We start from the raw sequence: 72089 nt of genomic DNA, 5'->3' as shown, positions 1-72089 counted from the left end.
GAACGTGTAAAAGACGGTAATGTTGGTGTTTCTGAGTGCATGGAAGGTGCTGCTTTTTTTTCCCCACAGCCGTTTCTTTTTCATGCCTAAAAAGTGCCAGTAGATTTCGCCTGCACACTCACTAAGCACCTCATTTGAGCCTGATTAGTACAACAATTAACGCTGGAAGAGCCATTGTAAAAAGGCACCTTCTGTGGTTGCCATAAACCCAAGAGTCTGTCTCAGAAAGACTATGGCATGGGTGTAATTTATTGTATATTTAGGGCTTGCATTTATATTGTCCGAAATGCAACATGGTTGTATATTTAAGCTGTGAATATTTAAATTCAAAACATTTCACACACATTTTCATTATTCGAAATTCAATAATCCATATTCACCTTTCAGATTTCACTTCCAAAATATTCGGTCTGTTTAAAAATAAAACCTATTCGACAGGCAATTTTCTGTCTATTTTATTTCGCTTTACAAATTCGCTTCAACAAATTCAGTGTTTCAAATTCGACAGAATATTCAACATTGCACATCGGGAACTGCAGGAATAGCAGTAGAGTACCGATCATGCATATCTCCATCCGCTGTTAGTCTATTTCACCAGTAAAGCCCAATTTATACTTCTGCGTCGACCTTCCGCCGTAGCTACGTCGTAGGCTGTGTGTAGCGCGCGTACCCTTCGGCGTACCCTGACGTGCACCTCTCCAAAAATGTAACAACGCGTCAATTCTGCGCACCGCAAGCGCTGTGATTGGTCCGCTAGAACCGCTCCCCGGGTTTCACATGCTCCCTCTGCATGCGTAATTGCGCGTCAAGGCGGACAACGACGCAGAAGTATAAATGAAAACCAACGCGTAGTCTATAGCGTAGAGGCTCCGGCGTCGGTCCAACGCAGAAGTATAAATCAGCCTTAAGGGGTGCAAGCGCGTGTTGAGGAAGACCAGAGCAACAGTTAGACCAAGTCATTAATTCACGAAAACTGATTTACAGAAATGGAGCAAGCAGTAAGTATAATATGTGATGATTATCAGGGCTAGTATATATGCGGAAAAGCTGATTAAGACACAAAAGCTGTGTTTACGTTTAATTCAAAGTCTTCACGGTTACATTCCCTGTGTACAATGTAAGCAGCTTTCTCTACCGCGAAGGAGATTGTGACGTTATTCCCCTGATAAAACATTCCATCTGAGGAAGACATAGGCTATATTTCTCTCAGTTGTTTAGTTTCCTTAACTTTATATCACGGTGCTGTGCTGCAGCAGGGTTTCCCCTCGTACGTTATACTCCAGGATTCCAAAAAATGAAGATGTGAAGAGTCAGTGGTTAAAATTACCACAGTGATACAACAGCTAACCTTTTGATGATTGCTTCTCAAATCTCTGTGAGGTCTAATTTCTAAAAGGGATTTACAAAACGCTAGTCTATTAAAGATGGGACAGTACCCACTTTATTCGTACCAACTTGCTCCTCAGAATCACAACCTGTGAGTATGATTAATTATTGATGTGGATGGATTTCTCCTAAGACTGAACCTGCAATAAAATTCACTAATCTGAAGAAGGGATCTAATGGCTCGTTTCCACTGACCTGTACGGTACAGTACAGTACAGTACGGTAGGCAATTATTTGCGTTTCCACTGTCAAAAGTTGTGAATGGTACCAAAATGCCGAACCATACCGTACCTCTTTTTGGGTACCCTTTCGTTGGGTTCTCTTACGAGAGGTTCTCTCGTATTGCGTAAGTTTAGCTTACGCTACGGGAAAGATTCATCTTCTCGAGATATTGAAGCCAAAAAATTATCCTTAATTTTGTATTCATTGTCAACGCAGTGCAGCAGCTAGCAGACCTAGAGCAGGCCATCTCGCGTGCTCATTGGCTGCCCTGCTGGCATCTGCTGCAGCCTACCAGTGAGCCCCGCGTGACGTCACGCCCAATGAAGGGCGCTCACGCCTTCATAGCGTCACAGCCCGCCAGAATGGGCGTGGCTTAGCGTATATAAGAAGGGGCTGTAGGCTGACTTCCCTGATTTTTCGACTCTTCAGTGAGCTCTCCGCATCGCTGGATCAGAGAGAAGCCACCGCCGCCGTCGAACAGCGAACAGCCAGCTTAGGACAGCGCTGAGGAAGCCGGCCGTCTTCGCCACCTTCAGCCATCCGTGCGAGCTACGCTATCCGGCGACGTATCCTTTTACATTGCAATCTCTATTTCTAAAAGAGCGCGAGCGTCTTTTTAAAGATGCCTCGCACTTCCTGCGGCTCGTGCAGAGCCCCGTTCAGTGTTGGAGACCGCTACGTGATTTGCGCTCTCTGCCTGGGCCTGGAACATGCAGAGCTCGCCCTCGCATCTGGGGGCTGCGAGCTCTGCGAAGCACTTCCGCTGTCGACCCTACGGGCTCGACTCGAAGTCTTCAACCCGGATGCAGCCGCTCCGCCCTCCGGGGGACCGCGCAGGAAGAAACGCCGTTCCCTGAGGCAGCCGGAGCCCGTGGCCACAGCGACGCGTTCGCCGGAGGATCTCCCTCGAGCCCCGCTTTCGCCTTCTCCGCCTCCCCTCCCCGACGCGCAGCTGCCGCTCACGAGCCTCACTGCCGTCGCGTCTGAGGAGGAGGCCGAGGAACACGCCACGAGAGACTGCTGCTCCATCCTGGCATCGGACAGCGAGGAATGGTCGCTTCACTCCGGCTCCTCGTCGATCCAGGAATCCAGCCGTTCCCGCGCTGGAGCTGACGCGGAACTTATGCGCCTGCTGACGCAGGCCGTCGACCGCCTCGGGCTCGAGTGGTCGCTGCCAATTGAACCTGCGCCGAACAGGCTCGACGGCTGTTTCCTTCAAAGTCGCCGCCGTGCAGCTTCAGCAAGCAGGCCCGCTCCATTCCTGCCGGAACTTCATACGGAGACGAAGTTTTGGAATGCACCATTCTCCTCGAGACTTCAGTCCCAGGCCTCCGCGTCGCTCTCCCAAGTGGACGGCGCCGCCGAGAAAGGGTACACGGCTATTCCCCCTGTGGAGGAGACTGTCGCAGCGCACCTTTGCCCGCCCTCCGCGAGATGGCGGTCTCGGTCAGCCCTCCCGTCGAAAGCCTGCAGAGCCACGTCCGCCTTGGTCGGCCGCGCATATGCCGCCTCCGGCCAGGCCGCGTCTGCTCTCCACTCCATGGCTGTGTTACAGATCCTGCAGGCCGACCTCCTCCGTGAATGGGATGAGAAGGGCCGGGATCCAGCTGCGGTTACAGATCTGAGAAGCGCGACGGATCTCTCTCTCCGCGCCACCAAAACCGCAGCTCAAGCCATCGGACGAGCCATGGCCGCGTTGACTGTAACAGAGAGGCACCTCTGGTTGACGCTTGCGGATATGAGGGAAACTGAGCGAGCCACCTTCCTGAACGCGCCGCTCTCCCCCACTGGTCTCTTCGGCCCAGCGGTTAACGGGATCGTTGACCGTTTCTCTGAAGTGCAGAAGACCACGCAGGCCATGAACCTCTTCCTGCCGCGACGCTCGAGCTCCGCTACAGGCCGCTCTCGCGAGAAACAAAGCCAGCCTCCTGTACGAGCTAGCACCCAGCGTCCAGCACAGCCCCAGCCTTCGCAGCGACGTAAGGGCGGCCGCCCTAGGTCGCGCTCAGACAGCCGTCACAGACCGCCGCCCCCCAGGGGGCCTCGGCAGAAGATCACGCTGAAGTCTGAGCACGCGAAGTCCTCCTAACAAAGAGAGAGAAAAGACGCGCGTGTCCCGCCATGGCCGGACCGCCGTCAAAGCTTATTTCCCTGTCAGTCCCCTTCAACCAGGCTACTGCAGTGGTTCATTTAGCAGCCAACGAGCCAGTTTGTCCACCCTCTCGCCTGCACACAAACGCCGTTTTCACGGCGACCCAGAGAAATCTCAAAAAGAGTATTATGTCTGGTCCGGCTCACGCCGTCAGTGTTTTAAGTGTAGTGAAAGTGCCCACCCCCCAGTGTTCACCCCTACACATAAGCACGTCAAATATTGTGTCAGCCACAGAGCACACTCTCATAAAGCGCAGAAAAGCCGCTCGAGTGTTGAATGTAAGAAATGTGTCCACAGGGTTGTGCCCACTATCTGCCCGCTCTGTTACACGGTCAAAAAAGCAGATTATGAATGTAAGTCCCGTGCCCGCCAGAGAGCGTTCACGCTTACTAACACAAACCTCCCCCCGGGCGCCGCCCGCGCGTTTAAGAGCTATCATAAAACGCAGGGCGTTAATAAGACGCTCCCCATCCATTTTGATCGGGACGTCAAATACATGTGTAAGTCTCGTGCCCGCGCAAATGCGCTCACGCTTACAGAACGCTTTTCCGCCCAAAGCGCCGCTCCGGAGGCCATTCGCCCCCTAGCGGCTCACATAGCTGCGTGGGAATCTATCCCGGGGATTTCAGAATGGGTGCTGAGCACAATAAAGCAGGGCTATACACTTCAATTCATTCGCCGTCCCCCGCGCTTTCGAGCCTGGACCGCGACGATAGTGAATGCGGAAGTAGCACACCTACTTCACGCAGAAATAGCAAAGCTGCTGTGCAAAGGGGCTATAGAAAAGGTGCCGCCTTCTCTGAGCGAGTAAGGCTTTTACAGCCGTTATTTTCTCGTACCCAAGAAGGACGGAGCCTTCAGACCTATCCTAGATCTGAGACATTTGAACAAAGTGCTTGTGAAAAGACCGTTCAAAATGCTTACGACCAGGAAAATCCTCGCGCACGTTCGCCCGAGGGACTGGTTTATTTCTCTAGATCTGAAGGATGCCTATTTCCAGATTCAGATAATACCCCGTCACAGGCAATTTTTGAGATTCGCCTTCGACGGTCAGGTATATCAATACACCGTCCTGCCGTTCGGCCTGTCTCTAGCACCCCGTACATTTACGAAGTGCATGGACGCGGCGCTCGCCCCCCTGAGAAGTCAGGGGCTGCGGATAATGAACTATCTGGACGATTGGCTGATTTTGGCACAGTCAGAGACAGAGCTGCTGTCTCACAGAACAGTGCTTCTCAGTCACCTGGAAAGCTTGGGTCTCACGGTCAACTGGACCAAAAGCTCATTACTACCCAGCCAGTCAATTTCCTTTTTAGGAATAGAACTGGACTCGGTGACCATGTCGGCTCGTCTATCGGCACAGCGCGCGCTCCGTGTTCTCCACCTAGCCGCGTCTTTCCAGAAGGACAGCTTTCTCCCTTTGAAAACTTTTCAGAGGATGTTGGGTTGTATGGCATCAGCTGCAGCGGTGCTCCAGCTGGGCCTACTGCGCATGCGCCCGCTCCAACGCTGGTTGAATGCTCGCGCGTCCCGCCGAGCTTGGGTTTCTGGCAGTCAGAAAATCAGAGTGACTCAGACCTGCATAGCGGTTCTGCAGCCCTGGTTAGTGGCCGACTGGTACCAGCTGGGAGTGATGATGGGAACCATCTCTTATCGGAAAGTCATTTCGACAGACGCGTCCAACTGGGGTTGGGGCGCGCTGTTCGAGGGCAGACCGGTCTTCGGCCAGTGGTCAGACCAAGAGAGGTGTTTTCACATAAACTGTCTGGAGATGATAGCGGTCGAGAATGCGCTGAAGCGCTTCCTCCCGTTCATACAGGACCAACATGTTCTTGTCCGCTCGGACAACATGTCTGTGGTATCCTATGTAAACCGTCAGGGCGGTGTCAGATCCAGAAATCTCTGCAATCTGATGGAACGCCTCCTTATTTGGTCCCAGATGCACCTGCGCTCGCTGAGGGCGGCGCAGCTGCCTGGCCATTTGAACGACGGCCCAGACAAACTGTCCAGGGACAACGTTCCCCCAGGGGAATGGTCCCTGCACCCCCAAACGGTCCAGAAACTGTGGCGCCTATTCGGCAGGGCAGAAGTCGACCTATTTGCATCGAGAGACAACGCTCAATGCCCGATGTTCTTCTCGAAGGACGAGGACGCGCTGGCCCAGGTTTGGCCCAGCCTCCGCCTATATGCTTTCCCTCCGGTCTCTCTGTTACCACAGGTGATCAAGAGAATCAGGGAAACGCGCCACTCGGTGCTCCTAATAACCCCGCGTTGGAAGAATCAGATTTGGTTCCCAGATTTGGCTGTCACATACAGCTCCGTGGCCGATTCCGGTGAGGGCAGATCTCCTCTCTCAGGCTCGCGGCACGATCTGGCATCCCCATCCAGAGCGCTGGTCTCTTCACGCATGGTTGATCAACGGGTACTCGTTGCCCTGCCAGAAGGAGTAATGAACACGATCACGCAGTCTAGAGCCCCTTCCACGAGAAGGCTCTACGCGTCTAAATGGTCGGTGTTCTCTGGATGGCGCACCGACAGAGGTCTGGACCCGCGGACATGCGGGGTGGCGCAACTGCTCTCCTTCCTACAAGAGCTGTTGGATAAGGGAAGGTCCCCATCCACGCTCAAAGTATATGTGGCGGCCGTGGCAGCGTTCGCAGAATCGACGCACGGCCAGTCATTGGGAAGACATGAGTTGGTCATCCGCTTCCTTAGAGGAGCTAGGAGGATGAACCCGCCGCGCCCCCCGTCGGTTCCCATGTGGGATCGTTCACTGGTCCTAGAGGCCCTGAAAGCTTTTCCCTTCGAACCACTGGACTCCGTGGGGTTGAAATATCTATCACTGAAAACCGTCTTTCTGACTGCACTGTCGTCAGTAAAACGTGTGGGGGACCTGCATGCGCTGTCTGTCAGCGCGTCGTGTCTTGAGTTCGGGCCGAATGACTCTAAAGTCATCCTCAGACCTAGACATGGCTACGTTCCTAAAGTGATGGGCACTCCGTTCAGAGCGCAAGTTATCTCGTTGTCAGCTCTCCCAGCATCTGACAGCGAAAGTGATGTGAACCTCCTCTGCCCTGTCAGAGCGCTGAGGTTTTACATTACGCGCTCCGCCTCATTCAGGCGTTCAGAACAGCTGTTTGTTTCGTTCGGTGGGCGCACCAAGGGTCTCGCCTCCTCGAAACAGAGCCTGTCCAGATGGATAGTGGACGCCATAGCAGCCGCTTACGCGTCAAAAGGTCTGCAATGCCCTCTGGGCATCAGGGCTCATCCCACGAGAGGCGTGGCCTCTTCGTGGGCATGGTCCAGTGGAATTTCTATCCATGACATATGTGTAGCGGCGGGCTGGAGCTCCCCGTCTACCTTTGTCAGGTTTTATAACCTAGAAGTTCCTGCCTTGCAGGCTAAACTGTTGTCGGTTTAAAGGAGAGGTGTGTTCTGCCCAGACCTCCTGCTCAGATCACTCTCACACGACTCAGCTCTCCTGGTTGAGCTGCACTAAGTGGGGTATGTGCCATGTGCCTATACAGACCGGCGCGCTGCTCTGTATTCCCTATGTGTGGTTATGTACAAGTGATGGCCCGCGTGGCTGGCCACCTTATTCTCCACCTTATAGGGTTTCCCTTAAAGTTCGGGGTCTCATGGTGGATGCTTGGCGCGCACGGCGTTGACAAAGTGTTCCCGTAGCGTAAGCTAAACTTACGCAATACGAGAGAACCTCTCGTAAGAGAACGATACTCGGTTACTAACGTAACCTCGGTTCTCTCTAGAGAGGGAACGAGTATTGCGTAACCGGCCGTGCTCGCGCCACGAGCGACTTCGCTTCAGTTATCGAAAAACCAGGGAAGTCAGCCTACAGCCCCTTCTTATATACGCTAAGCCACGCCCATTCTGGCGGGCTGTGACGCTATGAAGGCGCGAGCGCCCTTCATTGGGCGTGAAGTCAAGCGGGGCTCACTGGTAGGCTGCAGCAGATGCCAGCAGGGCAGCCAATGAGCAGGCGAGATGGCCTGCTCTAGGTCTGCTAGCTGCTGCACTGCATTGACAATGAATACAAAATTAAGGATAATTTTTTGGCTTCAATATCTCGAGAAAATGAATCTTTCCCGTAGCGTAAGCTAAACTTACGCAATACTCGTTCCCTCTCTAGAGAGAACCGAGGTTACGTTAGTAACCGAGTATCGGTTCCTAGCACAGTGGGGGATGGTACTAAAGGGTGGAGCTAGACTCACTGCAGAACGTTGATTGGTTGACAGAGTATCGTCACTTGCGCGTGCTACAAGGGGAATGACAATATTAGAAGTGCCATTTTTTAATATACAGTTGAAATATAATACTACTGTTATTGTGTCACGAAATGTAGTTTTAAGAGATTTTCAGGTGAGAATGTAGTTGTTTAAAGCTCAAATCTGTGGTTTATTTATAAAGATTTATGATAATTTCAACCAGGTTATGAGATCCATTCCAGGCGATCACGGGGTGCTCGGCGCTCATGTTCCCCGCCTGAAACAGCCTTTCCTCAGCTAGTCGTTCTGACGTTTGCCGCTGACTCTGACATCTCTGTAGTGGCAATTCATCTTGTGTAGCCCTAACGGGCGATCTTTGGTCTCGTGAATCTATAATTCGTTCCCTGGCCAATCATTTTGGCTGAGGGCTAGTTTCATACCGGTATTAGGCTATTTAACTTTATCGTTGTAACGTTAGACTAGAGCGCTGAATTTGTATATTTGACTGAATTGTTTGCTTTATTTCTTATTGTATAGCTTCTTGTACCTTTCACTTATACTTTTATAATGGCTATTATTGATAAAACTGAGATTTAACAAAAAGAGATTTCTCTGGAAGAGTGGTCTCGGCGGGACGAGACTTTGGAAGGGCATCCATGACAGGACGAGACTCTGGAAGGGCGACTATGAAATGATCTGTTGCGGAAGGTCTCTCGGTCTTGCCGGGACACTCCGGGGTGGGATGAAGGGTTATCTCTGGAGCGGGCAGAGAGATGGCTGCTGGAGGTATTGATAGTCCTGGGGAGTCGGAGATCATGGTTTCTTTGTCCTCGACGACGGCCAGTGGGTGGAGCTCACATAGAGTGGGAGGAGTTCTAAATCAACACAAATTGAATGTATGGATAAGAAAAATATGTTCTAAGCCAGAGATGGGCAACTTCAGTCCTGGAGGGCCATTGTCCTACAGAGTTTAGCTTCAACCCTAATCAAACACACCTGAACAAGCTAATCAAGGTCTTCAGGATTACTAGAAAGTTACAGGCAGGTGATTTTTTCAGGGTTGGAGCTCAACTCTGTAGGACAGTGGCCGACCGACGTTGCCCATCCCTGGTCTTAGCCATCAGGATCCTTAATTAGAAAAATGAAGAAAAATCACTATAACGTTATGAGTACAATATTATGCATGATAAAATAGGCTAATATCACTTACATTATGCTGCTTGCTGTCACGGTGCTGCGTGGGGCAAATCCAAAGGACTTCACAAAGTCACAGAGATCCAAGCAATAGAGGTTTATTCCAACAAATACAGGTAAACGCACAAACAATACCGGACAACAGACAGAACACAGGCAGGAACTTAAATACACAGTGATGATTAACAAATGACTAGCAGCTGTGATGAAAGTGATTAGTGTCCATGGTGACAGATCAGTGGCGGGAAACACAGACAGGGAAACACATGTGAGGAATGTAACTGTGACACTTGCTATTACACATAGGGCAACAATATTCCTTTTTCTGTAGCTTACGTAACCAGACAGAAAAATGCGATTTCGTAACATAATAATGTATTTTTTTTTTAAACAAATGTAACATAGCTCACTTTATTAATGTTTTACTGTACAGTTGTGCAGGTTTGGGGTATTTATGATATTTTTTCTATCTGCCTCAATTTGTAATAATTTACATACTACAATAATATGTATATAAAATAGCGACAATTAAGTTAAATAATACAAGGCACAACAAACCTGGTGTTCTTTATATATTTTTTTTGTGAATTTTAAATCGCAAATCATTTACCCAAATCGTGCAGCCCTAGTTGTTTTTGATATGTGAGTTTGAAACAGTTATGACGTAATGAAGCCTCGTTTTACTGAAATCACGTGACTCTGGCAGTTTGATACACGCTCCGAACCATTGATTTGGAACAAACGATTTGTAAAGGCTTCGAAGCTTCATGAAGCAGTGTTTTGAAATTGCCATCACTATGGAGGAGCTATTGTTCTACTATAGGGAGGGAAGTTAAAATAGGAGAGGTGTGGTCAATGCTGAAGAAAATGAGTGGCAAAAAAAGTGTATGCTAAAATACCAGTAGAGGGTGATGGAATACTGGTAATAACAAATAAGGAAAAGGCAAATGGGCAAAAGTCAATCAGATGAATGTTTGGAATGTAGGTCCAAGGAAGATGTAGAACATGTACTATTACATTGTATGAAATATAGGGAGAGAGGATGAGGATAAATCAAAAGATAAGTCCGGCAGGAAGGAATTGGAACCTTAAAAGTTTATTAGGCATGACAGGATATGGGGTAAAGGATACACAGAAAGCAGTTGTACAATATCTGAAAAATATAGGGATATATAATAGGATTTACTTATTTTATTTTTTATATTTTTTTTTTATATAAAGTAGTACCAACGAACATAGTTCATGCTACATACTCCGATACAGTAGGTGGCGGTATGCACCTTCAAAAGTCATGGTTACAATCTGCCATAAAACGAAAAGAAGAAGAAGAAGTCCTGTGCTGGTTCGTCGTATGTACAGGGCCGTAGCTAGAGGATTCGGGGCCCCCTGAAAAAATATTGATGTGGGCCCCCACCACCCTCCACCAATATCATATACTGTACAATAGATGAACATGGAGGCCCACATAACAGAAGATGGTGATGTTGTTGTAAAACCTTTATTTTAAAAGTTAAATGTTTATATAAAAATTACAACTAATAAAAAAGCAAGAAATTGTTAAATAATAATAAAACCAATTTTTAAAAAGTAATAATTTTTTTTCCCCATCAGTCTGTTATAATTCATAAATCAAAAAGTAAACATTTAAAAAATTGACAAGAATGCAGTCTAATTAAAAAAATAAAAGCATTCATTGTCTTATTTTTTAATAAAGATAATATGGAACTGGTAATATTATTAAATAAAGCGAATACATTTATTCATCCAAGTGCAGTGTGTTGTCTTCGTGTTTTCTCGATGTTTTAAATATCATCAGCCGGCAGGTCAGATGCATAATGCAATGCGTCGTGACTCGTGTAATTTTTTTTAAAACTCTAGTTACAATACTGTAAAAAGACAGGAATTTAGACCACGTAATCATTCGGTCGATTGCGGCGCGCACCGATAATAAAAAATGACTGTACACGGCAGACTGTAGACGGAAGTTTTCAAATTCCCAGCGAAATAACAATAAATAACCGGTCTTTAAGAACGTCTTGATCGACTGGGATACAACCACTCTCCTTGCCTCCCTCTCCGTCTTTTCCTGGCATTTCTGGTTCCCTGATTTGTTTTCTTTTCCCCGACATTTTTCAGTCAGTTAGTCTCCTGCTCTTCCACCAACTTCATCGTTAACTTCAGGCTGCCGCCTCAACTCTGATTGGTTCTGTTCACGAGCTGGGGCGGGACTTACAATTTTATTGGGTCCATCTGATGTTTGTCACTGACTCTGACTGAATAATTAATACATACTTTAGTTCGGACTAAACCATTTTTATGGAGGTAAGAGAAGCAGATATTTGGAAAAATATTTACCCAAATTGCACGTTTTTGTGGTTTTCATTTAAATCTCAGGCATACAACTAATATAAATATTAGAATTATTCATACTACAGGGGCCTAAATAGTATAACTGCTGGATTTTGTGGGGCCCCCTGGGCAGCGGGGGCCCCTATAATTGTCACCACCTTTCACCCCACTAGCGACGGCCCTGCGTATGTACAACGTGTTTTTCCCTGCTGTGTGCTTCATTCAAGTCTAGTCAAGTTAAGCCAAGCCAAGCCAAGCCAAGCCATTCAAGTCTGTCTTGTTTTCCCCCTCGGGGTAGTTTTTGTTATCTGTTTTGTTTTATTTTATCATCATTAAAAACCCATCAATTCTGCACTTGAGTCCTCGCTCCTTTCACCACCCCCTCACCCCGACAGAACAAACCAGCCATCAGAGGACTCAGCAGACAATGGGTACCTTCCTCTTCCCATCTCCCTCATGGGGCCTCAGTGAAGGATCAGATGGTCCAGCTCATCCGGTACATCTCACTTCATCAAGAGGGCCGTAACATCAAGGACTTTGCCTCTGACTTCCTGGCTGTAGCGGATGACCTGGACTACAGTGATAATGCTGATCTTAAATAGGTTTTTAACACCTGCCTCACAAAGCCCCTCAGCCCTTGGGAGATGGGAAGGCTGGGGCACCTGCCATTTTGGAAATTCGTGTACTGTTTACAACAGCGTGGGAAGGAGTCACTTTGCAGCACAGATTCCCACCACACTGACTGTTCACCCCTTCCACCTGCAGTCAGTGGAAGCCCCAGCCCTCCTATGACCTGTAGACGGAGGAGGAGGAAGAACGAATCTGCCACCTCTTCCGAGGAAGATGCTGCAGCACTCCATGAGGAGGTGGGGTGCATTGCAGCTTCCCCGGCGGTGGCGGTGCATCTATCGCCTTCGCAAGCGCAAGAGAAGAGCTCCTGTCGCTTCCCCTAATCGAGAAGTCCTGGAGGACCCGACTCCGGTGGTCCCAGAGCTCACTGTTATGGCCACGGAGGCCATCTCTGAGCAGCCTGCTCTTCCTGCCTGTCCTGTCGCAGCTGAAGAGGCTGCCCTCTCCCTGTACATTGCTGCTGTTATGTGTGTCTGGGCCACACATGCCTCCCTGTTGGCTACCTCAGCTCCATCTTCTCCTGAGCCACCCATTTCCACTATCACACCTGCCTTGGCCAAGAGGGTGGTCTTCACCTTTTATGCAGTTGCTGTCCTGCATGCCTGGGCAGCACACACCTCAAGTCTGGCTTCCTTCAGTGCTGTTGGCACCCCAGAGGCCGTCCCAGAGCAGCCCACTGCCATCCTAGAGCTTGCTGCTTGCACGGAGACCGTCCCAGAGCCCACTGTTGGCCCAGAGACTGTTCACATCGTGCCTGCCGAGCCAGAGACTGTTCACGTCGTGCCTGCTAAGCCAGAGACCGTTCACGTCATGCCTGCCGAGCCAGAGACCGTTCACGTCATGCCTGCAGAGCCAGAGACTGTTCACGCCGGGTCAGCCGTGCCTGTGTCTTCGGAAAAGATGGCCTCCTCTGTCCCTGAAGCTTCGGATCCGCCCTGGACGCCTGTCAAGCCTTCTCCGCCCTGGCCGCCTGCTCAGCCGGCACCACCCTGGCCCTCAGCCAGGACTCCAGACTCACCAGAGTCTCCCTGGTCTGTCCCTCCGGCACCGCCTTGGTCCTCAGCCAGGATTCCAGATCCGCCGGAGCCCGTCTGGTCTGTCCCTCCGGTTCCCCCCTGGCCCTCAGCCAGGAATCCAGACCCGCCTGAGCCTCCCTGGCTCAACCCTCTCGTCCCTCCCTGGTCTCTGCTAAAGACTTCCTGGACTGTCATGCTGGCTCTGTCTTGGGTCCCCTCCCTCCCCTCTTTGTCTCTGTGTTTTGATCTTCCCGTCTTGTGTTGTCTGTTGGTGAGTTGTCGTGTCATGTTCCTGTCTTGTTTTTTGGTGTTCTTTGTTAGGGACGCCAGGTGTTGTCATGTTTTGTGTGAACACGTGGCTTATGAGTGTTTCTTATTAGCTGCGTGTTCATGTCTCGTTTTGTGTGAGCACATGGCTGGTGATTTTGTTTTACTGGCCATGTGCTTGTGTTCTAGTCATGTTTGGTGTGAGCACATGGTTTGTCATGTGTGTTTCTTTGTGCCATGTGCTCTCCTGTCGATTGTCTAACCCCGCCCATCTTGTTACCTGATTATTGATTCATTTGCCCCACTCTATTCTCCTTGTGTCTTCAGTCCTGTGCTGAGATGCAGGCAGCCAACTCGATCTGACGGGGGAGCCGAGATTTTCTGACATGTGCACAGCTGCGTGACGCGCATCGGCAGCTTGGAGTGCAGTGGTTAGAGAAAGTTTGCGGTGTTTTTACAACAAAATTTCATAGGGATTGTTAGAAGTAGGATAGACTAAGTGGAGAGAGTATTCTGCGAGAATATCGGCCGACGGCCTGTATAGGTCCGGTATACGATATAATTGCACGTATTCTCTATCATGGCAGACAATCAGGAAGATAGTTGTTGTAGTATGGATGAATTGGATGAAGAAGATGGGAACTGCCAGATGAGGAGGATTAATAAAGCAAAGCGGATTAGAGGAATGAAAGAGAGTGAGGAGAAATGGACTGTTGTTGTGAGGTTTAAAGAACCAGGAGTGAAGAGTTTGGATCCATTAAAATTGACGAAAATAATTAAGAATCAGGTTGGCGAGGTTAAATATGCTAGGATTTTAAATGATGGCAATTTATTGATTGGATGTAGCTCTGAAGAACAGATTGGAAAAGCTTTAAAACTACAAGTTGTTGGGAAAACAGTGGTGGTAAGGGTCGCGAAAGTGGGTGAACAAGGAAGTAAAGGAGTGATTTATGGGATTCCTTTAGCAACTGAGATGAAGGAGCTGGTTAAAAATTTAAAAGAAAAATGGGATTCTGTTCAGAGTGCGAAGCGTTTAACTAAGGGGGTAGAGAAAAAAGAAACTGAATCAGTCTTGGTTCAGTTTAGCACAAAAGAGTTGCCTACAGAGCTATACTTTGGATATATTAGATATAGGGTAAGAGAGTTCACTCATAAGCCAATAAGATGTTACAAGTGTCAGAAGTTTGGGCATGTAGCTAAGTTGTGCAAAGGGACTAAAAGGTGTGCTAAATGTGGTGGGGAGCATGGGGACTGTGGAGAGGGAGTAAGACCTAAATGCTGTAATTGTGGAGGGGAACACAGTGCGGCCTACTGGGGTTGTGAAGTAATGAGAAGGGAGACTGAGATTCAGAGTGTGAAAAGGAAGGATAGAGTTCCTTATGCAGAAGCAGTTAAAAGAATGGAGCAAACAAAGAGGGTTAATGAAGGAAATGTTAGACAGGAAATAGCAACAGGGAATGCATGGACACAGCGACAAGATCATGCTAGAGAGAAGGAAAAGGAGAAAAAGGAGTGGGGTGAAAAGAGAAACTTGGTTATCTTTATTGCAGGGGTAATTAATGCAAGAGCTGATGTTAAATCCAAAACTGAAAGGATTCAAATTATAGCAAAGGCAGCAATTCAGCATTTGGGCATGCTAGACTTAAAATGGGAAGAAATAAGGGAATGTCTTGCTGTACACTCCAGTCAGGAAGGAGGTAAAGGATGATATTATTTATTATGATAATTTTCCAATGGAATGCAAGGAGTCTGTTGGCAAATGGTCAAGATTTTAAACAGTTTATAGATAGTAGAAGTGTAAAACCTGATGTAATGTGTATTCAGGAAACATGGTTAAAACCTAGATTTGATTTTGTTTTATCTAATTATATTGGCATCAGATGAGACAGAGAGCAAGGAAGTGGTGGCTGGTGTGCTACCTTTGTAAGGAAGGGGATACCCTATAGGGTGTTGGGTATAGGGAAGGAGCAAGAATACATGGTAGTGGAAGTATGGGCAGATAAAAAGAAAATAGTAATAATAAATTATTATAACCCCTGTAAACAGTTAGAGTGAAATAAACTAGAGGAAATAGAAGGCCAGGATAGAGATAATGTTGTATGGTGTGGAGATTTTAATGCCCACAATACACTGTGGGGAGGAGAAAAGACAGACAACAATGGACAGGTGATTGAGGAGGTGATGAATGACAGGAACTTAGTGTGTCTGAATGATGGTAGAAGGACTAGGATTGATATTAGAACTGGTAAAGAGTCAATATTAGACCTCACAATCTTGTCTAGTAGAATGGCTTCAAAGTGTAAGTGGGAAGTGCATGGAGAAAGCACTATTGGAAGTGACCACTACCCAATTATATGTAACTGAACGTTGATGTAAGGTTGAGCACAGAAGATAGTCATGGAAGGTGGATTTTCAAAAAGGCAGACTGGAAGAGATTTATGAAAACAAGTGACTTGTATATTAGTTCAGTCCAAGAAACAAATGATGTTGAAAAAAATTAAATTGAGTTGTATGGCTGCAATGGCTACAATACCAAAAAGTTCAGGAAAACTAGTAAAGGCGGTTCCATGGTGGAGTGTTGAATGTGAAAAGGTAGTTAGGGAAAGGAACCGAGCTTTTAGAAAATTAAAAAGAACTCATAACTTTCAACATTTGATTGAATACAAGAAAGCACAGGCAGTAGTGAGAAGGAGTATAAGGAAAAAGGAAAAGAACATACTGGAGGGATTATTGTAGCTCAATTGGAAGTACTATAAATGATGTATGGGGAATGATTAAGAAAATGGAAGGTAACAGAAGAGAGTGGAATTATCCGATCCTTTCAGATGGAGAGCAGTTGGCTATATCAAGCCTAGAGAAAGCAGAAATGATGGTGAACACACTGAGTAAGGTACATAGCTCCAGTAATCTTTCAGAAGAAGAAAGGAGGGCTAGGGAAGAAAGGAGTCAAAATGTTGCGGTTATTCAAAAGAAAGGAGGATAAATATAATGTTCCTCTCACACTGAGAGAATTAAGAAATGCATTGGATAAGTGTAAGAATTCAGCTCCTGGTAAAGATGAAATTTGTTATAGTATGTTAAGACATTTAAGTGATAAGGGAATGAATAAGGTTTTAAATGTATTTAATAAAGTCTGGGAGGAAGGAAAGATTCCTGTAGGATGGAAGGAGGCAGTTATTGTCCCAATAAGAAAACCGGGGAAAGATGCTAGTAATCCAGCAAATTATAGGCCAATAGCTTTAACCTCTCATTTAGGTAAGTTAATGGAAAGGGTGGTGAATGGACAACAAGTCCTCCAACCCATACGACCATTTAGGTCGTTTGTGACTACCTTCAAATACGACACATAAGAGCGTTTCCTAAATTTGCGCCCCTACCGGCAGCTGGAGATATGGAGAAATGCATTATAAACTTTGACTTTCGCCTCAATGCATTATGGGTTTTTTTTATCTACCTGCTAACGTTACCAGTTTACGTCAAACTCTCCCAGCTATTCAACGTAGTTTATTGCTATAAAAATATATCTTTTTGATGACTTCATCACACGTACAGGTAGGGTTTCCATCCGTATATAGTCCCGTGTTTATGAATTAAATGATGTCGTGTTTCAAATCGGTATTTATATTTCAAGCTGTGACGTTCATTCAAACGGACGCCAGCATTATAAAGTTAGTTTTCATTGTGACATTCATTCAAACATTGAAATTTGCCTGTGTTGGGAAAGGTATCATGCAAAAAGTCCACACATTTACTATGTTTTACCAGTAACTGTCGATCCGCTATGTCATGTGTAGTGTAGTAAAAGCACAGTAACGTTATACCATGCTTCTTCCACCGTAACAGTAACCACGGTAACCACAACACTTACAATGCTTTTACCACAGTAACTGTGTTTGTATTGTGTACTATTGTAGTTAAAGCACAGTAATTTACCATGATTTTACCACAGTCTGTGTTTTTACTGTCTACTATTTGTAGGTAAAGCACAGTAACCACAGCACTTGCCATGGTTTTACCACAGGAACCATAGTTTTACTGTGGTATTTGTAGTTAAAACAGTAACACAACACTTACCATGGTTTTACCACAGTAACCATAGTTTTACTGTGGTGTTTATTAGGGGTGTAACGGTTCACAAAATTCACGGTTCGGTTCGATACGATACACTTGTGTCACGGTTCGGTTCGGTACGATTCGGTACGTTTCCGATACAGCAAAAAGAAAGAAATGCCAGAGAAATTTCCTTGATTTAATCTTTTTAATTATATTTTTATTAAAACTAACATCATAAAGTATGATATTTTTTAACTTTGAGCAATGATGGAGCTATACTTGACTTTTCTTAGGAGCTTATAAAACAAAACAGCTCCTTGGACAAAATTAAATGTAATATTGTAGTAGTTATAAACAAAGGTTTATTTTAGTTCAGATTAACATTTGAGGGCAGCAATTGTATTCATAATGTCAAAATAAAACCGACGTGATGTTACTTGAAAGCATTATAGCCTACTATTCCTGCCAAACTTCCATGGTTACAGTTAGTAGTGTTACTACAGTAAACCCATGGTGAATGTTGCTGATCTGTGGACACTGGATAGTTCATTCATGGCACAATGTTTCTTCCTGGTTTCCACGTCAGCGCTGTTTGATCCGTTAATAACGGAGAAATGCGAATGTTTCTCACTAGATCTTGCAGCGATGTTATTACTTGAGTGGCGAATTCAAATGCTTTCTTTACTGGATTTGGCTGTGTAGTAACAGTGCTGATGATTAAGATCGGCTCGCGCTGTATTTGTCCAAACTGATAAACGGTCCTTCAACCACACAATAACGAGTGGTTTCGTTCCGCTTACATTACATTTGCCATTTGATGTTGGGCAATGTTGTGGTCACGCACATTATGAGCGCGCTTGCCACGCGTGACGCGCCTTCATTTGAAATAACGAAATTTTGGTCGGCAGGAAAAATGGTCCAACGAACCGTTCGGTTCAAAAATGCGTACCGAAAACCGAACCGAAAGCCTCGTACCGAACGGTTCAATACGAATACGTGTATCGTTACACCCCTAGTGTTTATAGTTGAAACAGTAACACAACACTTGCCAAGGTTTTACCACAATAACCACATCACTGGCCTTTAATACCTTTTTGTAATGTAATTGTAATTCAATATTCTTTTTCTGTCTTGCAGTTACTTCAGATCACATACTCCTCCATCTCCATCTCCCACAACAACCTTTAATCCAACAGATCTTTTAAGAGGCCATATCTCGCAAAAACACACTTTCTGTCTGTCTCTCTCTCTCTCTCTCTCTCTCTCTCTCTCTCTCTCTCTCTCTCTCTCTCTCTCTCTCTCTCTCTCTCTCTCTCTCTCTCTCTCAGTTTTTTTTAACTGTAATTAATTTACACATATTTTTGCTCTCTTTCTTTCTCTTCTTCATCATGGAATATTTTAAAAAATCAAAATTTGATCAATTCTGTCAGAAAGCTGCTAATAACAGGGAACTTGAACTCAAAGCTCCCAGTGCTGATCTTGAAGAAGCTGCCAGGGAGGCTGAACAGGTCCTTCAAATTAGGTAATGTTGAACACATTTAGTTATAGCTGATTTGCTTTAATGAATGTATCCTTATTTTATGTTTTATTAACTTTCCTTAAAGTCCTTCCTCTCAAATAATTTGGTCACGGATCATTTTTAACACACTGTCTCAACATGTATATATTTCTCTTTGTTTCAGCTGAAAAGGAAGTGCTTTCAAGGGCTTGTTAAACCTGTCTTCGTGGAGAGGGATGAATTCGGCCATCTTGTGCGTTTATGGAGAAGGAAAAAAGCTGCAAAGGCAAATGTTTCCAATGGTATGTCTGTGTTGGTCTTAACCCTTGATTGAACATTACTGCAGTTACATTTTGCACAGCATTTGATGTTTCTTAAACTTTATTTTACATACTACACTACCCCATCAGTAAGAACCCACAATAAAGCGTCATGTTGATGTAGTAATAGTTCATACAATTGAACAAGTCAGCAAATTCATATGATATTATGCAAGTGCACTCGTACAAAATTCTATGACTTTTACTCCAGCTGCTGTCATTGGCCATTGCCTCAACTCTCTTGCAGATTGTAAGTAGTTGGACCGTTTATATCAGAAAGTTCATATCAAGTCCATTGTATTTTTTATTAACCTTTACATATTGGCGCCGTCTCTTCTCGTACCAACAGTACATGATATCTTTCCACATGTTGATTTTTATTGACCACATCTGTTTAAGAAGCAAGAGTCTGGAAATGCTAGTTTAACAAGTTACGTGACACATCAGATCTTCAAATAACTTGTCCTAATCAGATCACTTAAACAATTAGTTCACCCAAAAATGAAAATTCTGAAAATAATTGCTCACCCTCATGTTGTTCCAACCCCGTAAGACTTTCATTCATCTTCAGAACACAAATTAAGATATTTTTGATTAAATCTGAGAGCTGTCTCACTCCTCCATAGAAGCTAAGGGATCGAAACTTGCCGGCCTAGAAAGTTAGAAAAGACAATGTTTAAAATAGTCCAAGTGACTACAGTGGCTCAACCTTGAGTTTATCCAGCGACGAGAATACTTTTTGTGCGCAAAAATAACGACTCATTTAACTCTTCATTTTCTTCTTTGTGGGCCTCTGAGTGAGTTTACGTAGTGTAACAGCGCAGCGCTTCTGTGTTGTACGTCAGAACGTAGGCTCGCTATTGGCCGACGCAGGTCATATGTGTGATGCGTGTGACGTACAACACAGAAGCGCTGCGCTGTTACACTACGTGGCTCACTCAGAGGCCCACACAGAAGAAAATGAAGAGTTGAATAAAGTCATTATTTTTGCTTGTTTTTGCGCACAAAAAGTATTCTCGTGGCTTGATAAACTTATGGTTGATTGACGAAAGTCTTACGGGGTTGGAACTTGGAACAACATGAGAGTGAGTAATTACTGACAGAATTTTCATTTTTGGGTGAATTAACCCTTTAAGTTCGTTCATAACACCAAGAACAATAACTATAATGATAACTATTCTAACATCCACAACAAACGGACGATAAAGTTCTGTTTATTATCAAAAGTGCGTGCTGTGGTAATGTTGTCTGCCATTTTAAGTGCTTAAGCTTTTTAAAGTCGAGTAGATTCTGATTGGCTGTCAAAGATTTTATAGTTCATCAGCTGGAAAAAAACAACATTTTTGAAAGTGATTCCAACAAAATTGTTCCTCTGTGTCGTTACACGTTACAAATAGCTGCAGTGTGGGCTCATCCTTTGTGTGAAGAGGCCTTTAAACTGCTTACAACAATACTGGCAGCAAGTAATCATGTTTAAAGGAATTAATTTATTAATATAGCTTGCTATTGAAGATACAGCTTTTTCTAGTACCACCTTTCTCTCATTATTAAAACTTACACCCAAAATTATGCCCGTCTCAGTTCCTGTCTTAATGTATATGTTTAAACAACAATAGTATTTAGACATGGGTTCAATAGACATTTCTTGTTTTACAGCTGAAAAAGAGCAAGCCAGGCAAACCAGTATTGACCAGGACAACCAGTCCTGTTGGGGATGAGAAATGAACATGGCCTTCTCATGTATTCATAGATACTCATACATACATGTTTATTGCTGGAAATTACTTTATATGGTGAGTACTGACAGTTTTTCTGGAGTTATTATTAAATTGTTTTTTTTTGTCTGATTGTTTGAAGGAGGATGAAGCCAGTTGATGAAGAAATAGGCATGTTGCACTAGTTTTAAATACATTATTAATTTGTTATGACTGCTTGTATTATGTTCTCATTTTCTACTTGTACAGAAAGACTACATCAAGAGGTAGAGGAGCCGATAGCTGGCACTGAACACACTCAATGCTCAGGTCCGTCTTCACGCAGTTGGTCAGTTCACATGGTCCAGACTAAGGAGAAATGGGTCTGAGGCCAGAGATGGAGTTTTTGTTGACAGGAGACGATTCTGTGGCCACCAAGTGCAGCACTGCATCAGTTATCCACTGTGAAGAATACATTCCAGCTCTACATTGACAGGTCAGAGTTACGGCCCATGGAATCAATGGTAAGTCTAGTGCAGGGGTAGGCAAGTTCGGTCCTAGAGAGCCGCTGTCCTGCAGAGTTTGGCTCCAACACTGAGAAAAACCTCACCTGCCTATAGCCTTAGTAATCCTGAAGACATTGATTAGCTTGTTCAGGTGTGTTTGATTAGGGTTGGAACTAAATTCTGCAGGACAGTGGCTCTCTAGGACCGAACTTGCCTACCCCTGGTCTAGTGCAACAATTTTAAATAATACTATTATATATGGTTTGCTGATTTACCACCTCCTAAATACATATTTTCTTTGGTTAGAACTTCACCCATCCACCCTGATACTGTGCTGAAGAAGGCTCATCAGTGTCTTTTCTTCCTCAGACAGCTGAGGAAGTTCAGTGTGAGCACCAAAACCCTCAAATCAACCCTCAATTTTACACTGTGGAGAGGATCCTGACTGGCTGCATCACTGCAAAGCTCTACGAACTGCACAGAACACTGTTGAAGGTGAGCTTCCCTCCCTCCAGGACAAGGGAGTGTGTGAGGAAACTTCCCTTCCTACAGCTGTGTGTGAGGAAAGCACGGAGAATCCAGACACCCGAGCCATGGACTGCTCTCACCGTTACCATCAGGCAGAGGTTATCGTAGAACCCGCACCAGCAGACTGGACTCATACCAGTAAAACACACAGCAACCCCTACCCCCCAACCTCATATGCTCTACATTTTTTCAATTACACTGACTGGACTCTTACTCAGTATTATTCTGGACCCTGACATTCTATTTTCACTCATTCATACCGTACTGCACTGTATATGTATACTGTGAATATTTTGTTTGTTATTTTTTTCATTTTTCATTCTGTGTATAGTATAATATTGTACCATATATTGTTCTCTACTTGTATTGAGTCCCTAACATATACTGTGTATATTAATACTGTATGTGTTGTGTAAATATTCTATACTTGTCATCCATACTGTCATTCTGCAGAGTTTGCAAAAAAGAATTTCATCACCTGTGCACACTTGGGTTCATGGTTTTGTGACAATAAAATTATTTGATTTGATCACATCTTTTGTCCATCATTTGTACTGTACTGTGCTCACTGCTCGATAACAATTGCAAATTGCTTATATACATGGAAGAAGATTTTGATAGGGAGATAAATATCATGATTATAACAACCCTTTTTTATTTCTCTCAAATATCATAAGTCTTTATATGCTACTTTAGCTGTATTTATGCTGTATTATCCAGTAAAGTTTTGTACATGGTGTTGGATAACAACATATGGTGAATATTATTTATTAAGGATTGTGTTTGATTAGATTTTGTAATAAGACATAATAACCATGATTGTTTTAATTGAGACATGAAGATTTGTCATATTAATGACATTTGGGACAATCATTTGCTAGAATGTTACCATTGTATATGTTTTAGGACTTAGATGCTGTGTCAAATACAGTAAATATGCCAAATTTCAGTTACATGAAGTGAAAGGCTGAAAGATGCATCACAAGAGACTGCATGGGCTATATTGTAATGGGCATTTCAGGCACACTGAGGATGATATACCAGGGAAAGATCAACATGGATCCTGTACTATAAGCAGGATGAGCATTCAAATTTCTGATGTCCAGAACTTTTACATTATGATGCTTTGCAGTGCATTCATTTTTTGTTAAGACTTTTGAGCCATAAATTACACACTGTGTGTACTTGGACAGCATGCCATTCAGTAAAACAATGTTGTACAATGAAGTGTCACAAGTGTATTGGTTGTTTAAATTGATGTCTTTGTTCATTGTCAACACTATTCTTATACTATGTTTACATAATGATGTTGACCACTTTTTAAAAAATCATATATATATATGAAAAGGTGGTATAAAGGCGTTTTAAAAAGTGCTTATAGTAAAATACCAAATTTTAGCCTGCCTCTCAAATATGTCTTAGAGGTTTGCACAATGACCATGATTAGATATCCCTATGTTCAGTAAAGATAGTATTTTTTAAAATTTATTTATTAAACGTTTTAAACTACATTACCCATGAGCCTCTATCATTATAAGCTATTTGGCAATAGTCTTTGTTTGTAGTTCAGTTTACTTATACTTAGGGTTAGGGTTAGGATCTCGGTAAAGGGGTAATTTCTCACAACAAATCAACACCACATTGTTAACTTTATGTATTACTGACGTAATTATAACAGCAAAACGTACTTTGCAACATTAAACGTTTAGTAATATGGGTTTAAAGATTGTCCAACCACAGCCAGTCCTGTAGGTGCCAAGGAAATGTCAAAGCCAATGACAACCCAGTTGAGCAGATGCGTCACACTTACTTGTCCATATATGGTCATTTATGACAGGATCTTCCAGGTTCTTGTGGTGAATGGACAAATTAAACATTTATTTGTCCCCATTAAATATAAAACTAAAATGACAGATTGCATTGCATAACCCGATGCAACAATAGATTACACGCAATAGAAAAATGTTGCAGTTGGATACTGTATGACAAATAAGTATTAAAATAATTAAAAAAGTTTCATTTGCTTACAAAAAACTAATCCTCTGATAATTATTCAAGCATTCAGTATTTCTTAAACAAAGATAAGTTCAGCTACTATTCAAATGAAGTGCTTCTATAACATTTACAATGTATTAAAGGTATATATTTAATCACTTCTGTGTTTCCAGGAAATGGACCCCATTACCATTATTAGCTAGTATAAATATAGGAATAAAAAAAAAAAAAAGCTCAAAAAAAGCATAATGAATGGACACATTTTGTAGTAATTTCCCAATGTTTATTTATATGTCAAACTGTTTAAATACAAAGATAAGCGCCCAGCACAGCATCCTCTGTCACACAGGTACTTCTCCAGTTTGCGCCACTATGTAGAAAAGAAAACATAAAAATAGGTTGGTTATATAAAAAAATATCTGCATTGAGGTAATCAATTATAGTGAAAAATAGAAAACTCTTAAAAAAAACACTGATTGATAAAGTAACTGATATGTAACCGAAACCCCTTTAAAACAACAATGAATAGTATACAACATGTAATTTTGATTGGCATTTCAGATGGATGAAGAAAACTGAACTGGAATGATATATGTAAGGGATAATGTGTAAGGGACATTATCCCGCTTATTACATGGCTACCTACCAAATAAATCAATAATTTGACTCAAAATATTGACTTAAAAAGGAGTTAATTGATTTAAAAATGATTGTATTGCTTTCGCTAAAGAAAATAGCGTTTAGCGCTACGTCTCTATGGTTAGAATCCATTGCAACGCTCAGTTTTTCATGGCAACGGTGTGTTATACTTAGCAGCGGTCTGTTTTCAAGAAACAACAGACCGCATTCTACATTAGAATTCAACCAAGCCATGTAATAAATATATATATAATTATATATTATGCAATTCAATAACATTAAGTTGAAACAATTAAGGAAATAATATTAAAAAGAAAGAAAATAGGTTATTTTTACATTACCATCCCCCCCCCCCCCTCTTTCTCTGTGTTGGCAAGTAGAATACAGTGGGAGGGATGGTGACAGGAGTGCTCACAGTAGAATCTGAGTGTTCACTGTAGAAAAGAAATGGATTACAAGTAGACATGGTCAGAGTGGAAATTAGCAATAAGAGTGAAGAAGGGCTGAGAGCAGATGTGGCACACAAGACAGAGAGCGATGTGAAAGCTTTTGGATGGGTTGGGTCTTAAAAGAGCCATTGGGTTTGATATTGTAGAGAGCTGATGGAGTTTGATATTGTAGAGAGCTGATGGAGTTTGATATTGTAGAGAGCTGATGGAGCAGGACTAAGTAATTCGTGACAAATCCTGCAAGAAAGGACAAAAGATAATTTTATTAAATCACATGATGAACTATAAAAACACTGACAGCCAATCAGGATCTATCCAACTTTAACCGTTTGTTGTGGATGTTAAAATAGTTATCATTATAGTTATTGTTCTTGGTGTGATGAACGAACTCAAAGGGTTAGTTCACCCAAAAATGACAATTCTGTCAGTAATTACTCACTCTCATGTTGTTCCAAGTTCCAACCCCGTAAGACTTTCGTCAATCAACCATAAGTTTATCAAGCCACGAGAATACTTTTTGTGCGCATCACACACATGACCTGCGTCAGCCAATAGCGAGCCTACGTTCTGACGTACAACACAGAAGCGCTGCGCTGTTACACTACGTAAACTCACTCAGAGGCCCACAGAGAAGAAAATGAAGAGTTAAATGAGTCGTTATTTTTGCGCACAAAAAGTATTCTCGTCGCTGGATAAACTCAAGGTTGAGCCACTGTAGTCACTTGGACTATTTTAAACATTGTCTTTTCTAACTTTCTAGGCCGGCAAGTTTCGATCCCTTAGCTTCTATGGAGGAGTGAGACAGCTCTCAGATTTAATCAAAAATATCTTAATTTGTGTTCTGAAGATGAATGAAAGTCTTACGGGGTTGGAACAACATGAGGGTGAGCAATTACTGACAGAATTTTCATTTTTGGGTGAACTAATTGTTTAAGTGATCTGATTAGGACAAGTTATTTGAAGATCTGATGTGTCACGTAACTTGTTAAACTAGCATTTCCAGACTCTTGCTTCTTAAACAGATGTGGTCAATAAAAATCAACATGTGGAAAGATATCATGTACTGTTGGTACGAGAAGAGACGGCGCCAATATGTAAAGGTTAATAAAAAATACAATGGACTTGATATGAACTTTCTGATATAAACGGTCCAACTACTTACAATCTGCAAGAGAGTTGAGGCAATGGCCAATGACAGCAGCTGGAGTAAAAGTCATAGAATTTTGTACGAGTGCACTTGCATAATATCATATGAATTTGCTGACTTGGTCAATTGTATGAACTATTACTTCATCAACATGACGCTTTATTGTGGGTTCTTACTGATGGGGTAGTGTAGTATGTAAAACAAAGTTTAAGAAACATCAAATGCTGTGCAAAATGTAACTGCAGTAATGTTCAATCAAGGGTTAAGACCAACACAGACATACCATTGGAAACATTTGCCTTTGCAGCTTTTTTCCTTCTCCATAAACGCACAAGATGGCCGAATTCATCCCTCTCTCCACGAAGACAGGTTTAACAAGCCCTTGACAGCACTTCCTTTTCAGCTGAAACAAAGAGAAATATATACATGTTGAGACAGTGTGTTAAAAATGATCCGTGACCAAATTATTTGAGAGGAAGGACTTTAAGGAAAGTTAATAAAACATAAAATAAGGATACATTCATTAAAGCAAATCAGCTATAACTAAATGTGTTCAACATTACCTAATTTGAAGGACCTGTTCAGCCTCCCTGGCAGCTTCTTCAAGATCAGCACTGGGAGCTTTGAGTTCAAGTTCCCTGTTATTAGCAGCTTTCTGACAGAATTGATCAAATTTTGATTTTTTAAAATATTCCATGATGAAGAAGAGAAAGAAAGAGAGCAAAAAAATGTGTAAATTAATTACAGTTAAAAAAACTGAGAGAGAGAGAGAGAGAGAGAGAGAGAGAGAGAGAGAGAGAGAGAGAGAGAGAGAGAGAGAGAGAGAGAGAGAGAGAGAGAGAGAGAGAGAGAGAGAGAGAGAGAGAGAGAGAGAGAGAGAGAGACGGCCTCTTAAAAGAGCTGTTGGATTAAAGGTTGTTGTGGGAGATGGAGATGGAGGAGTATGTGATCTGAAGTAACTGCAAGACAGAAAAAGAATATTGAATTACAATTACATTACAAAAAGGTATTAAAGGCATGGCCAGTGTTGTGATTATTGTGGTAAAACCATAGCAAGTGTTGTGTTACTGTTTCAACTATAAACACCACAGTAAAACTATGGTTACTGTGGTAAAACCATGGCAAGTGTTGTGTTACTGTTTCAACTACAAACACCACAGTAAAACTATGGTTACTGTAGTAAAACCATGGCAAGTGATTTGTTACTGTTTCAACTACAAATACCACAGTAAAACGACAGTTACTCTGGTAAAACCATGGTAAGTGCTGTGGTTACTCATGTGCTCTAACTACAAATAGTAGACAGTAAAAACAGTTATTGTGGTAAAAGCATGCAAGTTACTGTGCTTTAACTACAAATACCACAGTAAATCTAACGTTACAGTTACTGTGTTAAATCCAAGGTATGTGTTGTGGTACTGTGCTTTAACTACAAATTCCACAGTAAAACTTAATTTAGGAAAAACCATTGTAACTGTGTTACTGTGTTTACAAATACCACAGTAAAACCACAGTCTTAAAAGCATGGCGTTGTCTTATTTAACTAAAAATACCACAGTAAAACTAATTACTATGGTAAAATTTATGGGCACTGTGCTTTAACTAGCAGGATCGAGCTAATATACTGTGGTAAAATCACATTCATTCAGTGGCAATCGCAACCCATTTGTAAAGAAAAAACATCAAACTACACTTATACTTACACTTGAATTGCCGACAGTCACAACGATACATTAAATAGATCTTTAAATAAAATAAAACAGATATTGATTAAGGCGGTCAGGGACATTCTTTTTCTTGCCGCATTTTGTTTTTATTGGTAACGACAGTCAAAGGTCATTTGATGACGACACACCCGATAAACGAGACTGTCATATATAAGACTGCTAGAGGGCGCTTCATTTTAAAACGCCACTATAGGTCGTAATACGCTGCATGTACAAACGACATATGGGGTCGTTTTTCGGAGGAGGACAGTCTCTGAATGGAAGGCTAATGCACTTTATTGAAGAAAGGGGGTTGATGGCTAGTCATCAGAATGGCTTTAGAAAGGGGAGAAGTACTATTGATTCACTCATATGCCTTGAGGATGAAATAAGAAAAGCACAGATAAACAAAGAGACTGTTGTGGCAGTATTCTTAGATGTGGAAAAAGCATATGACATGCTATGGGTAGAGGGTCTTTTAATCAAGATGCACATGTTGGGAATTGGGGGAAATATGTTTAACTGGGTAATGGACTTTTTAAATAATAGAAGTATTCAGGTGAAAATAGGGTCAGAAAAATCTAGAAGCTGCTTTGTAGAAAATGGTACACCACAAGGTAGTGTTATTAGTCCATTGCTGTTCAATATAATGATTAATGATGTTTTTTCTAATGTTCAGCCGGGAATTGGAAAGTCATTATTTGCAGACGATGGTAGCCTATGGAAAAGGGGGAAAAATGTAAAGTATACACTGAAGAAGGTGCAGGAAGCTCTAACCCTAGTGGAGGATTGGGGAAGGAAATGGGGGTTTAGATTCTCTATTGAGAAGACTCGGGCTATGTTTTTTACTAGGAGGAAAATAGATGAAAGTATAAAATTGAAGTTATATGGTAGGAATTTGGAAAGAGTGAAAAGTTTTAAATTTCTTGGTGTGTTTTTTTGACACAAGACTTACATGGAGGGAGCATGTTTCAAAAGTAGTAGACAAAAGGGTAATGAATTTAATGAGATTTCTTGCTGGAACAGAATGGGGAGCAGATGTAGCTTCTTTGAAGCAAATTTATGTATATTTAATTAGAGCAAGAATTGAATATGGGTGTTTGGTTTATGGATCTGCAGCCAAGTCAGTTTTAGCTGGATTAGATATAGTTCAAGCTAAGGCACTAAGAATATGTACAGGAGCTGTGAGATCTTCCCCAGTGTGTTCCTTGGAGGTAGAAACAGGAGAAATGCCACTCTGTTTGAGAAGACAGCAACTTCAGGCTAACTATTGGGTTAACTTGATGGGTCAAAGGTGTGATCACCCAGTTAAAGCAACAATTCAGGTAAGCTGGGAGAGAGAGATGGCAAGTCTTCAAAGTTTTGGCTGGACAGGGGAGGCATTGGCCCAGGAAATGTCTATACATGATAAGAACTTTTGTCCAGGAGTACTGTGGCCATCAGTTCCTGTATGGCAATTGGAGGTCCCAACGATTTAGAGATACTTGGGATTAAGTTAGAGAATCCTGAATCAGATTTGGTGCATGAATTTCACTGTCATATAATAGAGAGATATCAGGAGCACATATTAATCTTTACTGATGGTTCAAAAGATCAGGAAACAGGTGCTACAGGAGCAGCTTTTGTTGTTCAGAAGTGGAATACCCAAGTTTGTAAGAGAACCTCAAATTTCCTAAGTGTGTTTTCAGTGGAATTATATGCAATCCTGATGGCAGTGCAATGGACTGAGCAGATTCAGAACCATAAAGTGTTGATATGTAGTGAGTGACTCTGTGTTAGCTATTAATAGTATGGGGAAAGGGACCTCAAAGAGTCGACAAGACCTTGTATATGATATTCTTCTGGCAATTAGAGATGTGAAAAGGAGAGGAGTAGAAATATCATTTGTATGGGTCCCAGCTCATGTAGGTATTGCAACAAATGAAAAGGTTGATAAGTTGGCCAAGGAAGCTGCTCAAAAGGAAACAATAGATATAAACTTAAATCTGTCCAAAGCGGAGGGTAAAAGTATTGTGTGGCAGGGAACAATTTTGAAATGGCAACAGCTCTGGGAGCAAGAAAACAAAGGAAGGCACCTATTCTCTATTTCTAGGGTAACTGATTCAGTTCATGTTTGTAAAGGAGGAGAGATTAGACGTAAGGAAGAGGTTATTATTTCTAGAATGAGGATTGGTCACACGTTTCTGAACAGCACTTTATTTATTTTAGGAAAACACCAGAGTGGCTTGTGTTCATGTCAAGAACAAGGGGGTAATCCATCGACCTGGAGAGACTGGAGAAATTGGAGAGACACTGTTGAAAATAAACCCTGTGAGAAAGCATGCAATGAAATAATGTCAGCCCTTAAAGAAATAATATCAAGATATACAAAAACAATAGCCAAAAAACCTAGAGCTTTACATATATTGCCTTGGTTTAATAGTAATCTCTGGCAACTAATGAAAAAAAGAGATGCCTCTTTAAAAAGGTTTTTAAAATTAGGTTTAACTACTGATCATCTAATTTATAAAGGTCTGAGAAATAAGGTTACAATGCAGCTTAGAAAGGCTAAAGCATCATTTTTCCTTGAAATCATTAGAGAAGCAAAAGGGAATAGTAAACAACTATGGAAGACTATTGATATATTAACTGGCAAGGACAAGTCTAAGCATGAAAACTTACAGATCAAAATAAATAATGAAATTCAACATGATAGTTTAGCTATTGCAACAGAATTTAACGATTATTTTTTGAATTCCGTGGAAACACTGGGTCAGAATTTTACTGAAAAAACTTTTAATTATTCTTTGGTCTGTGATAGTGCTGGTTTTATTATGACACCCACAAACGATATAAAGGGTAGTAAAATACTCTCAACACTTGCTAATAGCAAAGCAAAGGATATCTACGGTCTTGATACTGCTTTCTTAAAAACTCATATAGAATCCTTGACCACACCTTTAACTAAAGTAATAAATAAATCAATTAATGAAAGCACCTTCCCAGGTGTCTTAAAACTTGCTATTGTGACCCCGGTCTATAAATCTGGTGACAAACAAGAGGTTAGTAATTACCAACCTATTAGCATCCTTCCGGTCATCTCAAAGGTCATTGAAAAGGTTGTAGCAGAACAACTAATTGCTCACCTTGACTCTAAGGCCTTTTTACATCCAATGCAATTTGGATTCAGGAAAAAACACTCAACTGAAACAGCCTGCTGCTACTTCCTTGAACAAATTAAAACAAATTTAGATCAAGGTGGTGTGGTGGGAGCAGTCTTTCTTGATTTAAGCAAGGCTTTTGATACGGTTAGTCATGAGATACTATTATGCAAATTGGCACAATACAATCTTGCAATAAACACACAAAACTGGTTCAAATCTTATCTGAGTGGACGACAACAGTGCGTGCGGATGAACAATACATTCTCCCCATTGAAAAGATGTACCATGGGGGTCCCGCAAGGGTCAATTTTAGGGCCGCTGCTTTTTAGTATATACATAAATGACCTTCCATTAGTATGTAATGGTATTGATTTAATAATGTATGCAGATGATACTGTGCTGTACACTCATGGGAAAAATGCTACAGAGGTTGCTTTAAAATTAACGAATGTAATGCATAAGGTTGTTGAGTGGTTACATAACTCATGTCTTACTTTGAACACTGAAAAGACGGTAACCATGTTTTTTAAAAATAGATGCAAACTTAGGGAATGTCCTGAGGTCTTTGTGAATGGGCATACTATTAAAAATGTGGACGAATTCAAATATTTGGGCTTAACACTGGACCCAACTCTAACCTTTAAAAAACATGTTAAAAAATTGAGAAATGCACTGAAATTTAATCTTATAAATTTCAGGCATATAAGAAACTCTCTTACCATTGAGGCATCAAATACCTACTTAAGTGCAATGATTGTCCCGCACTTTATGTATTGCATGACAAGTTGGGCTCAAGCAGGAAAGACAAGCTTGAGACCACTTGAATCTTTATATAAAACAGCCCTTAAGATCCATGATAAAAAGACTCTTCAATATCACCACTGCAAAATAATGACTAAGTATAATATTTTAAATTTTGGAAATTTGATAATGCATTCGAATGTCTGTTTACTTTTTAAAATCATTCATAATGCTGTCGCCCCTCCTCTAAAAAAATTTATTGAGCTCAACTCGGTCCGCCACTAGAGGAGAATGCAATATTCCAAATCGCAAAACCTCGTTTGGCAAATCAGCCTTTTCTTTTGTGGCTATAACTCAGTGGAACACTCTCCCCACACACCTTATTGCCTGTACAAATCCTCAAACCTTCTCGAGTTTGACAAAAGCATGGTTATTGTCACAACAAAACTGTACACATCTATGAAATGTGTGTGTGTGTGTTTGTTTTGTACTGGGAGAGGTAGGGATCTTGATTGTTTAGTTTTGTCGGGGTGGGGTGGGGTGGGGTTGGTTTTAGGAATGGGGGAAAATTGAGCATATGTTAGTTTTAATTGTAAATTAATTTTATGGTTAGAAAATTGTATATTTTAATGTTTTGTATTATTCTCTGCCAAGGGACTACGGGCGGAAAATAGCACTTGTGCTACAACCTGGCACAATGCATCTCTCTTTGTTTTTTAAACAAGGTTAATGTTAACTTGTGCATTGTCCCTATTTAAATAAAATGAATCTGAATCTGAATCTGACCGGAAGTTGAAGCCGGCCGGGTGCCGCCATGTTGTAGCAGAACTTTACTTGCGTTAGCATTTCCATTGACTCCCATTCATTTTGGCGTCACTTTGACAGCGAATAACTTTACATCTGAGGCGTTTAAAGACTCCATTTGTCCATTATTTATTTCTAAAGAAACACGACAATGTATAAAGGGCTCCATTACCTTCTATGTTACATTATGGCCCCGTAGAAACAGATTTTGTAAAAATAGGCTAACGATTGCGTCATAACCACTCGACTCTCTGTCGCGCTGTACAGAAATTACCGTACAGACAGGAGGAGAAGTTCGCAGGCAATCGGGGGGACGTCCCGTCAAGGGAGAAGCCCATAGATAATGAGTCCATAAAAGCAACGGAATACTTACTCCTGCTCATTCACGCCAAAGAACTCTTTGCTCAAGTTCCCCGTCTCTGCAAGATTAACGTTGGCAATTTTCACGCACAGCTACTAGAAGATTAACGTCTGTCAGACAGGTTGCTCACGTCATCAAGCTTAGTTTGAGTCGGTTTGAGTCTGCGCGTCAGGAACGGAAGTGCTCAAAAATCGCTAAAAATGGGCTTCAACTGTCTCAACTGAGTTCCAATGAGATCGCTCTGTCCATTTCTTTTACTGTCTATGGTCAAGAACCTGAGACAGTGCAACATGTTTTGATTTTTTGTAGAAAATATGACCACCAAAGACAAGAACTACTCAGAGAAATGCGAGTAATCGGCTTGGAAGAAGTATCTCTAAAAAATATTTTAGAAGTAGGGTCAAGCACAAGGGGAAAGCAGTGTCTTTTTAAATTTCTAAAAGATACTGGATTGTATAATAGGATATAGTGCACTTAGGTGCTAGTACCATAGATGGCAGCAATGCAACTTATTGGATGCCGGCTGCCCGCCGTCACCTATATTGAGCAGTGTCAGCCAATCAGATGATGGCGGGACCGCCATTGGCTATTTGCAAGCAAAAGAGTTATTCTATCAGACTTCATGATTCGAGGAAAATGGATTTCCCCATACGTAATGTCGAGAGACCGACTCGATAAGGGAACAATATCGTTGGAATCACTTTCAGAGCGATCTTTTCCAGCTGATGAACGATAAAAACACTGACAGCCAATCTGACTCTATCCTGCTTTAAGAGCTTGATCATTTAAAGCGACAGACGACACAACTGATTTGTGCGCTTAGAATAGACAGAATGCCTTGGTATTGTCTGCTGGTGTGGATGCTAATATAGATTCTGTTATTTATCTTTATAGTTATTGTTCTTGGTGTGAACAGGCCTTTAGTAATGCAATTTAAAAGTAGCCTATACTATGAAAGGAAAAGATGTTAGCAAAAGGAGTTCTAATTTCTTTTTCCACACTTCACTCTTAAAGGTTTTTTGTGGATCATGAGAATAATTATACCAGGTTGGTCCGATGAACTTTTAATGATCATTGATGTTTGCGTGTGTGTGTGTGTGTTTGTGTGGTGTGTGTGTGTGTGTGTGTGTGTGTGTGTGTGTGTGTGTGTGTGTGTGTGTGTGTGTGTGTGTGTGTGTGTGTGTGTGTGTGTGTGTGTGTGTGAGTGTGTGTGTGGTTTGTAAGCTTGTGAGTAATTCTTTTACAGGCTAAGTTGTAGTTTTCAGTAATTGGCATTTGTATGTGTGAGTTTGTTGCTCTGTGTGAGACTATTCAGGCATATAACCCGTTGAGTCTGTGAAGGGTGACTAATGAATTGTTCAAGCCTCAGTGGCGTCCCTGACCCCATGCTTAATGACCTGCTCAGTCCATGTAGCTAATGACCAAATCCATTTTGTCAAGCAATTAATTGATTAAAATTGGCACATTACACAATGTGTCTTTATTTTCATAAGCTCCTGCACTCTTTGTTTCTAACAGGTTTATGATGAAAAGAAATGCAAAGAACTGAAAAAAAGGAAAGACAGCATATGTGTTAAATGGGGGGAAGCCAGAGCGAGCATTTTGATGTTTTGGAGCTGGTTTGTTATGAGAGCAAAGTCCATGTTAGCATAGGACCCTTGTAGGTACATACGGGGCAGGTGGTTGATGGCCAATTGGATGATGGTGCATATGTGGGTCATTTTCCTGAGGGAAGAAGCCAAATGTGGTGGAAGCATGCCTTGCAGTCTTACAACACATTACTGACCTCTGCCCCTATACTGCCCCTATTTGCTCTCAACACTGCCTCTATCACATACACACACGTTCTCTCTCTCTCTCTCTCTCTCTCTCTCTCTCTCTCTCTCTCTCTCTCTCTCTCTCTCTCTCTCTCTCTCTCTCTCTCTCTCTCTCTCACCCTGTATAGCATATTTATGTTTTATCTTTCGCCCTTCCCGTCACTTGAACACATTGGCACTCACACAAACACAAATACAAGCAAACAACACTACCTTGACATATATGGGGAAACTGTTTCAACTTTTTGAAACAGAGAGTATGAAGACCTAAGGTTTCCATTACAGACTTTTAGTCAGACCAGGGTCGTGTCCTGATCCTGCACCTTCTGTCATTTCTACATTTAACTTAACTTTCACCTTAATAAAATGGTAAATTACCATTGTGCACATTTATTTATGTTTTATTTCTAGCATTTCCTTCATTGGGACAGGACAAAAGTATAAATTAGCATCTGTTTTTTTGGGGCCAGTAAATAATGATGCTAATAGCTACCAGTAAATTGACCAGTGCAAACCTTAGTAAATCATTCATTTAAATACTCTCATCCCATAAACTTTGCGTCTAAAAGTGAAACTCCTACATATACATGTGTAATAAGGTCAGCCGCAAAAATAACCCTGTCCATGGCTTTTCACTGCGTGTCTTTAGTAAATCCTGACAGTAGTTTTTTAACTCAAAAAGAGGGTTTGCGCTGGAGCAAGCTGTTAGTAAATCTGCCCTTAAAGTGCAAAAAAAGAACACTTAAAACTGTATTTTTGGTGTTTTCTTTCCACTGGTCTGAAATAACTTGTTATGAAAAGCCAAATAGCCAAAATCTCTAAATTTTCTTGTAGTGTCTTCCCTTAACTGAAAAAATAAAATAATATAAAAACTTACTTTATTTACTTAAAACTTAAACTTACTTTTCTTACTTTGTTTCTAATTTTCATTTAGTTTAACTTGATGTAGACTACTAAAATAACAAACTAAAACTGACATAAATAAATAATTATATATATATATATATATATATATATATATACTGAACAAAATTTTAAATGCAACACTTTTGTTTTTGCCCCCGGTTTTCATGACCTGAACTCAAAGATCTAAGACTTTTTCTATGTACACAAAAGGCCTATTTCTCTCAAATATTGTTCACAAATCTGTCTAAATCTGTGTTAGTGAGCACTTCCCGGAGGTTCATGTAGACTTTTCTCACTTTTTGTGACAATTATCCTATGCCACGCACTCCCACACCATACACACGTCAAAATAACCGGATCTTTTCTCTATTTACTAATATGACGAGAAACGCATGGGCGACTGACGTATGTATGCAAAGTCTAAATTATAAAAATGTATATCAAGCATACTATAGTGAATCAGGATAAGACAAAACCAAGTTATGGAAGAAGTATTGATGATGTATTGACTTCATTATTTCAATTGTGTTAATTCTGAACAAAAAAAGGTATAGTGTAACTTTAAATACATTTTAACATCTTTTTTAAAATAAAGTACAATTTAATTTAATTCAATATGTAATTTAATTTAAAGTCTAGGGTATAGGGTTGTTTTAGGGTTAGTTTAATAATTATTATTATTATCGTATTTTAAGAATGGCTATGGCACGTCTTTGCATAGAAAGCTAAAAAAAATCTATTTAAAAAGTTGCTTATACAGCAATACAGTTGAAGAGAAGAACATTAATCTTTAGATGTATCCAATAATTACTAAACTGAAAATCAATCAGCAGATTAGCAGACTGCAACTATTGAGTGAAAACTTGTACACAAACATTATGTGTACGTGACATTAGTTTGCCATGGGGTCATGACTGGAAAGTAGATAAAAACAGAAGCCTGTGTTCCTCTAAAATACGTTCTCCATCCACATAAAACCCCTGAACATAAGATCACCGATTCCTCTTTGGTCTGCATATCATTAGGGGTGTGTCATTGGCACATGTACTCAATGTGCAGTGGCACACGTACTCAATGTGCAGTGGCACACGTACTCAATGTGCCACTGCAGGAGTGCAGTGTTCTGCCAAAGTATGGTTACCTATGACATCTATCCCATGTTGGCCAACAAGTCTCTATCAATAGTCTGTAATTCATATGCTTTTGTGTATGTGTGTTTTGAAGGGGTGGAAATGTTTTCTTTTGTAACTGGACAACAGTCTTCTGTAACTTTTGTTTTTGGACAAAAATTCAACAAAAATGTGGCATAAATAAAATTTGATATGCCTTTATACTTGAGTCAACAGATCGACTTGGAGAATATTGACTTATTCCAATATATGTAAATATATTACATATATGTACCTTTAGAATCAAATTTGTGCATTCTGTACAAACTGACTTGCCTCAAAAAATTTGAAGCTTTTAGTATCTGAATAATTGTACAAGCTACACAAAGAACACTCTACTTGTAGCTCTCTTTACAAGAACGCTACAAAATACTAATAAATATCCAGACAGAAAACGTGAGATTATAACATGAGATCTCAAAATGTTGGCCAGTTGATAATATCAAAATCAACTGCTGGCGGTAGATCCTTTTCCTATTTAGCACCAAAACTTTGGAACAATCTTCCTAACATTGTCCGGGAAGCAGACACACTCTGTCAGTTCAATGCTAGACTAAAAACACATCTCTTTGACCTAGCATACACATAACAAATAGACTTCTATAATTCAATGTTAGGCTGCATAGATTAGGTCAGCCGGAACCGGGAACACTTCCCATAAATCCTGATGTACTCGTTACATCATAAGAAGAATGGCATCTACGCTAATATTAGTCTCTTTGTTTATCCCGAGGTTTACCGCAGTCTGCCGGATCCAGGCCGTATCCAGATCTGATGAAGGACCTGTGTCTGGACGCGACGACAATGCAGTCCTGAAGTGTCAACTAGTCCCTCCCCTGTGAAGGCCTCCTTCCCTTTACCCCTTACAGATAATCGTTGTCGGGATAATTCCGGTTCACGTGGCTACGCCGAAGCGATACAATTCTGTATTATAAATTTTAGGGCCAGACAAGTAGTTTGTTGAGGTTTTTTTTTTTTTTTTTTTTTAGGGAAGGACTACATGCCTGCGCACATATATATTCAAACACGCTACCTATAGAATGAACTCTTAATACACATGTGCACGCTATCAGCGTTCTCACAGGTTTGCGTTTTTAAAGTTTTAAACTTAAGAGTTTTTTGTTAAAACGGTGTCGCGTTAGCAGCGCCTAAGTTAATAACTAAGATCGTTGCGACGGAAGTGAATCAATCAAAACTAACTTTAGCTGGAAAATAATTTTATTCTAGAGCTGCCATAAAGCCAAAACAATCTGTTACTTTTATTTCCTGTTATCACTGTGAAGCCGCCGCTTTGGAACAATCTACATAGTTAAAAGCGCTATATAAATGAGGCTGACTTGACTTGATAAACACAAACATAGCTTTTCATTTTAGGTTTTTGCAAAAGTTCATGTTTGAGTTGGTGTCTTATCAGCAGTGAATGTGTGAAACACATTCCGTTCTCCAGCTAGTCATCCTGTTCCGACTCTAAACTTGTTGTTCCACCAATCACACAGAACATAAACTTACTTTTAAGAAACCCAGTTCAAAAATCATGAGAAATAGATTTGCTTTTTCCAAAGGAAACAAGTTATAGGTAAGCTTAGTTTTTATGCTTTGCTTCTGTGAAAATGAAATGGCATCAGACCTGTTGACTGTGCATGAGAATCTACATAAAGTCATGTAAAAATGACAATACATATTTAAATAGCTGTATGGAAGAAAAGACCAATAACAGCAAAGTATGTAAAAACTGAAAAGAGGCTGATGCCCAGGGACCTTGCAGGACCCTAATCTATCCTTCCACTCATACACAACACAAGCTCTGCCAATCCCTGCACCTAGCTGTACTTTATCCCTGAAAGTCATTGTGAACTAAAGTCCTCTGCTACTATGAATAACAGTTGAGAGAACACCATCTGCTCTATCAGTATCCATGTGGATTTTGTCCTGTTTCATAGTCCATAGTTGCTGTGGAACAATCATTCTCTTTACACTGACTCCCAGTTCAGATGTGTCTCTTTTCTTTCATTGCGATAAGCTCAGTATACATGTGTGAACTGTGAACATGAATGAATGGTGTCTGCTATATGATCTTTCATGTATGTCATGATATGTGCAGTTCTCTGCCAGATTGTAAAGGTGATACAGCTCAGAGTCAGGAATAGAAGAAGCTCAGGCATTCATATCTTGTATCACAGGCACATTGCTAGTGTGAAATGCCCTTCCTTGGCGCTGAAAACACACTTTTACTCTATTAAAGCCACATACATATAAAGAAAAGACATAGTACTTGAGAATTGTTGTAAAACAGTTTAATAAAAGCTACTTTTTTTGTTTTTGTTTTTTTTTTTACATGGAAGCCTCAAGCCACCATGTGGAGATCACATGACCAGCCAAATATTACTTACTTCACCTCTGCAACACCCCATTATTGGACGCTTGTGGAATTAATGAATCATGACTGACTGTGAACAGAGCATTTCTACAGTATAACATGGGGTACAGAAAACATTTGTTTTTGCACGATGCTATTCATGCTGTCATAAGTTCAAGATGACTTGCGTATCAGCCAAGAGCAACCAACATATACAAAAATGTGCTGTATTTTTGTTTATGTTGCTCTTGGCTGATACGCAAGTCATCTTGAACTTATGACACTATTTAATGTACAATAAAACATTATAATGTTCAGTTGTTTCTTTAATCCGATACAAGTTACAATATTCAATATCTTATTTAGACATCTCATAGGGAGCACAGACACACAGCCAACACACATCTGTCACAACACTACAGCTATTTCTGTCTCCATGTGTGCAAGTCTTCCTGTAGGTAATGCAATATTTGATCACATGACCGTGGCAGCCAGTGAACTATCACAGTGTTTAGTCATGAAGGTAGAGTGGACAGAGATGTCCTGGATACTGAGAGGATGATCCTGATTGGTCAACTTGTTTATTTACTTCACAACCAACTTTACAAAAATAAATAAAAAAGTCATCATGGTGAGATTTATACATATGATACAGTCAAAGCTTTGCTATAGAATAATTTCTTAATTTTCCTAATAAATTAACAATAAGTTACAAATGTTTGACTCCCTATTATGGTAATATTGACCCTTGCATGAAAATGAAGTATTGATTATTGTTATTATTATAATAAAAATAATTATCATACAATTTTGATAATATTGTTTTAATAAAATTTTGCAAATATATATGTTTACGTCCATATAAATGTAATACAGGCCTGGTTTTAAAACAAAAACATCACACATATACAACAAAAAAACATTACAATTAAGGTGTAGCCTACTATATTTGGCAGTGAAACCATGGATAAAAGAACTGGTGTTGAGTTTAATCATGTGATTTAAAGAGCTGTATGTGTAAGTCTGGGGCTCATTGCATCATGATGCTTTGCAATCTCTGCTTATCGTCTGCAAGAGTGAAATTGTGTGTGTAAGTATGGGTGGGTAGGTTTCAAATACTGAAAATGCCCTCAGAGGAATAGCTCAAACCAGCTTGTAGGTCGGTTAAATATATCATCTGCATGTCAAGTTCACTGGGTTCATGTATATGGCTCTATGCATTGCAGTGAAAGATTGTAGACCCTAAAGGAGATGTGAGAGTGGAAAGAAACCCATTACCCCATGTATGTGTATATGACTGTAACTCTGAGATTGCACAGCTCTGAGGTGCCTGAATATGAGATTTGTTTCCATTTCTATTGGCTTCACTTTAGTCCCTAGAACAAAAAGAAAAACATGTCTTACAGTAACTGCTGAATTAGAAAAACTCTTTAAACTAATGCTAAGTATAATTTTTACATTTTGTCCATTTTTTGTTTCTGGAAACGTGCTTAGCTATATAGTAAATTCTCATTCAAACAAATGGAAATAGATGTAATGCTTTTCAGAAAACACAAAAGTTCACTTTAATTTAAACAAAACGATTGTTCATTTATATAAAAAAAATATATACTTTAAATTTAACTACCGACTTTCAAAAACTTAACTGACAAAAATAGGGTTAGAGCAACTCTTGTGATATGCCTTAAGGCCTGTTATAATAACGGTAATGATAACTATGTTAGGGTCCACACCAACCACCAATAAACACTTATTTTAAGCATGCTCCATTTGTCATTTGCTGTCTTAAGTGCACTAGCTATTAAAAGTAGGATGGATTCATAGGACAATGGTAGTTTTCGCGCGAGGCGAATAGATCTACGGTTGCCTGTCCGAATCTCATCCATATCATACCCACTATCTGAGGGTGGAGGCGCCAATTTCCATAAATTGGGTTCCCCCTCGATAGACGGTCCACGCCTCTGTTCAGAATGCCTGGAACATGAGTACGACATACGACGTACTTAACGACAGGAAAAAAAATGTCTGCTCACACCAAAAGCTTGTGAGCTAGAGCTTTAGCTAGAGCTAAAGTTTCGATGAGCGCACGCCGCCCTGATGGTTGATGTAAGCCACTGCCGTGGTATTGTCGCAGCGTACGAGCACATGATGTCCCTGCAGGCGAGGCAGAAAATTATTCAGAGCTTTCCATATGGTCATAAACTCTAAATAATTTATGTGCACTGAACATAGTCTGCTCGGCCACAAACTGAGACTGAGTTCAACTCCAAGCCCAGGAAAATCACAGTCTGACTGGGTGTAAAATTGCTCTTGTTCACATTCACCCTGAACCCAAGAGATGTGATGTGTGTGAGCACACGGCAGGTGTCCTGCAACACTTTCTCCTTTGATTCGGCTATAATGAGCCAATCGTCTATGTATGTCAAAATCCTCAGACCTGACATTCTCATGTGTGTTAAGCCCGCCTCCGCACACAGACAGAAACTCCGAGAGCTTAATGAGAGCCCGAATGGAAGAACTGTGAATTCGTAACATGTGCCTTGGTAGGCGAAACGAAGAAACTTTCTGTGTGGCGGATAAATGCTTATGTGGAAGAAAGCATCTTTCAGGTCGACCGATGTGAACCAGTCGTTCCGTTTTATGGCGCGGGCGAGCGAGCCATGAGTTAACATTCTGAAATTGTATTTCCTCAAATTTTTGTCCAACACACGGAGGTCCAAGATTTGGCGGAGAGAGCCGTCCTTCTTCATCCGTGGCAGGCAGCCGTGGAAAAGGAAACAGATGAGAAGATGCGAGAGCGTGGGCGGCTCAGTAGCAAACACAGCTAAACTTGGTAGAGAAACAGCTGTCATGCCTGGCGGAGGCTGATCTGGCGATTTGTCCTCCTGCAGACACGTAAGGTGAGCAGCGTAAATCCAACCGAGCTGTGTCAGTACAGAGATCGCGAGAAGCGAATGTCAACTGGAGAACAGTAGCGCATGCAGGCTTTCTATGCCCGCAGGTAAGGGGGTGGGGCCTTACCTGGCATTGGCTGCGCGCTTCTGTCGGTCTTGCCAGACTTGGTGAAATTGGATGCTTCTGCAGAGGCCAGGTAGGGATGCCCTTCCAATAGGTGGATCTCGAACACGAGATGATGAAAGAGAACACAAGACTACATATACTCTTGACTATATGTAGACTACATATAGTCATATAAATTATGACCCATGCTTATTTTTTTCATGTTATCACTGTGAAGCTGCTTTGATACAATCTGTATTGTAAAAAGCTCTATATAAATAAAGGTGACTTGACTTGACTTGACTATAGGGAACGATGATGACCAGGTGCGGCTGATCTGATTAGCTCGACAGCGCAGTTGGTAGCTAGGCAACGCTGATAGGAAATCAGACCAATGACAGCACACAACAAACAGTCAGAATGACCAGACAAACCTGCAAACCGTGACAAGTAATCGTTCTTGGTGTGAACGGCCCTTTAACCCAGCTTTCTTCTAACTAAATATCTATGGTCAAATGTAATTTATGAAACATCAAATCAAAAAAATGTTTATAACTATAGTCCAAACTATAACATTTTCAACACTTAAAGTCACCATAAAATGTTCTTATTTTCCTTTTCATGTGTAATTCAATGTGTCACTTGCCATTTCTTTGTTATTGTTTGTGAAATTTACTTCTCAGTAAAAATTGTTTATACACAATTTTGTTTCCAGTGCATTGGTATCTCTTCTCTGATGACGTGGGCGGGGCAACCTGTCACTCACATGAGATCACGGCATTAGCAAACAATAATGATCTAGACAATTTCCGATGGACACAATCCCATAAATTTTTTCTTGTTCGAGAAGGTGTTTCACTCGGATATACATTACACTAGGGAAGAAAAGTCGCAACTTCCGTTTTATGCCGACTTTACAAAACACTATTCTCCTTCTTTTTCAACAGTAAACATGAGGCTTGCAAAAACACAAGACAGTAGCAAGTTAAGATGATTCACCACTAAAACTGTGACTCATGCTTATTTTCTTCATGAAAGCAAAGTTCTGAGCAGTTTTATACATGTGTGCACACTGTGATTGGGAGTTTCAGCAAAAATGACTTCTTTCAGCTAAATGGAACAAAATAAATAATATTTTCCAGTACTGGCACCTTATAAAATGAGGTTCCTGCTTCTAGATGACTTCATACCAAACTCAAACAATGGCTCATTGACCAAGTACTGGCAAAAGCAAACTGTAAAAAGGGTGGTGTCCACCACTGAACTGGAATTAATGAAAGCTTTGACCTAATGCAGATACAGAATTTGTTTGTGAAGGAGAGTAGTCTAAGATCTGTGCCATATGTTTATGGACTGCTGGCTCTGGTGTCCTGTGCTGTACAAATGTACTATATCAGATATCACATTAGGTAAACTGTCAGAATAGCAGGATGAAGAAACAATGTAAGACAAGAATTTATGTTTGCATTGAATCGGAATCCTGTGCATGGATCCTTGCACGTGTTTGCAATTCGTCTACAGGAAATAAAAAAGCAAATGAAACCTTTGAGTTTGTAATGCCAATACCCGGGGGAAAACATATGCTTTGCAGACCAGGAAATCACAGCTGTATTAACAAATCCATTCCATACTCCGCTCCAGCTCCCCTTGCACTCAGTAAGAGAGACCTTGTTCTTGACTGACTGTGAATGCTGCACTGTTCTCCTGCCATCTCTTAGGCCTGTTTATGGCTCCTGCCCCCGACCAGCTCTCTATCTGCCCTCGAATGTTTGCATAACTTCAATTTTAGAATCATTAAAAAATGGAGACCAAGGCAAATGTCCTGCTTTGGCTTAAGGTTTGGAGACTAAAAAAGGATTGCCGAGGCACTATAAGGTAGTCGTGAACATTTTTGCTCCAAGAAACTCTTATCTTTCTAAGCAACTGCAGTTAAGGTGAATTGCAAACCTGCTATAGGAAAGAGCGGAGTCATTTGACCTATTTCACACATATTTCACAAAGTTGAAATATCATCAGTCTGAAACAGTAAAGCCTATTTATTGTCATGCTGTCCCTTTGACAGATAGACAAATACATAAATACAGATAGACAAATAGACACATCTGACAGATAGACAAATACATTAAAAATCTTTGGGTTTTCCATTAGGAATTGGCACACAAGAATGAGATAAGAGTTGCAAAATACTTGGCGGCCACTTGATATGCAGTTTGAGTGGATGTATGTGTGATTGCGCCTGTGTGACCTTTTAGCATTACTTTTTAATATAATTAAAATTCAGTTGCATTGCCCAACAGAGGCATGACATGTTCTCCATATTTTTCTCACAGTGCATGTTATATATTTAACTGGTTACCACAGTCTGAACACTAAAATTGATAATGGAGCAACCTGAAAGAATCTCTGCTATCAACATGGTGTTCCCTTTTCATTGATTTAATAAATGGTGACCAGCTGAAATAAGGTTGGCATGACGGTATGTTTTTTTGAACTGTGTGTTCTGTACATGATCTGGCAGAGGGTGTTGATATCCAGGGTTATCAGAGGTCTACTCTTCAGTCTAAATCAGCCATCCTTTCTCTGTGTTAAAGAGTTGTTTCATATATGCATGAATGCTTAAAAAAACAAAGTAGGAAAATGGAAATCTCTCAACATTCTCTGCATTCCTCATTGAGCGGAGAAATCCCTGAGCTAACATTGAACCTTTGGCTGCTTCAAGTGCTTTTATGAATTTAAAGAGAGCTTTATATAAAAGCATTTTATAAGCCCTTGATTCACATATCCATAAAACCCAGGTGTCATACTCCAACTTATCTTCTCTCGAAGTCCTCGGAAACTGCATTATTATTCACATATTTGCTGGTGCTTGAGTGTTTAACTTGAATACTTGACTCAACATTGCACTACAGCTACAAGAGTAAAGGAACTCAGGTCTCACTGTCACGGGTGTTTGTTTTTTCATGCAACATTGCCTGCTAAATTGTCCCCAGACCGAAACAATATTCTTGTCACTTTGGCAAGAAAGTATGAAGTCTATACATTGGGCAGATCAGACGTACAGTATATACTCTCACTGACTCAAGTCATTTAGAAACAGAATCTGACAATGTGAATTTTTATTAATTTAAGAAAAATCCCATCAAATACATACTCATTTACCAAGGCATCCATTCTTTCTTTAATAAAATACAGCCATTCTTATCTTCACATCTGATTCATGCATAATATCACAACCTCATATTCACTGAATTGCACTTAAAACATAAAAAAAAATTAAGTCATTTGCTCAGCAGATCCTAAGGCACAGAAACCATTTATTTAGCATGTTGCATTCAATTGCATAAAATTCAGAAAATTACATTTCTAACATCCAAACCAAACATTTTTTTTAAAAAAGAGACACCCAAACATATGCACATCTTGCAAATAAAAAGCTTGATAAACAAAATGATCTAAACCAAATTAATTTTAAGACCAATTTATTCAAGGAGTACATATTAAACATGATAAATATTAATATTTCTTTCTTTTACCTAAAAACATTTTTTGTAACCAGTTAAAGTTGACCCCTTCAGTATGAAGGATAACCTCACTGGTTGCACACCAACGGTTCATCTCTTCCATTATAAAATATTCAACTGAAATTAGAGCCCTATAGGGACATAGTGATGAAAACAAATATGACACGGGAGGAAAAATTACATGTCATGCGTTTGCGTTCTCTAGCAAAATGTTTGGGAGCACAAAGGTTTGACAGGTTTTTCCGCCCATCTCCTGTTTTTTCCATCACCGTGTCCCTTTAGGAGCTCCGTAGAAAATCGGCCATTAAGACACAGGCTTTAGATATATCCTCTTCAAATAATCCGACTTGATCTGTTCTTGGTTTCATTTTTTATAGTGCACAGTCAGCATATGTGACACAAAATGGCAGCAGTTTAACAAAAGTTCTCTTAGCACAGACAAAGGCACATTTTATACAATAAACTGACAAAGCAGTTATATAGTGTTTACTCTAGACCCCCAGTGGTCTTGTTTACAGATGTGTTTGGCTATTCAGGAAAAGGGGTCATCACATACGTTTTACTTTAACAAAAGAATAAAACATGCTGTATTGCACAGTAGCAACATGTAATTTTAACCAGCCTCTGTTCCCTCTCCAATCTGGTAAAGTTCTACTTCTAATCAGCAGGTAAATCATATTAAAGGCTTTTAAGAGAATGTTAATCTTCTTCTGTTGTCATGCCGAGAGAAATATTGTTGCTAAAAGCTTAACACTTTTGGATAGTTAGCTAGTTAATTACGTCAGCTCAAGTCACCAGTAGGGGCTGCAGGTTGCAATGTTTCCCCAACTCTGCCACTGTGGGAAAATGCTATTGGATTGGAGAGGACTTTTACATTTATAAACTTGTGTTTTGTCTTGTGTTTTCCTGCCTAACTTCCTGGGTTCATTTGGTTTCTTACTCTGAGTTGAGGAATTCCATTTATTGTTTTGTTGCCAAGATGTTGAAACAAGTCCATAATTTCGGCCATCGTTGTTGTCCCAGTAAGTCTGCTCTCCAGTTCTATAGCTAATGCAGAATTCTAACTTATTCTGAGGTGCCACATACCCAGGTAATTCAATGGCAAATGAGAATGTGTCTGTATCCTGGCAACCATAGACATTATTCATAAATATGCATTCCACATCCTGGAACCTCTTCCAGGTGTCGAAAGTGATCCGCACATGAACCGACTTATCGTAGACAAGGTTACGCACTTTGACCGTGCCGGTGAGGGCCCGCTCCTGTAGGGTACAGTTCTCCAAGCAAACCAAATTCTTCAGCAACCGACTACGGAAATCCAGATAGTCTGCCGCTGGCTGTGGAAAGTCTAGAATTCTGCTCTGGACAGAATTTATATGGAGAGTGGCTGTGACGTTCTCTAGGTCTTCCAGGTCAAACTGAGGTTCGGATGGGACGGGTTCTCTATTATCGAAAGTAGAGAAGACATGCACCGCTGTTAACGACATACCCTTTGAGTCTGCAAACGCAACCTTCTTCTTGGTCTTAGATTTTGGATTCTGCCAGCCCAGACAGGGGGGCTCCAGGTGGGCTCTGGAGCTCAAGCAGGGCCGCAGGGGTTTGTAACAGGTTTTGACCAGGTTGCGTGCCCTGTAGTCTTCATAAGAGCTCAGGAAGCTGCACAGTGGGGGAGAATGAGTAATGTACAGCTGCACAGCCACATCCGCAGGCATAACTGGACCCGGTATTGGGGGACTGAGGATATGAAGAACTCTAAACAAAGACACACAAAAGACAACCCAGATGTGTGAGTACAAAGCCTTCAAATGTATCTTAAGATATCGTGCTTTTAATTTTTTACAAAATATTCTAAAAAGAAATGGTGTGCTTTTATGAAACACAATAAAAATTAGACATGAGTGGAAATGATAAAAACTATTATGACAGTGGCCCTTGAACCTCCCAAAGGTTGTAGGGCTTTTAAAGGGTTAGTTCACCTATTAATTCATTAATTACTCACCCACATGTCGTTCCAACCCCGTAAGACCTTCGTTCATCTTCCGAACACATATTAAGATATTTTTGATGAAATCTGAGAGCTGTCTCACTCCTCCATAGGCTTCTATTGTAATTGAAACCTGCCGGCCCAGAAAGTTAGTAAAAACATCGTTGAAATAGTCCAAGTGACTAGAGTGGCTCAACCTTAAGTTTATCAAGCGACAAGAATACTTTTTGCGCGCAAAAACGAACAAAAATAACGACTTTATTCAACTATTCATCTTGTTCTGTGTGGGCCTCTGTTCTGAACGTAGGCTCACTATTGGCCGACGCTGGTCATGAGTGTGAAGCTGGCCAATAGTGAGCCTACGTTCTGACGTAGCGCTGCGCTACGCTGTTACACTACGTGAACTCACTCAGGCCCACACAGAACAAGATGAGTAGTTGAATGAAGTCGTTATTTTTGTTTTCTATTTGCACACAAAAAGTATTCTCGTCGCTTGATAAACTTAAGGTTGAGCCACTGTAGTCACTAATTTTTACTAACTTTCTGGGCCGGCAGGTTTCAATTACAATAGAAGCCTATGGAGGAGTGAGACAGCTCTCAGATTTAATCAAAATATCTTAATTTGTGTTCCGAAGATGAACGAAAGTCTTACGGGGTTGGAACAACATGAGGGTGAGTAATTACTGACAGAATTTTCATTTTTGGGTGAACTAACGGTCGTCATGACATTCTTTTCTTGTATGGATGTTAAATAGTTCTGTTAAAAAAGTGATTTCATTTCGCAAAAGCACGCCTATAAGCCAAGGATTTTCGTTCATTCATATTTTGCTTTTTTTTTTCTCCTTTGTGACATTTTTTCTACTGTAAATGTTAAAAGAATTGTGTATCTTGATAAGACGAATAAAAATAACAAATAGACCTAGCTACCATTTTTGTATAGCCTACATCTTATATTTGTTATACTAAATCTCTCTCTCTCAGTAGGGGGAATTTAAATGTGAGATTCTGGAAACGAGATTTTTTTTTTATTTAGCGGGATCGGTCGGGTCGGGAAGAAAATCATTGTAAGCGGATAGCGGGTAAACAGAGTGAATTTTAAGCGGAGCGGGAGCGGGTGCGTGCGGAAAAGAATCTACCGGGAGCGGGAAGGAAAAAAAAAGGGCACTTAGGCTACCATCACAGCCGTTTGGAACGCACTTGCTGAAGGGAGCAACGAAAAAAGACAACGGAAAGACAACATCACCTGGGATGTTCCCATGACAACGCAGCACGGTGTCCATCAGCTGAATAGGTGTTCTTACTACAGAAATGTCTTATTATTGCTGTTAACATAACTGTTGCAAATAAATATACATTTTATACAAAAAAGTTTTTAAAATATGCGTTATATATCTGTGTGTGAGAGTCTCTACTTTGCTAACCCTGCATTACCTAACATTTCTTATGAAACTTATTTAAACATAACATGACCAAATTTGTACAATGTAACTAATGTATAGATTGATATCTTACCCTCATGTTCTTTTTCTCTATCTTTTTTCTTTATTTATTATAAAAAATGTTCAGCTCATTGTTAACTCTTCTTTACTCATTTGTATTCTGATGACATTAACATATTGTTAATACATTTTGTATATTGTATACAAAGTTATATGACATAAACATGTCATCTCTGTATGTTTTGCAAAAAAACAATAAAATGTTTAAAAAATAAAATAAGTAGACTTTGAGCTATAAGCATGTCCCAGCCGGGTTCGTCACTTATCGGGGTCCCCTGGAAACATTTCCGTTGTGGTCTGACTCTGTGCTGTTTGCAGGTTTGCAGTGCGTGGAATCGGATGTGTTTGGTTGTGTTGTGAACTTCTGAAGGGCATTTCTATATTTGGTTGTGTTGTGAACTTTTGTAGCGCGTTTCTGTATTTGGTTGTGTTGTGAGTATTTAAAGTAAAACTGATGAAGATGTTATCTTAATTTGCGTGTGTTTTTTTCTATTTGCATGCGTTTTCTTCAGTTGCAGCGCGTTGAGCTCTCTCGGCCACCGTATGAACTTATCCATTAAAACTAAATTTTGACTTACATGTAAATGTGCTTCACTTAGGGTTTGAAACATTACAGTAACCAGTAACAGAAGTTGTCATCATTGACAAAACATAAACATTGTCATTATTCATCACTTATCTAGATTTTTTACATTACAACAGATTACAAATATATCACACAAAGTTTTTTTTAACTGCACTAGAGGCACCAGAATGCATTAAAAAAAGTCCTTACCTTGTGGAACTCATAGAGATAGTGCTTCAGTTTAAAGTGGTCTCTTGAGTAAAGCACATTACAGCAGACACACGACTTGTAAACAATTCCGAGCGCTGATTTTAATGTAAAATTGGTTATTTCAAGACTACACCTCCAGGTTTGCTGCCTGACTCTGCCGACACACCCACTCCACGCGGCACACAGTGCGAGTCCTTTAATAAAGCCTCGTCCCGCTTATTTGCATATTCCACACCCCAGCCAGTAACTGAGCCGCAGATGTTTGTCTCGACCAATCATCACTGGAATAGATTTAGCAGCTGTGGTGGACCCCTGTCGGTGCAGATTGTACCGCACACGTGTGAATATATTGCCAGTTGCCATGGCTTTGTTAAATTGACACCCTCTCTGGTATAGTAATGGCTAGTTGATTTGATATTTTATTGCAAGACTTGTAAATGCTATCTATCTACATTCAGATGGAGGTGATATAGCGCGGTAATCTTTAATTAAGTGTGGTGGTTTGCCCTGTGTGAATAGGTCATTATATGTAAAGTTAATCTTTATTTTCAGAAGGTTGTAATGAACCATGAATCTAAACTTAGCACTGACACTAACAATATATACAAATGTATATAACAGCACCATAAAGACCCAACAATGGTGTGTTTACCATGGTCCAAAGGTCCAGATGGTCCCTTTTTTGCCCCATCCCATGACTCCAAAATCAGGTCATCTACATGCCAAAGTTCTTCACACAAGCTATATCATTACACCTTTGTAAATATTAACTAAAACTCAGCAAGTATTACCTCAGTCAGTCAGCCTTATTTCTTTCAGATTTGCAAAGCTAGCATGCTGTAAGGCCTATGTTAATTCTGCGTTATTTTATCACCATTTTTACTGATCATTATCCTCTTTGATAACGATTAAGTAATGAAACACGCTGATTGATTGATGTGCATGGCTAAATGGCTACATCTGAGTGATAAATACCTTAGCACATTCCTTATTGATGTGCAAATGTGAAGCTATTGTTTTTGGTGATTAGAAGTTATCAGCCCAATGGGGCACCTAACTCGCCATAGGTCCAAACACGTGCAAATATAACACTTAAAGACCTCTCTTTCACTCTCATCTCATATTTTCTTCACCGAGAAAAGGGAATTATAAATTATTAAACTCCTTTGCATTCCCCCGTGAATCTTTGCGTTTGCTCCCAAAACTTTTACGTTCCACAGAGAAACTTTGCTTTCGCTAGCAAAACTTTATCGTTCCACATGCAAACTTTGCATTCGCTGGCAAAACTTTTCATTAGTTCGGAAAACCTTTTAAAAGTATATTACTTTAGTTATGTAGCCTATATTAATAGGATAGGCCTATGTATTAATTCATTAATACTATTAATAGATAGCATGTAATCAATGAAACAATGTTGACTCAGTGTTGATGCGTCAACGCTAACTGCATTGAATTAACGTTACAAAGGGATGTTGCTTTAGTATCACTCTTGCACCCTCAGTTAATGGTGAAGCAATGTTGAGATTTCAACCAAAAATCAACGGTCATAGAATTGATTCAACATTACAAAGTGATATTTTATCAACATCACTTTTGCACCCTCAGTTAACGTTGAACAAAAAAAAATCAATGCATACTATTGAATCAACATTACACTGATTGATTCTACATCACCGATGCTGCAATCAACACTGAAATTAACTAAAATAATCAATGGTAATATTGTTGAATCAACGATACACTATGATGTTGAATCTACATCACTGTTGTTGAATCAGCTCTGAAATTAACAAAAATAATCAATGATAATATTGTTGAATCAACGTTACACTATGTTGAATCTACATCACTGCTGTTGAATTAACACTGAAATTAACCAAAATAATCTTTGGTAATATGGTTTGATCAATGTTACAATGTGATGTTAATTCTAAATACATTTTGTTGAAACACTGAAAATACTACTGAAAAGGAATGTCAAACAATGTTGCCATCTGATGTCCCAAGTTAATGTTGAAACAACATTAAAATTTCAACTACACTTCAATGGTGCGCCAACAAATTCCTGACCATTTCAAAATTTGGCGAAAACCTTTTAAAATATAAATTACACCTTTCCAGCAGTTGAGTCAATTTATTTTATTCAATCAATCAATGACAAAAATATATTAAAAGATAATTCTTTAAAAAAGAAAGGGGGAAAAATAAGACAAAAGCATTTCAACCTTTAAAAATAAAATTGGCTTCAGAAGTCTGATGTCATAAACTACAGGTGGTCCAACGGTTCAGGTTTTTAAAAATCTGTCTTACATCAGACTACTGCCTCTTTTCCTTTGGGTCCTCTGAAATCTGAAAAAGAAAGGATGTTACTCAAGAACGAGTCAATTCAGTTGTCATACATAGTCACATTCAAGAATGTTAATATAAACACAATATAAATCTTCTTTTTTTTTTACGTTGCTGAACAAAATATTCTAACTACGATTATAGTATCGTTAAATTCTGTTTATTTAATTTATTTTTCTCAAATCTATTAATGCTTCAATATCAAAAGAAAGCACTATGTCAAGGGTGTCCGATTTTATCTCCAGTCCTAATTAAACACACCTGAGGCAGCTAAGGTAGATCAATGAAAACTTCCAGGCAGGTGTGTTGGAGCTAAATCCTTCATGAAGAGGAACCTCTGAGCTATAGCCATTATCTCAGTTCATTTTCTGTGAAACTACATAGCATTCAAGTAACAAGTTTGTCTTGTAGAATAAAAGAGCTTAGGTTTTTTCAATAAAAATGTCTTTAAAGGGATAGTTCAGCCCGAAATGAAAATTATGTCATCATTTACTCACCCTCAAGTTGTTCCAAACCTGTATGAGTTTCTTTCTTCTGTTGAACACAAAATAAGATATTTTAAAGAATGTTGGGAACCAGAAAGTTGATGGTGGGCATTAATTTCCTTAGTAGGACAAAAATACCATGGAAGTCAATGGCTACCATCAACTGTCTGGTTACCAACATTCTTCACTCTATCTTCTTTTGTGTGCAGCAGAAGAAAGAAATTCATACAGGTTTGGAACAACTTGAGGGTGAATGATGACATAATTTTCATTTCAGGCTGAATCCATTTGAAGCTGCAGATTCACCTTATGTAGACCTTAATCTCTTTAAATATCACAAAATAGCCATGTCAGACACTTTCTTAATAAACACAATTTTTTGTTATTGTGTTTCAGTGGAAACAAGCTAAACTGAATGGAAATCAGTTACATTTCTCAAATTTCAGGAACATGAATGATTACCTGATTAAGCAGTGATAAGGCACAGGAAATCATCAAGTCCCAGGTCAGGGGCCTACGCCACTTCCGACGCAGAAGTTGTGATTTATAAAAACAAACTTGACGGGAAAATGTGCGAACCTGCACCGTACGCAAACTCTGACCCATGCGTAGCGTAGGCTACTGACGTTTTGCCCCTGCCCCTGCCCCTTTTGTCTCAAAATTGTGCCCTTTTCTGATAATTGTAAATAATAATTGTTATTTTTATAAATATTATAATAAATAACAATACACTTACACACCCTTGCCACTAATACAAACAAATATTATATATAAGAAAAAAATTGGGCGGAGAAGTGGTAGGCGGAGTTTGTTTCCTTTGCAGCGCCTCGTACGGATTTAACCATAGACAGTAAAAGAAATGGACAGAGCGATCTCATTGGAACTCAGTTGAGACAGTTGAAGCCCATTTTTAGCGATTTTTGAGAACTTCCGTTCCTGACGCGCAGACTCAGACCGACTCAAACTAAGCTTGATGACGTGAGCAACCTGTCTGACAGACGTTAATCTTCTAGTAGCTGTGCGTGAAAACTGCCAACGTTAATCTTGCAGAGACGGGGAACTTGAGCAAAGAGTTCTTTGGCGTGAGTGAGCAGGAGTAAGAATTCCGTTGCTTTTATGGACTCATTATCTATGGGCTTCTCCCTTGACGGGACGTCCCCCCGATTGCCTGCGAGCTTCTCCTCCTGTCTGTACGGTAATTTCTGTACAGCGCGACAGAGAGTCGAGTGGTTATGACGCAATCGTTAGCCTATTTTTACAAAAACTGTTTCTACGGGGCCATAGTGTAACATAGAAGGTAATGGAGCCCTTTATACATTGTCGTGTTTCTTTAGAAATAAATAATGGACAAATGGAGTCTTTAAACGCCTCAGATGTTAAGTTATTCGCTGTCAAAGTGACGCAAAAATGAATGGGAGTCAATGGAAATGCTAACGCAAGTGAAGTTCTGCTACAACATGGCGGCACCCGGCCGGCTTCAACTTCCGGTCGATGGATTACCCCCTTGGATTTAACTGGCATTACGGTTCTGGTACGCACTACGCAGCAGTTCGCGCGAGTCTTCAAACTACACGAGCAGCAGGTAACGTTTAAGCTAATACGGAAAATTACATTTATCCTACCATGCTACTCTAAAAGTTGCGGCAGCATGCGAGTTATACTTAACTATAATAAAAGTATAACTCGATTCCAGACGCATTCTGAGTGACAATGTCATTCGTTTTTATCCAAGGCCATAGTGTAGCTTGCGGAAATACAGTGAAATGAAAGTCCATGTCCAACTCTAAATTGTAAGGAACTTAACTAACCATGAGCAACACATTTGTTACTGTATTTGTTAATTTTAGTTAATAATACAACTGTTAATTGTTTATTCATGTTATGTCACAGTCAGTGCATTAACTAATGATAACAAATACAACTTTTGATTTTAATGTTTTAGTAAATGCTGAAATTAATATTAACTAGATTAATAAATGCTGTAGAAGTGCAGTTCATTATTAGTTAATGTTAAATTATTTAACTAATGAAACCTTATTGTAAAGTGTTACTGATTCATGACACTTTCATACATATAATACATACATTCAATTTACAACATCAACAAAACTAAAAATGAATTTTCCATAATTACCTTCTTGATTCTCACTGTTTTGTTTGGTAAAGTAAATAATATTTAGTAATATTATCATAATTTCCCTATTTTAATTTAATGTGTTATGCATTCTAATTGTATCAACATATTTTCTTAGAATGCCATTGCCAAGGAAAGAAAGATTAAAAACCAAAAAAAAAAAAAAAATGTTTAGTACCCTTTTTGGTCCCTCTGCCCCTGCCCCTAAGGAGTTCTGTGCACGCCACTGCCTTGAATGACAAGGTAAAGAAAATAAGACTAAATCAAAATTAAATAACCAAGACTAGGTTGACCATGTGATTTTTCTCAGGAGATGTTTTGAGCATTTTACTTGAGACACCGGATTATCAGCAAACTGCCAAGAGAACTGCTAGCTGGCTACTCAATAAACTAGCAATCTATTCAGTCAGCATATTTGCGTTTGATCTGTGTGAATTACAGAAATACAAGACCTGTTAGACCTACTTTTAGCTACCAAGCAACCTTTCCACAAGGATAGATTCATTTTATTTTTAGTGGAAGTAACTATAAAGTTTACTCTATTCTTCACCGGCCATTTCTTACATGTATTTCGGGAGATGATTGACAGGACTCTCTGAACTGCGGCGCAAAGAAACATGGTGGCGCCCATCTCACGTTATAGATCAAGATCAAAATTATTTATAAAGGTAAAGGTAAAAACACTCACTTACACATTTTTGAGAATCGGAATATCAGATAGTTGATGACATGGTAAGCAAGTTTATGAATATTCTAAATAAAAAAGGAAAAACTAAATAAAAGCGATACATATCTGTCATACAGTGTTATTGTGGCTGCGGTGTGTCACGTGACAAATATGACGCATCGCCATGGAAACATTAATAAGGGGGAACGTTCTATAATAACGGTCGCCTTGAAAAAACCCTTTTACTGTCTATTCAGACTTTGCAGTCACGTGACTACCATGGATACCTGGCGGGCAACAAACGCTGACAAAATGAGGAAAAACAGTGACCAGCCAGGGGAATTGCAGCCTTGCAAATTTCCAATACTACAATCAATTAACTATTTAGACCATTATGTCACCGAATGTTAAAATTAGATATCAAGAAAAGATTAACATACTCGGAACGTGTGATCCATACACAGCACCCGCTGATGTTTTCATTGCTTTGAAGCTGGCAAAGTCTCTACCAGACATGGTATAAAATCATTGGTTACCCGTAAGACAATCACATAACGCAATCACCTCTCTCATCACCTCCATTCAAAATGTTTTACAACAAACACTCTTCTTGTTCGGGCTTCAGTTTGCAAATGCCGGGAATATTCTTCACAACAGAGCGAATTGCATCCCGTATCTCCATATCCACGGTCGTTTTCGATTTCCCTAACCTAAAATACAATCTTAAACTCGGCGTTTAGCGTCTACGTCACGGCTCTCAGCCCGCCCTCTGTTCGTTGATTGGCCGGCTGTTTTCAGGCTGGAGGAAAACTGAGAGATAGGCCATGTCCCAAATGGCGCACTTCATGCGGACTTTCGGTCTCGTGGACTTAAATTGCGCGTGCTCGCCAAGTCTACGAGTCCGTAGGCCGTCCCATTTAGCATTTTAACGCTCTGAAGTGTGCTCAGCAGCGCCCCCTTTGTACCCTTGAAGCGGTCTTCCGCGAAGCCCGCATAGATGCAGGCTCCATGCACTTTAACTACCCAGGAATCCTTGCGAAAGGCCAATCAGACAACAGATGGGAGGAGATTTCGCTCACGGACAATTGTTAACATGGCTGAGAAGAAAATATTTAAGTGTAATTATCATTACGGTTTTTATGACAAGTTTATACAAACATTATGATTATCGACCAGTGGTTGATGTCTCAAACATAGGCTAATAATAGCGAGCTGAATAATACCATCGCATTATGATTCATTAAATAAATAGAACAGAATGTCAGGGCTTTACTGAGTCATATGTAAACACAACAACAATAGGCAGCATATTTCCCTAAACCTGTAGCTCCTGTCCATAACAACAATCAGACCGTCTTCCTGTTTCCGGCGTGAGGATTGAGTCCGTCCCAAAAATACCTCTCAATGCGCCCTCGCGGACTCGCGCTAAGGGCCCTATAGGTCTGCACTACATGACGTCACCGAAGTGTGGACTCTAAGGAAGTCCACAAGTCCGGAGTGTGCCATTTGGTACAGGGCCATAGGTCGCTATCTCAGACTGAGTACAGAAGCGAACTGAAATTGAGCGGAAGTACGAAGTCTGACATAGTCAGGCTAAAGTTTCTCCAGAATTTACCAAGAAGTTAGCATTCCAACGCGTCATGCCGCGTTCCGTCTGTTTACTGAAGTCAGTCATGACCGGTATCGTGGTGTACTCTGCCAATGTTAATTCATTGAGTTACTGCAGTTGTAGGCCTTATATGATGATGATGATGATGCATTTTATTTATAATGCGCTTTTCTCCAACCCAAAGCGCTACACATTATGGTAAACAAATGTAAGATAATTAAACAATAATTAAAAACAGAAAAATCAAACAACGACATACAAGATAATACCAGACATAATACACTTCAAAGACAATAAACATTTTTAAAAAGATGGGTCTTTAAAGACCTCTTAAAGCAGTCCAAAGTTGGGGAATTTTTAATCGCAAAAGGAAGTTTATTCCACAACCGTGGGGCGGTAACCGTAAATGAGCGACCACCCATCGACTTTAATTTGAATGTGGGCTGCTGTAGAGTAGAAGAGTCAGACGAGCGTAGAGGACAATTTGGAATGTAAGGAACAACTAGATCACAAAGGTATTCTGGTGCTATCCCATGAATAGCTTTATATGTTAAAATCAAGATTTTAAAATCGATACGTGCCGTTACTGGAAGCCAATGAGTTCGTAAAGAACGGGAAATATGCTGCTGAACAGTTGTGTGTGTTAATACTCGTGATAATATGCCTGCCATGTTATTAAATAATCAGTTTTCATGATCTTGAAATATTATATATTATTATTACTAAGGGCCTGAGCATTTATTCTGTTTTTGAGCAATTTTTTCCAATAGAAATGTATTAAATTCCCTACTTAAATCTTTAAATGTCTTTTTCTCAAAATGAGTTTTTTGTCATTCTCCAGTACAAACATCTCAGCCTATGTAGCACCTATGTACACCAAACTTTCCAGTTATACACTTAGCAGTATTCTGAAGATTTTTTTCAGAGGAATTTGTTAATCAATCATTCCTGGCCTGATTTTTGTGACATTTTAATCAAAAAAAATTACGAAAATCGATTTTTTTAAGGCTATGGACAGTATATTTAGATTTCCTAGGTAATGAAAGCATATATCCTGAAATCCCTCTGAACTTTTTTTTTTCATCTTGTGTGTAAACAAAATGAAAAAATAATTTTGCACCTGGCTTTATCATATGTTCAGATCTATACCGAAAATAAATGCAAAATTGCACATATTTAATGAGATAATGCCTAATTCGCATAATTAAACATACAAATTTCCAAAACTTGTAATACATTTTTTTTATATACACTCAGCTAAAGTATTATTAGGAACACCTGTTAAATTTCTCATTAATGCAATTATCTAATCAACCAATCACATGGCAGTTGCTTCAATGCATTTAGGGGTGTGGTCCTGGTCAAGACAATCTCCTGAACTCCAAACTGAATGTCAGAATGGGAAAGAAAGGTGATTTAAGCAATTTTGAGCGTGGCATGGTTGTTGGTGCCAGACGGGCCGGTCTGAGTATTTCACAATCTGCTCAGTTACTGGGATTTTCACGCACAACCATTTCTAGGGTTTACAAAGAATGGTGTGAAAAGGGAAAAACATCCAGTATGCGGCAGTCCTGTGGGCGAAAATGCCTTGTTGATGCTAGAGGTCAGAGGAGAATGGGCCGACTGATTCAAGCTGATAGAAGAGCAACTTTGACTGAAATAACCACTCGTTACAACCGAGGTATGCAGCAAAGCATTTGTGAAGCCACAACACGCACAACCTTGAGGTGGATGGGCTACAACAGCAGAAGACCCCACCGGGTACCACTCATCTCCACTACAAATAGGAAAAAGAGGCTACAATTTGCAAGAGCTCACCAAAATTGGACAGTTGAAGACTGGAAAAATGTTGCCTGGTCTGATGAGTCTCGATTTCTGTTGAGACATTCAGATGGTAGAGTCAGAATTTGGCGTAAACAGAATGAGAACATGGATCCATCATGCCTTGTTACCACTGTGCAGGCTGGTGGTGGTGGTGTAATGGTGTGGGGGATGTTTTCTTGGCACACTTTAGGCCCCTTAGTGCCAATTGGGCATCGTTTAAATGCCACGGCCTACCTGAGCATTGTTTCTGACCATGTCCATCCCTTTATGGCCACCATGTACCCATCCTCTGATGGCTACTTCCAGCAGGATAATGCACCATGTCACAAAGCTCGAATCATTTCAAATTGGTTTCTTGAACATGACAATGAGTTCACTGCACTAAAATGGCCCCCACAGTCACCAGATCTCAACCCAATAGAGCATCTTTGGGATGTGGTGGAACGGGAGCTTCGAGCCCTGGATGTGCATCCCACAAATCTCCATCAACTGCAAGATGCTATCCAATCAATATGGGCCAACATTTCTAAAGAATGCTTTCAGCACCTTGTTGAATCAATGCCACGTAGAATTAAGGCAGTTCTGAAGGCGAAAGGGGGTCAAACACAGTATTAGTATGGTGTTCCTAATAATCCTTTAGGTGAGTGTACTTGTGTAGGTAATCAACTGAGGAAGTTTCATGGTGATATCTATTATTTAAAATTTTTACCCTATTCACCTGTAGTGTCTGTGAATGGGTTAATATATGCATAATTATTACTGTTTAAACTTTGCTGGTCAGTTTCTGGTTACCTGTGCAGTTGCATATGGAGTGTTTTAGGGAGCGCTGCATTTTAAAAATCTGTGTTCCAAAGCGAGTTCTCAGTGTGTATTGTTCATTGATGGTATAAAGTTAAGCCAATTTCTCAGTCATTTCATCCTGCAGCTGGGCCTGGACTGACCTCATCCAGGTCAGTCATTGTTGCTTCTGTGGCATAAGGATATGATTAGTCTATCTATAGACTTACAATTGCATAATAAGCCTTGTGTCACGCTGCCAAACCCCACACAAGCCTGGAATAAAATGTGTGCTTGGCAATGTTACAAAACTTCAATGTCTTATTCAGTGTGGTAATTTACCAATTGGGAATATGCAGTGGTGGAGAGGGACATCTAGTGGACACCTCAAAGAAATTATTCATTTTAAATGTATAATCTTACCTGATCGACACCTGCCTTGTGTTTGCTTGGCTGCCATGTCCCATACTGTTAAAAGACACACTTGTCTTTTAGATATAGGTAGATAGATAAAACAGTGTGGCACAAGACACATTGCAGTTTCATGTGTATTTCAACACTCCTCAAGCACAGACAGACTATTTCATGGGACCGTATTGTGTCACGGCCAGATTTCCAAACACATGACCTAATTCAGCCAATCAGTGAGCCAGAAGCTGTCCTGACCACCTAGGTTTGTTTGGGTCAATGCACCACGCCAACCAGCTGTCTAAAAAAAGCCTGGCATAGGCTACAGGGTTATTTGGCATGTTACAACTTTACAAATTGAAAGGGACAAATGCAAAGGATTTTTCATGACTGTACTAAAAATGTGATCACCATTTACCTAAGTTTAGCTGTGTTTATATTGTATAGAAATGTATATCATTTTTGGTTTTGAGTCAAATATTTTTACAGAACTAAACAGTTTGATTTGAACTTGTTCAAACAGAACAGCTGTGAAGCGGGATGACCTCTGGGACTACAAAATAGCCGAGGATGCTGGCCCATCAAAACCCACAGAAGATAATTATCTTTTTCACAAATTAATTTGATACTATTGAGAAGACTCGCACAATGATTTGCCTTATCCCAGATAAATAGAATTTTAATAAATAAATAACTATTTTTTTCCTTTCATTTCTTTTCCTTTTTGTTTACTTGCTTGCAACAGCTAGCTCACAGGTCGACCATGCAGGAAAAGTACAGCTTTTAGAGGTCTCGGGTTTAGAGGTCTGCATTAATATCTCTCATCCAGCAGGGGCTACTGTTGTTCTAATCAGAGTTTACAGGCATTGAATCAGACTTAATGACTAGCCATATACTGTACAAATGTTTGTTGCATTTGTTAGTGTGTAGTGTACAGATATTCAGTATTTTACTGTAAGTCATAGGGTTGGCTGCTTAATCTGTTTCCATAAATCATCTTTACAAATAAGCTTGCTCACTGACACAAGATGCAGTGCATCCAAAAAACTTGCGCGTTTTAATCTTTGTAACGTTTTTTCCCACTGCGTTTTAAAGCTGAACTCCATGAGGCAGCAGAAATTCTGATACGGTGAACAAATGAACTCTTCGTCAACAGTCACTGGGGGTGTCTTGTTATTTTCTTATTGACCAAATTACCCATGAGCCCCGTATTTCCACATGGCACAGCTTCCAACCTCTGCTATGTCAGGACTAATTATGTGTCTTGTGTCATTCTTTGCCGTTTTCCATTGGATCGGTGTAAGGCTTAAGAGGGTGAATGTGGCGTAAGGCCAGGTTGTAGAATAGAACATTGCAAGGGTGTCTGAATGGGTCACTTCTCCACTTTGTACAAAACTGTTCTGATGTGGGAAGCGCCTTGAGTCCCTTTGTGTGATTCTCAGGAGTCCCAGTTGGGTTTTGGGGAGGCTGGTAGTGTTGTTTCCCTGTAGATCAGGATGGGAAAGGGGGCCTTAAAAGGGGCATCTGGCTGAATGCCTGTTTTAAACACTTGATTTATGTGCACTGACTAAGAGCCAGTCTGTTTAGTAAGTGATGTGTCTGTGTAAGAGAGTGTGTGTTTGAGTGTGTATTTGTTTGATAGACTGGGCTGAAGCAACTCATTGAGATTCTGTCTCCAAACACAGTCTGTAATGAACAACACACTGTCTATAAAATACTCTGGTAATATTCAAAAACATTGTCATTTCCACACCTCTGAAATTTAAATCGGAGTGAACTGAACAAGTATGCTGACAGTATATTTATGTAATTTGTTTATTAATATAAAGTAACTCAAAGAACAAAAAGTCAGTATTGGTTCCCTGTTGGCATCATCATTTCATGTTTCATGTTCCTCCCATCTCCTTGAACAGATAAAATAGAACAAAATGTGTAATTTCCATATTAATTGTACATAGTATAGCCTGAACTCGAAATCAGTGTATATTTAATCTGTTCATGTATATTAACTGCCCGAATGAACCGATTCACAGAATTAATCGAACTTTCCAAAGCTACATAGAGGAGATCATTAAGGAAGAAACGAACCACTAAAATTAATCAGATTTTTCAAAAGATGGGGACCATTTATGATTCAGATTTTCTAACGCTACATGTGATAAAGATCCATGTAGGATGAAAATAAGACTTTTCGACACTATACAAGAGGGAGTGCGTTTGGTTTTCCCCTTCTGCTTGGACATTAAGCGCTGTTTGGTCACACAACTCCGCTATGCTTTGAAAATGTATTTTGTTACTGGAAAATCTCCACTAGCATATATGGAAACAGATTAAATACTGTGCAGCACGCTAAACTGTCAAATATAGTTAAGTGCATTCTCCTTCACGCCGCCAGGCCTAGTGCCATGATCGTCCATTTTTTGTTATTGGCTACCCCAACACTGTGTTCCTCTCCTATCCTGTCTCTGGAGTACGTGTATTCTCTGCGTGCAGCAAATTAACAAATCAAACACAGCCTAATACAGGGTTTAATTCTAAATCAAAGCTCTTTGGGATTATACACAAGATTAAAGCTCTTGCCTTAGGCCTCACTCTCATGTTTGTTGAGAAGGCAGAGCTGATTATTATTGTGGAATTTAACGGTATTCACACATGATATCAGACAAATTGATATGGTTGTTTACCAATACTCGTCCATCTCCCTCTCATTTAACCCCCACGAAAGCACACACCTACCCAACTACATCATCTGTATATTTAGCGCTTTTCCATGGCCGAGTAAAAAGGTGATTAGTTCCTTTAAATAAATATTACTTTTTTCTTTCTGTGTGAGATAGCAGTTTGTATAGTGAGAAAAAAGTATTGCTGAAAACTCTCATGTCTTTCATGTTGGCATTGACATGTAATATCTGATCCCCCAAAAGTACAAAATATCAATATCATATCAAATATATGACTATTCACGTTGGACATCCTAAAATCATATATATACTGTATATATATATATATATTACAGGACTGGGCAAGTTAACGCGTTATTATCGCGTTAACGCATTTATTAATTAATGCCGACAATTTTTTATCGCACGTTAACGCAGTTTTTTTATTTTTTTAATTTTAAAAGTCCGTTGCACACTGGCTCTGAATAGGACATAGGCCTACAGTCAAACCATGATCACAGGAGGGGTGGGATGTTGGTCAGCCAGCAAATAACCCACCCAAACCAGCAGTGGAGGGGCTTTGGCAGGTTCTCTCAGGTGAACAGAAAGGGAGACAGTGCTCCGCGAGTGAATGACAGGCGCTCTATGGATAGTAACCACGGCAACGGCTTCTGTGCGCTACGCAGCTGTAGTCTTTTTAACTTAAATTAAAATTATACATAACTTTACCTGATGTGCCTGCGTTTAGTTTAGCGGGGATGCTCTGCAATGTGAATTCTCTTCTGTTGATGTCCTGATAACTTTTTAAATATTGGAAACTCACAAACAGCGAGCCGAGGATCAGTCTCTCTTCCAATGATTTGTACTGCGCGTCGTGTACAAAAAGTTATAGACAATCAAAGTCCTTTTAGACAATTCAACTTCAGCAACGGGCGGACGCGTGCGTGAGGCGAGCGCGTGAGGCGAGCATGACCGCAACAGTTTCACAGAACGCACCCGCTTGTCGCTGCACCTTGTGCTCGACCAATTCACCTCACTCAAAGGCTGATTTATACTTCTGTGTCGTTCGTAGTGTATTGTATTGTTCGTAGTGTCGCTATACACTACGTTGGTTGATTTTACTTCTGCGTCGTTGGCCGCGTTGACGCGCAATTACACATGCAGAGGGAGCATGTGAAACCCGTGGAGCGGTTCTAGCAATCACAGCGCTTGCGGTACGCGTAGAATTGACGCGTTGTTACATTTTTGGAGAGGTGCAAGTCAGGGTACGACGTAAGTTCGACGCAGAAGTATAAATTGGGCTTTATCTCTGTTTAATGCAATCTTAGTGTACGTGGGAAACCATGGCATGACCAAACCTAAGCTACTATCAGAGAAGTAACGTTGGTCGACTTATCTCATGACATCTGACTATAGACTGTTTCTGCTGCTAAAAGACACCTGTTGATACCTGTTAAGAAAAAACCCAAGAAAACTGGACTCGTTTTAACAAGCTAGATAAAAGGTAATGCCCTGGCAGTGGCAAATAGCTTTGTTTTAATATTTGATTTGATTACATTAATGTTTAGGTTGAGATTTACAATAAATATTTTATTGCTGTGTAAAGGGAATACTGCTGGTATAAAGCACCTTATTTGTTTAAAGTTTTTGCAAACCACATGTTATTACACTTTTGTGTATATAGCAGTACATTTAAATCAAAAGTGAGTAATACACTACTTTAGAATTCATTATTAAAGTTTGCGCGTAACAATGCGATTAATCGCGATTAATCGCAAGAAAATCATGCGATTAATCGCGATTAAAAAATTTAATCGTTGCCCAGCACTAATATATATATATATATATATATATATATATATATATATAATCCAATTAGTGTTGTTAGGATGTCCAACGTGTATATAGTTTATATATCATAATATAGATATAATAATATAGTTTCTAACAGCATGAGGTGAAAAGATGAATCTGCTGTATTTAACCCTGACACTGAGTCTATTGGCAAAAATCCATTTGTGACAATGAGCATAATATTGTAATCTTTCACTGTTAGACGTGTGAGTTAAGCCTTCAACAGAAGTATCTGTATCTAAGCTGTAGCTCCGGTTGTAAGACTATAGAAAACCCATGAACAAAAGAGCAATTTATTGCACAATATTTTCCCCTTGTTATAGTTTTGGGTCATCAGGGGGAAAGTGAATGCCACTTAAATGGCACATTTTATCGATTTGAACTATGTGCTGTTATATTATCTGTGACTGTCATTTTAGACCCCTGATATGGCAAGCTGACTATTGATGCACAACGGAGAAAGCTATGCTGTCTGAATACCACATATCTACTGGCAAACACCTATACACATCTATATACACATAAATACACAATATAAATAGTTATGTAAGGTTCTTTTATTCATCTTGTGTGAGCTCTGAAGGACTTTTAATCTTATCATCTAGCTGTGTTGAGCATGAATGATAAAAAGACTTTCTGCCATATATCTAGGCAAAATTTTTAGTTAAAAAATATATGCATACGTAATTAATTAAATTTGTTTTTGATTGATTTGAGTATTTGCAAAAATCATATACAACAATTTTCACAATGAATAAAAATTCAAAGGTCATGTGTGGAATTCAAATCACAATTAGTCGTTATCTACAAAAAGGGAAATCAGGTTTAGTTGCAATATACACAATACATTTTGTTTAAGCAATGTGATTAGTGTGTTTGTTAAATATTACTCATAAACTACTTTTTTCTGTGTCTATGTCTTCCTCTTCACAACAGGACTGTTTTTATCCATGATGTTTTTAGGGTGCAGACTAGCTGGTAAGCTTCTTCTAAGTCGTTTTTTGACACCCGACAGCGTTGTCTTTCCGTCTTTTTTTCATTCATCAACATTCTTATCCTCCACTGGGTCCGAAAAAGCATTGATAGCAGATTTTTTAACCATCAAAAAACTTGACAAAAAAGCTGCAGACAGAATGCCATCCCTCTCCGCAGTAGCTCACAGCAGGCCCCATGTCTGAGACTCCATCATTCAGTACTTCTCCGAACCCCTCATCCTCTTCTTTCTTCACCTCCTCTTCCTTCTCTTTCTGTACTTCTTTTTCTTTCCTCACGGGCGCCTCTGTTTTGCGCTTGCTCTCTTCTTGCGTTCCCTCGCTAATGTGTGTGGTCGTCTCTTCTCCGCTTCTCTCTGTGAGTTTCATGTGAGATGCGCTGGGTGCTCTCTTACACAGGCGTGTTTTCAGGACTTTCTCCCCCTCGCAAGCATTCTTTCGCTTCTTCAGTTTGCTCACCACTTGTTTCCAGTACTGGGAGGACTGGGTGCTGTACACGGAGCATTCCTGAGGTTTTCCAGCAAACTGGCATGTGTAGGGAGGTTTGAGCACCTCCTCCTCAGGGGCAGAACAGCTCACCTGGAGAAGAATGTTAGCTCCTCTCTCTAACGTCTCCCAGGTGCAGCGGTGCCCATCCTTAGTGCTTAGTTGACCGGACCCCAGCGAGGGATTTATGGCAGTACTTTCGGATCCAGTCACTGCATCTGATGGTTGTTTGGACTTCTTTTTTGCCTCAGAGAATGATAGGAGGAGGAAGAGTAGGGAAAAGATGAAGAATAGACTCCGCCCTCGCATGGCTGTGTGTTTAAGGTTATAGAAAGGAAGAAATCTCTGGTTTAGGGCACACACACAGCACCCTCAGAAAAGAGAAATCAGCACCTGCAAAATTAGAGAGGAAAAACATTAATGCATGATGAAGGGTTATAGTTAACTAAAACCCATAAAAAAACATGTTTGTTATTTTGATTCAAATAAACGTTAACTGAAATAAAATATTTTCTATTATTTTATATTTTATTTACTTTATTTTATATTTGTTATATTTTCTATTATATTTACTTATTTTATTTCAAATAGCTGCCAATGCAGCATTTCTCCTTTTCATTTGGGTTAACTGTACTAAAATAACTAAAAATTAGAATACTCTATAAAGACAATAAGACAAAACACACAATAATATAGCTAAAACTTTGATTAAAATATAAGAAAATATAAAAATAAAAACGAATTCAAAGTCTTAACTATAATAGCTTCTCAATTATACTAAAATTCCACTGACATGATGCAGACTAAATAATTGAGTCTTAAAATATTTTAAATATATATCATTTCATATGATTTTAAGAATTGAATTTAATAATAATTTATGTAATTTTAAAATAATAAACCCTTTTCAAATTTCAAATTTAAACCAATTACCTTTTATTTTTTATAATTTGTTATTTATATAGTTATAATTGTATTCATTAAATTGGAATAGATCTGCATGAGTCTGTATGCATCAATTTAATATAACAACAACCTGATAAACCAAATCACATCCCATCCTCGTTATCCTAATAAACAAAACTAGCACAGATATGATGTGTTACCCCTCCTTATACGCCACTCAAGCACTTGTATTCTAGAAAACAGAGCTGTAAAGTTTCATATTGAGCTTTTTACTTACCGAGCTGACTTCTTCTAAAGACTGTGAGTGAGAGAAGCTTGTGGAAGGATAAGAATGGAGGGGGTAGAAATAAAGGATGGAATCGAAGGATAAAGGAAAAAAAGTGGGGGAAAGGGGGGCTGCATGGTGGATGCTTTTTGGGGGCATCAATAGGGTATCCAAACCTTCCAGAATCTGGCACCTCCCTCCTCGTCTGAAGACAAATGGACACCCCTCACCCCATCCCTTCTCTTCACTCCTTTGTCTCATTTCAATCGTTCAGTTTCTCTCTCGCCTATATCCTTCTTTCCAAGGCATTTTGTGTTGTGTACTTTTTTGCTATTAAATAAATAAAATAATAATAATAATTGAAGCCATTTCAAAAGGGAAACTGCTAATTACTTAAATGCAAAAAAAAAAAACATCAAACAGCATTTGTTTGTGCTTGTTTCTTTTTAAATGTACTTATCCTTGGATCAGCAAGCACTATCAGTTTCCCTCAGGGGGCTTTTTACATTTTCATTCTTTTATCCAGTTAAAAATAGTGCTGTAGACTTTTGGAGATTATATGTGTGTGAGTGCGCGCCAGCCATTTTGTGTTTATAGTCTGTCAGGGTATTTGTGTGTGCGTGTTTGTTATTCGCATTTCCTATGCTTACATATCTGGCAACACTTTCTAATCCTAAACCTAAACCATCCCTATATGGCCGGGTCGTGCTCTGCTCTTTATCCGTTCAGTTGATGCAGATTCTTGATAGTCAGTTGTGTCTCCATACCAACCAAACCCCAGCTGCTGACCCACAGCAGACGCTGGTAAAGTCATACATGGCTGTTGTCTTGCTTTGGGCCTCACAGGCAGTTTGGATTAATTCCAAACCCTGAGTGTGCTTTTGGGTATTGCATGTTGAACTCAGAGGCAAATTTTCTGGCCAGTGCAGGCTTTGCTTTATTTACAATTTTTTGAAATGACTAATAAATCAGTGTTTTTGCTGTTTGCATCTTTCTCTTTATCTAGTGACTCATATACTGACTAATGAGCACCACTGAGCAAAAGCAATTTGGGTATTAAATACGGCCCTGAGATTCTTCTCATAGTTCTTCATTTTGAAGATTAATGAAATGGTGTGACGAATGAGAAGCATGAGAAGAATGTGTGGCATGTGTGAGGGTGTTTCTGCTCAAATAATATGTTCTTGTACAGATTCAGAATGAATTCCACTCAAGGTAAATTCTCAGCAATTTTTCGGGATCATAGTAGCAACATCTCCCTCTGCTGGTGGTGGTGATGTGCTTGGGGGTAGGTTTCTTCAGGAGTTTTAGATTCAGGTGACCCATTTGCTGAATATACATGCATTGTTGTTGTTGTTGTTATTATTATGATTATTTATTATACTACATACCAAATATTTAATTATAATATATTGATTTATTGATTTGGATTAAGGACCCTGGATTTCTACCCTATAAACATTTTTAGATCTAGAACTAGAAAAAATATAAATTCATCATAAAAATGCCCATGGAGTCTTATGATTTTATTTAATTTACATGTTTTTTAGAATAATGTTAAGGGTCACCTTTGAAGTTAGCTATTTTCTTTTTGAAACATTTTTAAAATTGTGTATTTAAGTTTTGTTAAAATGATTATTTAACATAACTGAACCAGCATGAAGACATCTATCTATAAATTACAGGAACGTCTGTCTGTCTGTCTGTCTGTTAATCGAATATCTCTAGAACCGTTAGTCCGATGGATTTCAAACTTGACAGGTGTCTTGCTACGGGCACGAGTAAGTGCAGTGCTGAGTTTGACATTGTTTGGATTAGAAATGCAAAAGATATCGGTAAATATATCGGTAAAAGAAGCACACTTTGAAGGATTGCTACTTTTTGAAAAAGGATCGCTACTTTTTCAAAAAGAAAAGTAGCGATCCTTTTTGAAAAAGTAGCAATCCTTTTTGAAAATAGCGATTCTTTTTGGAAAAAAGTAGCGATTCTTTTTGAAAAAAGTAGCGATTCTTTTTGAAAAAAGTAGCGTAAAATAATGTAATTATACATTTGTTACAGTCTTATACGTTTATTACAATGAAATTACACATTTAATACAATGTAATTATACGTTTATTACAATGTAATTATACATTTATTACAGTGTTATTATACATTTATTAAAATGTAATTATACGTTTATTACAATGTAATCATACATTTAACCCTCTGGGGACCAAGGTGTTTTTGGGGCCCTTGGGATGTTTTGACATGCACTGACATTTGTGCTTTTTTCAGTTATTTGTAAACATGTTAATGGCAAAGGTGTAAATTTACTCTATATAGCACAAACGGGGCTACCATAATATGTGAGCAACATGTATGTACATGTTTGTATTTTTAAGAGAATGTTTATGCGTGGTTATTGAAAAAAAATAAAAATGAATGTTGCTGAAATAAGACCACAAAACACATACTAAATATGTGTCCACAAGACTTTTGACTAATGGATGTTGTCGCTTCGAGTTCTGGCTTCAAAATGATGTGAAAATCATCCTGTCTAATTATTCACATAACACAATAGATTATTTTGGGGCGTGAACGGCCCAACCCCATTGTGAATAATTAGGTGGTTGAGAAGACAAAGACGATCCACATATTAATGAGTCTTTCATTCAGGTGTGTCACACAAGAAAGAATGCAAGGACAATATACACACACACACACACACACACACACACACATACATACATACATACATATATATATATATATATATATATATATATATATATATATATATATATATATATATATATATATATATATATAATCAAAATATAAATGAAAGTCAAAAGCACATTTTTAGTCATACCTGGAAACAAATCCTGTTCAAATAGGTTATATGGTCCATTCTACAGAATTGGTTCAAAGTTAGAGTTGGAAACATCTTGAAAAGAAAATTGTCTTTTTCCATAACTGTCTTAGTGGGACATATACATTTTATCATACATATTTCAAAGTTAAGGATTCAATATTTTGATATAGATTGCATTGGAACAAACACTAGCCTATAACATCTTAGTTGATTAGTTTATTCACAAAACATACTACATATTTAACATATGAGCAGAAACTGCTAACAAAAGCTTATTTGATGTCTATTTTAGAGTTAAAACTTTATAATCTATTCAAAACTAGTCACACACACACACACACACACACACAGAAACATGATTCAAATTTAAACCGTATAGGCTATTTTTGCGTTTACAGACACTAACGTTATTATATATCGCGATTAGAACAAAGCACAAGAATAAAACACTTACAGTTCAGCTCGCTCCTCGAAGTGAAAATAAACCAGCACTAGTTCTGAGGTAGGTAAATGTCCCAGGATTATTCCTCACAGCCGCGCAAGACGACAGTACATTGATCTGACTAAATATAGTGTGTTTACCGAGTTGATATGTGGGCGTTTACACGTCTCAATGTGTTGTTTCAGATCATTAGCGTTTGAATAGCGCGCCCTCTCCGTGGGCGTGTCACATTAGCAAAATAATGAGATGCGAGAACGATAATGAGAAAGGCAGACACCTCTCTCTTTTTATATAGATTACATAAACGGAGAATATTTATTTTAGTTTTAAATTAGATAATTTAAAAGTACAAACTTAAATGATCATAAACATATATTGCTCATGTCTGGGTGAATATAGCTGAGTTTTTTTTAAGTTTAGAGACGTGCTCCAGAAAATAAGTTCATGGACACGGAGAAGCAGTTTATTTGTTTATTTTACAAAAGCACAATATTTTATTTCGATTGTAGGTGGGCACATAAAAAAGTCGACATTTAACAGTTTATTTTTTAATATGTCTTAACTCTGTATGACCAGAAATGATGGAGTAGTTTAAGTCTATTTTTCTGCTATGTGAAAAAAATCTGCCAAAACGCACGGGTGCGTTTTTGGTCCCCAGAGGGTTAATACAATGTAATTATACGTTTATTACAATGTAATATACATTTAATACCATGTAATTATACGTTTATTACAATATAATTATACATTTATTACAGTGTTATTGTACATTTATTACAATGTAATTATACGTTTATTACAATGTAATTATACATTTAATACAATGTAATTATATGTTTAATACAATGTAATTATACGTTTATTACAATGTAATTATACACTTATTACCGTGTTATTACACATTTATTACAATTAATTATACGTTTATTACAATGTAACTATACATTAGTGTTATTATACGTTTATTACAATGTAACTATACATAGTTTAAAAACTTTGTAGAACTATGAAAAAGTATTGATTCTTTTCGAAAAAGTAGCAATTCATTTTTTGAAAAAGTAGCGATTCATTTTTGAAAAAAGAGCGATTCTTTTTGAAAATAGTTAAAAAACTGTATAGAACTATGAAAAACTATGTATAGTAGGGGTGTAACAGTTCACAAAATTCACAGTTCGGTTCGATACGATACACTTGTGTCACGGTTCGGTACGTTTTCGATACAGCAAAAAGAAAGAAATGCCAGAGAAATTTCTTTGTTTTAATATTTTTAATCATATTTTTATTAAAACTAACATCATAAAGTATGATATTTTTTTACTTTGAGCAA

At 39.7% G+C, this 72089-nt stretch overlaps 2 protein-coding genes across 2 annotated transcripts; both read right to left on the bottom strand.

Moving 5' to 3' along the window:
- Positions 1-46362: 46362 nt before the first annotated feature.
- ppp1r3ca (protein phosphatase 1, regulatory subunit 3Ca) lies at positions 46363-50197 on the bottom strand. The gene is made up of 2 exons (XM_056264271.1): positions 50051-50197; positions 46363-47544 (listed from the first exon to the last, which is right to left on the bottom strand). The coding sequence occupies exons 1-2, from the start codon at positions 50062-50064 to the stop codon at positions 46584-46586; spliced, it is 975 nt and encodes a 324-aa protein (XP_056120246.1). The 5' UTR covers positions 50065-50197; the 3' UTR covers positions 46363-46583.
- Positions 50198-65811: 15614 nt separating this feature from the next.
- fgfbp3 (fibroblast growth factor binding protein 3) lies at positions 65812-67580 on the bottom strand. The gene is made up of 2 exons (XM_056264249.1): positions 67476-67580; positions 65812-66685 (listed from the first exon to the last, which is right to left on the bottom strand). Exon 2 carries the CDS (start codon positions 66599-66601, stop codon positions 65909-65911), a length of 693 nt encoding a protein of 230 aa, XP_056120224.1. The 5' UTR covers positions 66602-66685; positions 67476-67580; the 3' UTR covers positions 65812-65908.
- Positions 67581-72089: the final 4509 nt, after the last annotated feature.

The sequence above is a fragment of the Rhinichthys klamathensis genome, unplaced genomic scaffold, assembly GCF_029890125.1.
Source record: "Rhinichthys klamathensis goyatoka isolate OS25496 unplaced genomic scaffold, OSU_Roscu_1.1 h1tg000220l_1, whole genome shotgun sequence".
NCBI lineage: Eukaryota > Metazoa > Chordata > Actinopteri > Cypriniformes > Leuciscidae > Rhinichthys > Rhinichthys klamathensis.
Note: the sequence above shows the minus strand (reverse complement) of the source record. Positions and strands in the feature narration are given on the sequence as shown.

Bases quoted from the DNA above. Each gene is read 5' to 3' on its own strand.
- fgfbp3 (XM_056264249.1), bottom strand. From the start codon at position 66,601: ATGCGAGGGCGGAGTCTATTCTTCATCTTTTCCCTACTCTTCCTCCTC.